Source organism: Gossypium hirsutum, chromosome A06, assembly GCF_007990345.1.
Source record: "Gossypium hirsutum isolate 1008001.06 chromosome A06, Gossypium_hirsutum_v2.1, whole genome shotgun sequence".
Classification (NCBI taxonomy): Eukaryota; Viridiplantae; Streptophyta; class Magnoliopsida; order Malvales; family Malvaceae; genus Gossypium; species Gossypium hirsutum.
Genome location: NC_053429.1, coordinates 6,842,382 through 6,914,470, shown reverse-complemented (window position 1 = coordinate 6,914,470; position 72,089 = coordinate 6,842,382). Strand labels below are relative to the sequence as shown.

Here is a 72,089-nt window from a genome sequence, read left to right as displayed (position 1 = left end):
GGGTCCCTCCCAATTAGGCATCCATTTTCCTCTAAAATCCTTCTGTATGGGGAGGATCTTTTTCAAAACCAGGTCTCCCTCATGGAATTCCCTCTGGTGGACCTTTTTTTCATAAGCCCGCATCATTCGTTGTTGGTACATCTGGCAATGACAGATAACTATTGGCCTCTTTTCCTCAATCAAGTTCAATTGATCATATCAAGACTGAATCCACTCTGCTTCATCCAACTTTAGTTCTAACAACACTCGAAGGGACGGGATCTCGACTTCGATTGGAAAAACCGCTTCCATTCCGTAGACCAAAGAGAAAGGCGTTGCCCTAGTTGAGGTTCTAACTGATGTTCGATAAGCAAAGAGGGCAAATGGTAACTTCTCATGCCAATCTTTGTAGGTCTTAGTCATTTTCCCCACAATCTTCTTGATGTTCTTATTGGCCGCTTCCACTGCCCTATTCATTTTTGGTCGATTTGGTGATGAATTGTGATGTCTGATCCTGAATTGACTGCAGTCTTCCGCTATCGTACTATTGTTCAGATTTAACGCATTGTCAGATATGATCCTCTCCGGCATTCTATATCGACACATGATCTCTTTTTTCAGGAATTTACTCACTGCCGACTTTGTAACGTTGGCATATGAAATGGCTTCTACCCATTTGGTGAAGTAGTCGATAACCACAAAGATGAATCGATGCCCATTGGAAGCTTTCGGTGATATTGGTCCAATCACATCCATGCCCCACATAGAGAAAGGCCATGAGGAAGTCATGACATGCAGCGGCGAAGGAAGCACATGAATTTTGTCTTCATAGATTTGGCATTTATTACATCTCTTGGCGTAATTGACATAATCTCCTTCCATAGTGGACTAATAATACCCGAATCACATAATTTGCCTGGCCATTGTTAAGCCATTAGCGTGTGTCCCACAGACGCCTTCATGGACTTCTTCTAAGATTTTCTTAGCTTCTACAGCGTCTACTCATTTTAATAACACTTGATCCTTTTTTCTTTTGTATAGGATTCCCCATCTAAAACATAGTCAATGGCCAATCTTCTTAACGTCCTTTTGTCATTCTCGCTTGCCTGGTCCGGGTACTCACGATTCTTCACGTATTGCAATATATCATGATACCAAGGGTGATCATCTTTCTCTTCATCTTCCTCAATATTGTAACAGTGGGCCAGAATTTCATAAATGCTCATCCGGATGGGTTTGACATCTTCTTGTTTATTCACCTTGATCATGGAGGCTAAGGTGGCCAAAGTATCGGCCATCTGATTTTCATCCTGCCGAAGGTAGCAGAAGGTTATACCATCGAACTCTTTAACCAATTGAAGGACCAATTTTCGATAATCGACCAACTTGGGATCCCTGGTCTCCTATTCTCCCTTGAATTGATAAATCACTAGCGCAGAATATTCATACACCTCGAACACTTTAATCTTGCATTCTATGGCTGCACGGATACCCATTATGCAGGCTTCGTATTCCGCCATGCTATTTGTACAATCAAAATCCAATTTACTGGTGAATGGATAATGATCTCTGTTTGGGGATACTAAGACTGCCCCGATTCCATTACCCACGGCATTTGATGCGCAATCGAAGTTTAGTTTCCAAGGAAGTTCTTCCGGAGCACCTTTTTCAGTGGTCACAACACACATCAGGTCTTCATTCGGAAAATCGAAGTTCAAAGGCTCGTAATCTTCTAAAGCTCTACTGGCCAGAAAATCTGCTATTGTACTCCCTTTTACTGCTTTCTTGTTTACATAGACTATGTCGAATTCGGAGAGCAGAATTTGCCATCGGGCCATCCTTCCATTCAAAGCTGTCGACTCCATCATGTACTTTAGAGGGTCTAGTTTTGAGATAAGCCAAGTAGTATGGTACAACATATACTGCCTCAGCCTTCGAGTTGTCCAAATTAGGGCACAACACAGCTTCTCTATCGGCAGCTACCTTGTCTCACAGTCAGTGAACTTTTTACTAAGGTAGTAAATAGCTCTTTCTTTCCTTCTTGACTCGTCATGCCGACCCAGTACGCATCCCATAGAATTCTCAAATACCGCCAGATACAATATCAATGGCTTATCGCGGCTAGGTGGCATCAACATTGGAGTGTTAGATAAGTACCGTTTGGCCTTGTCGAAAGCCCTTTGGCATTCTTCATCCCATTCACCTGGGTCGTGTTCTTTAGGAGGCGGAAGACAATGTAACATTTCTCAGTTAATTGTGAAATGAACCGAGCAATGTAATTTAATCTTCCTAGAAAACCTCGAACCTCTTTCTGTGTACGCGGCAGAGATAGTTCTTGTATGGCTTTGACTTTGTCAGGATCAATCTCAATCCCTTTTTCACTAACCACGAATCCGAGAAGCTTTCCAGACTTGGCTTCGAAAGTACATTTGGCTGGATTGAGTTTTAACTGGAACTTCCTCAACCTTAAGAACAACTTCCTAAGGACTTGTACGTGCTCTTTCTCAGTTCGGGACTTTGCAATCATATCATCGACATAAACTTTAATTTCTTTGTACATCATATCGTGAAACAGGGTTACCATGGCCCTTTGATATGTTGCCCCCGTATTCTTCAACCCAAACGTCATCACTTTGTAGCAGAACATGCCCCACATCGTTACAAATGTGGTCTTCTTCATGTCTTCAGGATGCATTTTGATTTGGTTATATCTGGAGAAACCATCCATAAATGAGAACAGTGAGTGGCCTACCGTGTTGTCCACTAAGGTGTCAATATGAGGCAGTTGGAAATTATCCTTCGGGCTGGCTTTGTTCAAATCTCTGTAGTCCATACACATTCGCACGTTTTTATTTTTCTTAGGGACGGGGATGATGTTGGCTACCCAATCTGAGTATTTTACCGCATTTAGAAATCCAGCGTCAAACTGCTTTCGAATCTCTTCTTTTATTTTTAGCAAGACGTTGGGCCTCATTCTTCGGAGTTTTTGCTGAACTGGCTTACATTCTTCCTTTATGGGGAGTCAGTGCACCACAATATCAGTGTTCAACCCGGACATATCCATACGAAGACATCTTTGAATTCCTGAAGTAATTCAATAAGGTTTCGCTTCATCTCCATGGTGATACAAGTCTCGATCTTCACCTTTTGTCCCTCTCCTAAGCTCACAATTTCCACTAGTTCTTTGTGAGGTAGGATTTGTTTCTCGTCTTGTTCTACCATCCTCAACAAAGCATATACATGCGAAGACATATTTGAATTCCTGAAGTAATTCAATAAGGTTTCGCTTCATCTCCATGGTGATACAAGTCCCGATCTTCACCTCTTGTCCCTCTCCTAAGCTCACAATTTCCACTGGTTCTTTGTGAGGTAGGATTTGTTTATCGTCTTGTTCTACCATCCTCAACAAATCAGGAGATAAGTTACAACCTTGGTCATCTTTGAAATCCTAATAATCCTCCATACACACATCTCGCTCAAAAAGAGATTCTGAGCCACTAGCAGTGTCACTCGTATCATTGATATCTGGGAACCTGTTATGAGGATGAAGGAATATACAAAGAATCAAAAGAATTCAAGAACACTTATCTGTATGGTATGATTATGAACGAAGAATGAAAGAATATTTAGAAGAATGTTCGAAAAACAAAAGAATCTGAAAGTAATAGTTTGTATGATTATGAATGAAATTGAGAGAATGAAAGAACATCTGCTCAAAATGATAATAACCGTGCATTTTATTGAAATAACGTTTTTAAACATCAGTCTATTTCACAAAAGATTCTTATTACTCCTAGGCCTAGAGTAATAAGTGTGTTTTGGACATTAATCTGAATCAGTTCTAAAAACTACAGGATCTCTTCCATAGTCCAGTTATCCAGAACACTTCCACGCATGTAGGGGCAAATTCCCGACAAATTTTCTCTTCCAGTCCCTTCTTCGTATGTGGCGTTGATGTCCAACCTTTCCAACCTTTCTTCTATGACTCCTTTCATTGGCGTGCCTCTCTCGGGATGAATGATTACTCCGGACACAAAAGTTTTCGATATATGAGGGAATACCATTGGCTCCCATTTGATTTCCTCCCCCCTTGACCGTGCTCTCCTTCTTTCTTGCTTCTTTTCCAGCTCCTTTCTCCTTTGTCTCACATCTGGCTTAAATCCTAAGCTGAAACGGTCTCCCTTGTCCTTCAATACCGGCGTTTCAATCCTTCATTGGAGATGTCTCCCAAGTCCTATTCCGGGTAAGCCCTTTTTCCAACCATCAACTGTAGACTCATCCTCGTAGTTTTGGACAATTTTAGCATCAGAATCTTACTTCCCTCGGCGATGAACGTCGTATTAACAAACTCTAAAGACCGAAATGAGCATTCGATTGCTTCGTCATCTGTCTCCAAATAAGGCGCATTACTGCTTACAGTTGCAATGATATCCTCTTCAGCATTGATCGTTATCAACCGCCCTTCTGATACCAGCTTCAACTTTTGATGCAACGATAAAGGCACTGCCCCAGCTGAATGTATCCAGGGCCTCCCCAATAAGCAATTGTATGAGGGCTTGATATCCATCACTAGGAAATCCACCTCATATGTGTCTGGCCCGATCTGAAGAGGTACCTCGATTCTGCCCATCACCCTTCTCTCCATCCCATCGAATGCTTTCACTATGTTCTGGCACTCCTTCATGTGAGAGCTGTTTATAGGTAATCTGTTTAGCGTAGTCAATGGCAGGATGTTCAAGGCCGACCCATTGTTAATCAGTACGCCTGGCAGCGTATACCCCTTACAGCGCGTGGTAATATACAAAGCTTTAGTCGACCCCATGCCACCAAGTGGTATCTCCTCGTCATTGAAGAAGATATAATTATCGGCACTTATGTTGCTGACCAAGCAGTCCAGCTTGTTGACAGAGATATCATTGGCAATATATGTTTCATTCAGGACTTTTATCAGCGCGCTGCGGTGGACTTCCAAACTCAGGAGTAAGGCCAGCACAAAGATACGAGCTGGTTGTTTACGTAGCTGTTCCATCACACTGTACTCACTTTGTTTTAAGAATTTCAAAAACTCCTTAGCCTCCTCCTCGTTGACTGGCTCATTAACAAGAATTCAGATTTGGTCGCTTTTTCCTTTATATCTTCGACTACTGGGGCTTTTTCTTTTAGGGGTTGTGCCTTCTCGCTTGCTATATCGTAACGTCTCCTGCTACGTGTATAGGAGCCCCTATCTTGGTCCTCTTTTAAAGCGTCAACCAGGCTTTCCTTTCCCGGAATCATCACGTTACAATCATAATTTCATGGAACCCTTCTACTGTCTTTATAGGGGAAGACTGCAGGTCTCTAGATTATGACCCTCGATGGCATTTGCATTCCAACTTCATTATTTTTGGGTCGTGATATGATGACCACGGGATAGTTAGCTGTTTGATTCTACGTCGTTGATTCTCCCTCTGATGCACATATATCTCCCTCTCCGGGGTTTCCAGTCTCTTCATAAAACTCTATTTCTTTATTGTTCATCATGTTCTATACTAAGGCCTTGAACTCCACACACTCTTAGATTTCATGCCCCACCTCATCGTGAAACTCGTGTAGTTCCTCTCTTCTTCAGATTCTTCCCTTGAATCCAACGCGATCAATCCTCTCTTGACCATCTCCTTCCACATCCGTCTCAATGAAGTCTTGACTTCTGCAACCTCACTTTTGATCTTCTTATTCTTGCCTTCGCTTATCTCATTCACTCATTGGTCGGTATGATTGGGGAGCGGATTTCCTGCTACATTGGGTACGGCTGGGCCGTCAAACCTCACAATCTCCATTTTAATAAGTCTTTTGACTACTTTCTTGAACGCGGTGTAGTTTTCAATTGAGTACTCGGTGATTCTCGCGTGGCATTCACATTGGGCGTTTGTGTCATACCATTTGGGATACGGGGGCTGCAGTGTCTTCAGGTAAAAAGGGGACACTACATGAGCGTTCAATAGGTTCTGGTACAACTCTCTATACGTCATGGGTATAGGGGTGAACTGTGGCCTTTCTGTGTTCACCCTCGCGTTGGATTCTTGTCTCACAGTGCTGTGCTGATTGGTGGTCACCGTTTTTGGTTGATTTACGGTGAGTGACTTGGACTGACCCTTACTGAATGTGCTCGTGTTGTTCACTTTATTATCTCTTTTCCTCGGGGTTGACTTTTTGTTACTTTCTCTTGCTTTTATCTTACCACTCCTCACAGCGTTTTCAATCATTTCACTCGTCATCACTATGTCTAAGAAGCTCTTGGTGGTGCTTCCTAACATATGAGTGATAAAAGGGGCTTTTAAGGTGTTAATAAAGAGCATCATGGTTTCCTTTTCTAGAAACGGCGGTTGAACTTGTATGGCCACTTCTTTCCATCTTTGTGCGTACTACCTGAAACTTTCATTTGATTTCTTCTCCATATTCTGGAGAGTGATCCTGTTAGGAGTCATGTTCGTCACATGATTATATTGTTTCATAAAGGCCTGAGCCAGGTCTTTCCATGAGTTAATTTTAGCGCGGCTCAATTGGTTATACCACTTAAACGCCATCCCTACTTGACTATCTTGAAAGCAATAAATTAATAGCTAGTCGTTGTTAACGTATACCGTCATTCGCCTGCAGAACATAGTGATGTGAGCTTCAGGGCAGCTCGTTCCATTGTATTTCTTAAATTGAGGCATTTTGAATTTTGGGGGTAGGACCAAGTCTGGGACCAAACTCAAGTCTTTAGCATCGATCCCTTAATGATTATCCGCGCCTTCTATAGCTCTGAATTTTTCCTCCAGCCATTTACAATGTTCTTCCAATTGTTTTTGCGATTCTACCCTCGTATTTTCTTCTTCTGCAACTTCGTCTAAATCGGGAACGGGTGGATAATTCGGGTTGTTAACAAGGTTAGAGCCTGAGCCAGCTTGGAAATTGATCGGTATCGAAGCTCCAGCCTGAATCTGCTGAGGCATAATCGTAACAGATGGTGTTTGTAGATTAATCTCGGGCTTCATTGGTGCATATGTTGGAGTGAAGCCAGGGGGTATTGAGGATCTTCATTAGTTTCCTCAACATTGTCCATAGGGCCCTTTCCTTTATCAGTTCTTCCCATCAGCAATTGGGATAACTGACTTATCATCTCTCTTTGGGATTCCATCATTTGCTCCTTCATCTCTCACTGAATCTTGGCTAGCTGCTCTTGTATCTGAAACTACATTTGTTTCTGCATGTCTTTTTGCATTTGCTCCAATTTTTCAAGTCTTTTATCCATTGACTTTTTCCTTATACCGTAGGGGTGCGTAGTCGGTTGGTTTTCGTTGGTTTCCAGATTACTAAAATGATTTTTTAATTAATTAGAACCCTTTTATGACCTTTAATGCATAATGATGTGATGTAATGCAAATGCATAAATGCAAAGGAGGCATCAATTTTGATTCAATTCCCTTTAGAAAACTTCACTAAAAAATAAAATTCTTTTACATAAAGTTGAGTTACAAATAAAACTTTGCTCTAATGCTTAAAGTCTTAATTTTCCTAAGCAATGAGGCCCACTCCTGCCCGCATCTGACTCCAACTCGTACTTCACGCTCAGTGTGTCCGCCTGTACCGCTAAAGCTTGCAAGTAGTCAGCTACCTCCCGAGTCTAGGTTATGGCTTCCCCCATAAGGTAATCCCTGTTTCTGACTTGGTCTTGCGCATAGTGAAGCTGCTCTTTCCAATGGTCCTCATTTGCCTCGAAAAACTGAATCCGCATCTCACAGTTTTGCATTGACGCTTCTAATTCTTTTATTTTCCCTTCATTTCTTCTATCTTGCTCAAGCTTGCCCTCAATTCCATTGCGGTGTTGCGGTTTCGGTACTGATGAAGAGACTTCTCAAATTCTGCCACTCTAGCTTTTAATTAACTTCGTTCATTTCTGCTTTCTGACAGACTCTTCTCTAAATCTTCATTTCGTGCTTGAACTTCTCGAAATTTCCTTTCCCATCGGTCGGCCTTGGCCTTTTCTTCTCGAATTTCATGGCGCCATTGTTCGAAAGTCTTACCTAACCCCGCAATCCTCATAGACAGGCGTAACTTCTTATAGTCAGTCTTCAAGCTGTCTAGATCTTCTTCGGCCTTAGTTTTCCCTTTTCTCCACTTCTCAGCCTCTAACCTCTGGACATCAGCGTCTAATCTCAGATGCATATTCTTTTCCTTTAATTGTTCGATCTTTTTCCCAAACTCTGAACTCTTCTTCTCGAAGTCTTGCTTTATAATTTCCAACTCTGAAGGGGCGATTTGTAGTTGTTCCACCATAGGTCAAGTATTTTCTGAGCTAGGTCTAGGGACATTATCATTGACTCTCTTCCTAAACCATCCATCATACTCAGGTGTCACCATGGAACCGATGGCCAACCTCTTCATCCAACGAGTTTGCTTCCAAGCATCCGATAGCTCCCGAACTTTCTTCTTATAGTGGGCACCTTTAAAGGAGAATTCACACTAAGTAAGTTTGTAGGTCGTGGATACAAACCGCCTCGATTTATATTATCTTAACGCAAGCAATGGTGTATACCCAGTAGCTCCCCAAATTCCTAACAACAGCACCCAATGAAAGTTCCCACATCGATATATGATCTCACCAGGGACCATCCAATAAGCTCTCCACTCGATATCCTCCTCCTTGAGGTTTTGAAGAATTTCCATCCACTTCTCATCTGAGATATCCTCTTTCTTTTGTATGGCGGCCTCCTCTTTTAATGGGGAATAACCTTCGGAAAAGACCTGATAAGAAACCTTGTCCATATTCCAAAAGTGCCCATGAAACCATACCATCAATAATTGTGCACGTCCAATAAACCGCCCCTCGCCCGTCTCCCGACACGTGCTCAGGGATCTGAACGTCTCAGCCAATATTGCCGGTATAGGTGTGATCCCTTTCTCAAGACGATTGAATAAGTCAATGACTGCCTCGTCCACGTGCCTCAAAGCCTTAGGAAAAATTACCAAGCCGTAGATGCTTAAGGTGAATATATCGACCCTCTTTTTTTCATCTAGATGCGTTAAAACCAAATCTCGCAAATTCTCCCAAGGGATACATTTACTATCTCCCTTTTGTTGAATCCGAGTAGTGACCTAAGGCCCGCTCATCCCTGAAATGCTCATCAACTTTTTCGCGAAAGTCTGACCATTAAAAACCCTGGCATAAGTCTTTCTAACCTGAATTTTCGGACACCTAAGCAGAGCAGTATATTCCTCCATGGTAGGTACTAAATCCACTTCTCCAAAAGTGAAACACTTGTAAGCAAAGTTCCAAAACTGAACCATAACTCGGAATAGATGCTTATCCACTCTAATGTCTAGCAAGTAAGATATATCACCATAGCTTTGATAAAACAACTGCTTGGTCTCTTCATCCCAACAAGCCCATATATCTCTCAACTCTTGCAGCTCATTCTATGCTACATTGACGCGGGTGAATTCCTGCAACTCCGATATATATCCTTCTGCCAAGCTATCCCCTTTCTCTTATTGTAGCTTCTCTGACCATGCACGAACGGCCGCAGTATCCTCGACTTTACTAAGAAACTCATTCTCCATGTCAAACTTTCTAACTTAGTAATTGAATACGAATCAACACCTCCTTTAGTATGCAATGTTATGCAAAACACAGTCAAAACAAAACATAGGTTAGTATCAAATAATAGTGATAAAGTGCAAGCACATAAACGATAATTACAACGCATATACGAGTAAATACTAAGGCTTGACGCGGCTCCACCCGAAGATAGCTCTTAAGGTTCACTATATGTGGTTCGATTCTAGAGATAAGGTACCCGAACCAGCAGATTCCTTAATTCTCATCCATTATAGGCTCATATAGATCGAGTTCGGTTCAGGGGGATACATTTCCCTATGACCATGCGGAGATGAAAATTTTACGAAATCATAGGTAAGGATGTACCCCGGAAGCAATCCACTAGCCTATGCGGAGGTGAAAACCTCATGAAAACATAGTTTCTTACTCCCACTTAGAAGGTGTGACCATGGCGGTCATGCAATGCAATGCAATATTATTCTACGATACCCGAACCATAACAACCATACAAACAAATGCATTTGAAAGATACATGATTTTTAAAACAAATTTTCGGTTTTTGACAAAAGGACAGCAAACAATCAATTTTATGGCTAGACTCTCCTATTCGGTCCCCAGTGGAGTCGCCAAGCTGTCGAAACCGTCTTTTTAAAATTTTAAATTTAATGAAAAAAATATGGAATCAACTTTTTGAAAAACGAAAATGAAGTCGCCACCAATCTTTTGTTCAGGTGTGATTGGATCACCTAATAAGTTTTGGTCATTTTAATAAAACATTTTGGCTTACTAAAACAACGATTTTGGTCTTCGAAATTTGAGAAAGCGGGTTTGGGATTCGGTTTCGTATGAGGAAGGATTAGCACCCTCATTACGCCCAAGATTAGTACCAAATCGGTTAGATACTGTCCTTATGTCTGAGATTTAAAAATGTTTTTGAAGTGCGGTCCCTTTTAATAACATTTGAACAACCCGAGTTGGTCATCAAAATCCTCTTGCTTAAGAGGAATATGGCATCACATCCAGCACGACAGGACATGATCCTTTATACCCTCGAAAACGTGATAAATTTTGACTTCCAAAAATTTATATGTTGAAAACCTCAAAAGGATGCCCGATTATTTAGTCTAACGAAAAAATCGAAACCCAGCACAATAGGGCACGACTCATCGAATTTCTAGATATCAGACATTGCCTTATTTTAGAATTTAGAGAGCATGAGTAAAATTTTAAAGGAATATTCAATTATTTTGGACAAACAGGAAACGTAACCCAGCACGATAGGGCACGACTCCCCAAATTACCAAACATCGAATATTACTTTCGTTTTAAAGGGTTTTTAGGAAACATGAATGAAATTCTAAAGGGACATTCGGTTATTTTGAGCAAACGAGAAATTGCAACCCAACACGTTAGGGCACGATTCCCCGAATTGCCAAATATCGAACATCGCCTTCGTTTTAAAGGATTTTTAAAAGAATGATTATAAAAATAGCTTAAAACTCGTTAATGCGACTTGAAATAAAACAAAATTAATCTTAAAGATTTGGACCTTATAAAATCAAATTTCATAAACCAAGTGAAAAACGATGATATGGGATAATACGCACATGAGATACAATCAATTAACAAACTAAAAATTAAGTATAGCTAACTTAAAAAATGTAACCCGATTGCAATCATGCATGGGAAATAATTGACATAATAATACAATGCTGAAAATAACAATATAACAATTTAATATAATCAAAACAATACACACAACACATAGCATGATATAAAATAACTAATGCAAGATGTAACAAAAAAATAACAATTAGGAGCCAATATGCTATAACGATTTTAAGATAATAACGAATAAATGGATACATGATATATAGGTTGACAAATTTGTATCGGAACTTGGGATATATGATTTTGAAACAGATATCATGGAATAAAAATTTGAATCAAACTACATGTAAAATATTTTAAAACAAATCCATTTGAAAATTGACAAAATACATGATAACTTAAATAATATATAATATGAAAGGATAATAAAATACATGATGAGGTATAATACACAAAATAGATTTACAAAATATATATACATAAATAATTTTTTAAAAATAATTATTTGTAAAAACATAGAAATACATACAAGCTTAAATTAATTTTATAACAAATTATATAATAGATTTAAGGACATGCTTATATATATATATAAAGAGAGAACTATATGTATAAAATACATGGATTTAATAATATATAAATCAAATATACGTACTAATATAAATAAGTATAAAAATAATCTAAATTTTATGTAAAACACATATACAAAACCCATTCAGCCGAACCAATGGAGAAGGGGAAACCCTAATGCTGTGCGCCACTCAGCCATGGCTTCATCATCACGAAAAATGATTGATGGCCTCCGATGGTGCCCCTTTTCTCCCCTGTTCCGAGTCCGGCGCTTAGGTCTGCCAATTTCGGCCTTGAAGTTTGCTCAAACTTCGATGTCGACGAAGATGATAGACCCCGGTGGCTTACATACGAAGATGAAAAACAATTTTCAGAAGAAAAAAAGGCAGAACATATGGCGCTCGAAATCACCTCTTAATCAGTTGCTTTTTTTGTATTGCGTATTATGCGTATATTGCCTCTATTTTCGTAACCCATTACAAAGAGGAAATCTCTTGGCTTTATAACCGAAGAGATAGAAAAAAATAAAAAAATACAATTTTTGCTCCTATCTGTTGTTGTCGTTTTTCTGTATTTACAGGTACGGGTACTGTGCTGGCGTACGGAGGTGCAAGCGTGGCTGCTGGAGGTAGTTGGCGGTCGTACTGCGCGAGGCTGGGGGTTGTACGACACCTGGAGGCTGCGATACTAAGCAAAGGCTAGGGTTTCTGAAATTTGGTTTAGGTATTAGGCCTATTGGGCCATCAGGGTTATAGGTTAGAGATGAAGTTGATTGGTTTGCAAACGGGCTTGAAACTAGGCTATTGAATTTGGGCTATTTGTAATAGTTTTGGACTGTTATAAGATTTAAATTTTGGTCTTGTATTTGGATTAGATTTTGGTTAAGTTTAATATTGGACTTTTATTATTGGGTTATTATTATTATTATTTTTTTGGTTTGTTTGTAACGGGCCGGGCAAATTTGGCCCACTACATTTGGATTTGGAAAGAAAAAGAAAATAAATAAAATAACAATATATTTCCGTATATTTCGAGTCATAACCTTATTTTTCGACTGTTAATTCAAAGTCAAATTGATAGAAAAATTATATTTTATTTCTTTTACAAAAAATTATAACTCAATTCTTACACTTTAAAATAATATTAAATTTTTTAAAAATTTTAAATATTTTATTCTAAAAAATTAGAATTCAGTTTCATATTTTGAGTCCACCCATACTTAGTATTTGTCCCAAACAAAAATTATTAGTCAAACACAATCTTATAAATAAAAAAATAAAAAACATTAAAATGCTATGATGATTCCAACTTAAAATTATTTAATTTTAAGGCTAATAATTATTAATTACATTATACCCACAGATTCAACGAAGTCTATTAAACACATAAAAATAAAAAATTTACCATCAATACTTAGAAGAGTCCAATCACAAAAGTACATCATTAGGTGATAAAACTCAACTTGCTTACTTTTCTTTTTTGACAACAATACTACATATATTTTTGTTTATTTATTTTACATAAATAATAACTGTGACGTCATTTTTAATTATTCAATTCAAATTTTAAATGCTTAACTTTCAAGGCGGGAGCCTACAAAAGTTGACACAATTTTACTTTTCTATTAAAATATGTTCTTTGTTATTCAATGAATTTTTTTTTAAAAAAAATTACTCAAATATAATGGTTAATTTTTTTTTAAAATTTGTTTTTAAAATTTTTATCTATACTTGTATTAAACTCCGATTGTGTTGATGTTACGAATTAGTTAAATATTAATTTAATTAAAATATATTTTATGTATAAAGTTATATTATTATGAAAATATTTTATAAATTATTGAATACAATTGGATAATATATTTTTATATATATTTTTATTTAAATATGATAATAATTAATAATGTTAAGATATTCTTTTTATAATTAATAAAAATTAAACTTATGAGATTAACATTACATATACAAATATAATATATTCTTAATCTAATCTATAATGTATAAATTTATTTATTTTTAATTTATCTTGTCAAAGTTTAAAATAAAATAAATATATTTTATAATTAAATTATAGATATATAATCAAATTGGTTTAATTCAACACAAATCTTAACTCAACCAAGAACATGACCCTTATCTATTTTTGGTATTATCCATAGAGTTTATTGTTATCCTCTTAATAATGTCGTCTCAAAGGTTTATAAAACATAAATTAACAATTATTTATTTATAAGACATCAATGATACAATGTTTAGGGTATTCTCTCTTTGAAAGTATAATGCATCTTACCATTACACTCAATAGATACTAAAGTTAAACGATAGATATAAACCTTCTAATTTAACAATTATTTATTCAAAAAAACATAAATTTGGCACTAAAAAATTACTAAAACTTTTTTTTAGCATGGATCATGAGTGAAGGGAACCATTATCTCATCATGTACCTTCATCATCGAACTTTGTAAAACCTTGAATTTTTCTTCGTTACTTTTTCACTTTCTTTTTTCAGCCCACAAATACATTAGAAATTTGGATTAATATTTGATAAACAGACTTGAAATGTTACCCATTCTTTATGTTTATTTCTTTTATTACATTTTAGAAAAAAATATAGCTCACCTTTTTTTAATAAAATGTCTGCATCCAAACAGTCAAAACATCAAAAATATGAAAAATTCATCTTCTTCCCCTCGCAACCCCACGCATACCAGACAAAAATGTTTCAACTCGCAACAGAAACTCGATGAAATGCTCTAGTTTGAAGCGATCCAAGCAAACACTAGTGAGCACTCTTTCCCAGCACAGACGAGCCCGTTAGGTGATTCTACACGTATTCCATTCTTCAGTCACCACAATCCTCTGAATTATTGCTGGCATCTCCTCCACCCACAGTATAGCTCATTTTTTAAACTTTGCTTACGAGTTTAAAATTATTAAATATATTTTTTTAAAATTTAATAGATTTAGTATGAGTTTAGATGGACGATACGGTGTGTTTAACTTACTTTTTATCTTACGCTACAAATTTACTACAGTAACTAATTTTACCGTTACTATTATTTTTAAATTAATTACATGTAAACATACCATAGATTCAAACCCTAAAAAAATTGTAGTTCAAACATGAATTTATATTTCATACCTACCTTTTAGCTAACAAAAGTCCAATTAATAGTTGTGGAAAATAACATTCAATTAATCAGCAAATAACCATACGATGTGGGGAAATTTCCGAAGACAAGACCTCACCTCGGTTCTTAAGTTTCCTTCCTATCAACTTGTGCGGTCCAATTGCTATACCATGATATTAATTTTTCATTATAATATTTTTTATTAAAGTTTAATCATATATTAAATTTAAATATTGAAATAATAATTAATAAGTGTTGGATGCAATACTAATGTATATTATATCACTCAAAAAATGTATAAATTTAAATTATGAAAATAATATTATTTGAAAGGATAGACATGAGCTTCAAATATAAACCACAAAACATGTATTAAGAATATCTAAGTTTGATATTTATACAACTTAAGGTTAAGGTTAAATCATTATTTGAGGTTTGAACTGTACAACATTTCCTACATTGGGCCTATTTTTTTTGTCCAAATCAAGTCTTAAATTTAGCAATTATTCTTATATTGGGGTTTTGAACCTTTTTTTTTGTATAAGTTAGTCTTTAAACTTAATAATTATTCTTATTCTTATATTAAGGTTTGAGCTTTAAAATTTTCAAGAGACTAACTTGAACAAGAAAAAAATTAAAACTTTAATGCGAGGACAATTATTAAATTTAGAGTCTATGTTAAATTTAAAAAAAAAAAGAAATTCTAATTATGATTTTTATTAACTTAACTTTCCCGTTTCAGAAAAAGCTATATTTAACTAGCTTTATCATCTTACTATTATATGATTTTTTTAAATTTGTTCATATCATAAGTGTGTGATTATCTAATAAATAAAATGATTGACAAAAATTGTAAGTTGCAATATAATTAATTTAATTAAATAATGAACATAAATTAGTTAAAAAGTAAAACGCGATACCATATTACAATTACCGAATTTAATAATAATGGATGGATATCTTTAAAAAATAGGATTTGGATTTTCCCTTCCAAAAAGATGTTAATAATTTAATGCCACATCTACCATATCATTACAAAATCAAAAATTTACCACAAAATGAAAAAAAAGAAAAAAGAAGATAATTCCATTTTAAAATGCTTTCGGCCAATTGATTATAATTCCAAGGGAAAAAAATCCCACGTGACACTCCACCCAATCTCAACCGTACAAAACATGATGATTGTATCAAACAAAGATCAACGGTGATAAGGAAAACATTTCCAATTCGAAATTATAAAATCAGGTGGCGGCACGTGGCCGGCCCTGCCTGCCACGCTAAAAGTAAAGTAAAAAAGAAGCCGAAACCGAATCTAGATCCGACGACCATATCTTCCCGTTAAGATCCAATCCAACGGCTATTAACAGAGAGATCAACTCAGCCAATCTAACGGCTTAAATTGAATCACCCCACTTCCCCTATAACACCATAAATACAAATCAAAACCCCCGCTTCAATTCTCCAGATTCACTCCCAAAAAAGAAGTTTTACAAAGCAAATATATCTCTGTCTCTCTATTTTCGCATCTGGACAGTTCCCGGTTTAACATAAAGCCGGTTTGACGTGCGCCGCCTGAGATGTCGCCGGCGGTTTCTAGTGTGATAAGAATCTCACGGTATAGGGAAGCTCAGTGGTGATAGAAGATAATCAAATCGGACGGCTCCGGTATTTATCTGGTGGGGCCCAAGGAGAAAAAAATCTAAAAAAGGGTAGGGGAAAAATGGAGAGCCAAAAGAGTCAGGGGAAGCTAACGCGAACACAGTCGTCGTTGCTCCGTTCATCGCCTACCGTCCGGTCGTCAATCCACAGTATGTCATCCATCACCGAAAGTGACTTTAGCAAAGACCAAGAAGAAAACCAGCAGCGCGAGTCGTTACTGAAAGATGAGAAAAAAACGAAACCGCCACCAAAGAGAACAGGTTCGATGTCACCGAGGATTATACCGGTCCGGTTCACCCCGGTTTTCGCCATGGCTTCCATCTCTTTCTTCACTCTCTTTTCTTTTATCTTCTTCTTTGGGTTTTATCTTAAAAGAGAAGAAATCCCCACATCGGAGAACCTCTTGTTAGCCTTAATCTTCGTCGCTATAACCCTTTTTTTAGCTTCAAAAAACAAAGCTTTAATCAACCAAGGCATTGTTTGTTTCAAATCAAGACTCTACTTCTCCAAACCTAATTCGAAGCCCGTCGAATGGTTCATTGGAGAGACCCAATGTAATAAAAACAACATCAGCAAAGAAAAAGAAAGGCTTCTTCCGACCGTAAGAGAAGGAGTGGAGTTTTACAGCAATGGAGATTTTTATGAAGGTGAATTTCATAAGGGGAAGTGTAATGGGAGTGGGGTTTATAACTATTTTGTGAATGGGAGATATGAAGGGGATTGGGTTGAAGGGAGATATGATGGGTATGGAGTAGAGAGTTGGAGCAGAGGGAGTAGATATAGAGGGCAATATAGAGAGGGTTTAAGACATGGATTTGGGGTTTATAGGTTTTATACAGGGGATTCTTATGCTGGTGAATGGTGTAATGGGCAAAGTCATGGTGTTGGTATTCAAACTTGTGCTGATGGGAGTTGCTATGTTGGGGAGTTCAAGTCTGGGGTTAAACATGGGCTTGGCTACTACCATTTCAGGTATGAAAATAAATTCCCGGCTCTTCCTTCTTTGGGTTTAATTTCTTGAATTCAAGTTCATTTTGGTTTCCTTTTAAAGCTTTACCATGGAATATCTGATTGATTAAGAAAATGGCACTGTGGTCATATATTATTCCTTAGATGTATTGGTTTTTTGTTGATCTCCAGGAAAACCCAGAAATTAATGAGATTTACTGTTTGATTATTAATATAAAATTTTCCCTTTTTCTACTTTCAGAATTATAATGAGCTGAGTAATTTGAGTATATCCAGCTCATTTCTGTTGAATTTCACCTTCTTCAAAAACTTTCTAAAATTGATTTTGTATTTTTCTTATTCAATAAGAAAGAAGTATTGATTTAGCATTTAAGTCTTCACCCAGAAATATGGTTGATGCTGACCTTATGATTAGTTTGTGGATCCTTCACTGTTTTTGGATTCAACCAATAAAAGCTTACGGAGAAACTTAATTTCCTTTTATGAATCTTTAATGCTTTTGCTTATGTTATTCGCTTTGGTCTCATTTATTAGGGAAGAACGAAGATTAGTTTGATCTTTCTGTATTTAGGTGAATCATTTGTATTCAATCAAAAGAGGTCTCATCATAATAATCGGTGTTGTAGGAACGGAGATAAATATGCCGGAGAGTATTTCGGAGACAAAATGCATGGATTTGGCGTTTATCACTTCGCGAACGGGCACTGTTACGAAGGATCATGGCACGAAGGTCGTAAACAAGGGTATGGAATGTATACTTTCCGGAGTGGTGACACCAGATGCGGCGAGTGGGATTCCGGCACCCTTAAAACACCTTTACCCCAACTAACCGATGCAGTCCTTCGAGCAGTTGAGGTATTTTTCTTTAAAACTCATGTACCTTCCTACTTAATATGCCATAAATTCCAATTCACTGATAATTTCCGGGTTTGCAGGCTGCTAGAAAAACAGCTGTGAATGCTGTTCATCTTCGCCGGGTCGATGATCAAGTAAAAAAGGCCGTTTTGGCTGCAAATAGAGCTGCAATGGCCGCTAGGGTTGCCGCAGTAAGAGCGGTTCAGAACCAGATGGATGCCAAATTTTGTGATATAGACGTATAAGACAATAGATTTGCTGGAAATTGTAGATGTTTTCTATGTAGTTTGAAGAGGTAACCCTGGTGAGCAAAAAAAAAAGCTCATTGGAGGTTTGAGAGATTTATGTTGAAGGGTTTTTCATTGATCACAAAATGTAACTTGTATATACTCTTTGTATATCAATGGAAAATCAGATTTCAACTTACATCTTAGTTGGTTGACTTTCTTTTTTATGATAAAAGTGGATGAACTAAAAGTAGTTAAAGAAGTGAACATCTTTATATGCAAGTTTCAGACATCATGATGTCTTCTTTTAGTAGGTGGTCGGAAAGAACAATGACGGTTACAAACAAGCCACAAATCTCTTTGGGGAATAATCCTTTTTACACTGTAAACTGTTTCAGATTATAAAATTCGTATGTTAAAAGGCATTTGCTATGTACAACATAAGGTGCTCCATACCATGGGAACAAGATGACAACCCAAAACCTAAAAATAAAACTAAAAAAAAAAAAAAATCAAATAAATCCAATCTACTAACTCTTTGGGTTTGTTTATAAAAGAAGAAAAGGGAAGAATGTGGTAGGATAATGTTTGGGATAAGACATGATTCCATATCTTGTAATAGCACATGAAGTGGCATGGTAGGGTTATTGTCTTGATTAAAAATCAATAAAAAAATCTTCAACTTTTCATGCATGCTACATCCACAGTCTCTGTTCTATCAAAATTTGAAAGCGTACAAAAGAAACTATACTTTTTCTTTTTTCTTGCATCCGAACCCTAGATTTAAATTAACCATTACTTTTTTATTCTATAATAAATATTATGATTACATTTTATAATAATTAATTGATGATTTTTTAATTTCCTGCAATAATATGTCCATGCTTTTCAACTGCTCCACATGGACTTTTGACAAAGATATTGTGAGCTCAGTCTCCGTGACTGATCAAAATAGCCATTCATTCATCCCCCACCATGCTACTCACCTAAGTCTAATGCCTAAATTATTTGATACTTTCATTTACAGTCAAAAGAGAAACAGAATTTAGATATATATTTATATATGTATATATATAAATACGAGTTTTGAATCATAAATTTTTAACATCAAAAGTAATATTAATTAATTATTAATTATTGTGATTATATATTTTTAATATTTAATATTTTTTATACTTTTTCATAATTTTTTAATATTTTTAATGGTCAATGTAGTCAAAGACGGAAACCATTAATGGAGTAGTTTAAATTATTTTTATTAATAATAAGAATTTAATTGGGTGTGAATTTAGTGTAGGGCTCAATTTATTTTTTTCTTTTCCTATTACAAATTTATATAAATAAAATAATATTAGAAGGCTAATGAGGCAAGGGCATTATTGGCAAATATTGATTACTTGGGTCTTTTGAGTACTTACGTTGAAGTTTCATCAAGTACAATTGTGGATCTTCAAACTAACCATAGGCTTTGTGAGGGCGGGTGGGAAAATTGATAATTTTTTTCTTTTTAAAATAAATATGTTTATAAAAGTCATAAAAATTAATAATTTTTTTTCTTCTTGTTCTTTTTCCACTTCATTGGTAGATTTTTCTTTTAAAATATTATCTCATTTCTATTAAATATTTAAAATAAATAAATCTAAACCTTAAACATATAAAGGTGTTCACAAAGTCAACATAGAACTAGTAATTTTCTTCTAAAAATATAAAAAATCACTTAAATGCTTATTGTTGTAATGAGAATGTAATATATCAAATTTCCAAACACAAGATTCACAATAATTACATTAGCAACAATAATTTTTTAAGGTAGTGTTTCGAAAGCCACCTAGTAATGAAATTTAGGTGCAATTGCTTTTAATTATACAAAGGTGGCATGTTTGGATAACTATTGTAATTAGTAGGTCTCACCGAATTGGATGTAAATAGAGCACCCTAATTACATTTTTCAAATCTTAAGGGAGTGAGAATCGGAGTAATTATACAAATAATTACACCCAAATCCAAATTTAAAAAATTATTTTTTATACAAGTTATAAAATTATATTATAAGCATGACCTGTACGAGTGTTTGGGATGATTATGGTAAAAATTCTTATATTATAAATCCTAAAAAATATATTATAAAAATAATTTGTGTATTTTATAAGTTATAACAAAAATATAGTATTTAAATCCTAAAAACATTCTAAAGTTATTGTCAAAAAGTTTGTTATAAAAATAATTTACATGTTATAAAAATTTTATAATATATTTATTTATAAAAATTCATGGCCAAGCCTGTACATAAATTTATTTATGTGTCTATGCTATATATTTTAAAAACAATATATTTATTCATAAAAAAATGATATAGTATTTTTTTATCATAACATATTTATAAAAATAACATTTAAAAGTAATAATAAAAAATTATATTATTTATAAAAAGTGTTATGAAAGTTTCGAACAATTTATAAAACTTTTTTTAAAGGTTAAATATTATAAATTTTATATGGTTTTGACTTAATTTACATATTATAAAAAGTATATAAACTAACACTGTCTTTCTCCAAATTAATTTTATATAAGTTTTTATAATTAAAGCCACAAACTATTTGAACTGTAAACCTAAATATTATAAGGTCGATGCTAATTATGTAAATATAAATTGTATTCTTACACCAAATTGTGGTGTATGAAAGAATGGTATCAGACACAAATACCATGGACAATTGGCCAACTTTTTAATTTTACACATTCAAGGTTACGAAATGTGGTTGAGAAGACATTTGTTGTTTTTAAAAAAATATTTCCCATATTAATAACATCACATTAGTATAGCGTAAAAAAATGTGGATCGTACTAACATTTTGCATATTTTATAACTTCAATCATAAATGGAATTGAGATGATCCATATACTTCAAAGAGTATATAGAAGAAAGAAATTTTGATAATCTTAATGATGCAAATCAAATTCAAGTGATGATGAACTCGGTCAAGGACTAACAAATAATGATAAGAAGCATATGTAAAAATTAAAGATGAAATAACCCAACAAATATGCATTAAAACAATTAAATAAAATTGCATATGATGTTTATTTTTCTTGCTATTTTTATTAGTAATCATATTATTATCTACTTTTTTTAGATCAATATAATACATATGATTATTTTATTTTAATTTTTGTTATTTGTTTAGAAATTATTTTTATCATATTAATATTTTTATAGTAATTAATGTTTTTAAAAAATATAAATTATGTAACCATGTAATTACAATTTATACTACCAAACATGAAATGGGAAATTACGATCTACTTACACTCTACCAACCAAACACATCTAGGGAATTACAATTCTATAAAATTACCATAGTAATTATACTTTCATTCAATTGCTCTAGTGTCATCCAAACCAACCCTAAATAAGAATGTCAAATTTCTAATCAATATCCAAGAAATTCAACGTTATGAATATATTTAATCCTAATTTCTTCAAAAATTTGTATTAATCAACCTCTAAATCATGATGTTAGAAGTCTCATACAAAATCAATATCCCAAAATCATTTAATAAATAAAAGACTAAATATTGCATAAAAATCCTAATCAATCACAATAAAAACTATCATCCTAATTTTCTAAAGATTAATTAATAAAACTTGAAAAACAAATTATTACCAAATTAGATAGACCTACTTAAATGTTGTTTGTTATAATCTAAGGTCAACCTGCGAAGGATTGACCAGTCTTTCTTGGTTCTTCCCTTGTGCAAATTGTACTAAAGATTTTTCTTTTAACAATATCGTTATAATTGTATATCTGTTTTTTTACGTAATACTTATAATTAGTCAATTTTTCCTCAACCCATAAGTATGAGGATAATGTGTTTCAACACACTCGAACCCACATCCTCCTGCATTAATAATAGAACGTTTACAAATTGAATTAATACTCAATGGTTGCAAAAAATAAATTGATACATAAGCATTATGAAAAATAATTTTTGTTGTTGAAAAAACAAAATCCATGTACCGCATATTTGAGTTCTATTATAGCAATATAGTAAATTAAATAATTATTTAGAAAAATAAAGTAAAATTTTCATAAATTTGAAGAGATGTAGTATTGATTAATATGAAGTGGTAGCTAAAATTCTTATCAAACGTTTATTTGATACAGGTTCAAATAATGTAGTTTTTCTCTCTCATTGATTTTGTTGTATCACATAGTAAGTTCATTATGCATGTGAAGTGTTTCAAACTCTAAAAAAAAAAACATTTGGGTCAAACTACCATGTGATGTTATATTGTATCGATGTAAAATGGTAGGTGAGAGTGAAGCTAGAAAATTTCTTTAAGAATATCATAAACGATTAATAATTTTGGGGTCAAAGAGTAATTTTATCATCATATTAACTTATGATTTTATAAATTTTGAACAAATTATATAGTCGTTTTACCATTTTGAGAAGGTGGAATTAATAAGAAATCGATATTGACAATCCAATGAATTTAAAAAAAAAAATTCTAATCACTTTAATTCTTAACATCACGAAAATTCATTATTTATTATAATTTCACCATAACGTCACTTTGTAATCAATTCATTACTTCATTTAAACTCTTTATCATAAATCTCAAATGTATGTTTGTTTTATTGAAAACAACTTTTATAAAATATTTTAAGGAAATCTACCAAATAATAGAAAGTATTTTATACAGATCTATCTAAACACCAAAGAATGTTAAATTTTCTAGAAAAGTAAGTCATTTTTCCAATAGATTTGCACGTGCCAAGTTTTGATTAATCCGGCCTGTTGACGTGGTAAGATAATGACATGTGGCAATTCAAACTATTTTTTAAAATATACAGTGTGATATATATCATGTGGATAGTGAATTTATTTACGCTCTGTGTAATTTATAGTCTTTGGATTTTTTAGGTAGTGAAAATTAAATACTCTCTAGGTGATGTGAATTGAGTTCCTTTGAATGAATGGTGTGTTTATTTGTGATTAATATAAAAATAGTGATAGCTGTGAAATTAGATACTGTAGTAATATAATAACATATGACAAAAAGAAAAATTAAACATACCGCACTAAAAATAAACACCCATCTAAAAAGAATGTTGATTGAGAAAAATTAAAAAGGAGAGCCTTAAATCTTAAAAGTATTTCCTTCCTCTATTGGACCAAAAATTAAGTTACAAAGTTTAAAGGGTTAAAATATAATTTTTAAATAAATTATACCGAAATTTACCCATTAAAGGCCAAAACACCTTTTCTTTTTCCCTACAACTCATGTGGAGAAGGTGCCTTCTTCCCCACTTCCTTGTCTATATACTTTGCAATAAAGAAGAAAAAGAAAGTGAAGTAATTATGTAAAAATGGAAGGTGTTTTTGCTATGTCAATGTAAAAGTAGGATGTTTTTCCATCCAACTTGCCTCATTTTTGTACTCAATTATTCAAAACTATATATAGACCAATATCCAAAGTAGCTTTAATGTCAAGATTTCTCACTCAAGAAAACATATTGTGTATTGAATTATTGAGCTTGAAATTGGGAGAATCCCTCTCAAATTGAATTGCAGAATCTGCAAGCAAAGCTTGATGGAAGTAGCACTGTGGCAGGCACATCATGATAACCATGTAGGAAATTTCAAATGACATAACCAAACCGACTTTGCTTTTTGTGTCTCCTTTTGTGCCATTTGCCAATTTTTGTTTAATCCCTTTAAGCTTAGTTGTTGGTATAATTTTAAGGTAAAAAACACATTTTTATTCAATTCTTCACCCAACTTTTTCACAATAATAACAAATACTTATAAAGTTGTTAAACAACTGATAGAGAGTGTTGGACCCATCTTTAAGATGTGAGATCCATCCTCTGCTTCAGTTTCCATGTAATTGTGTAGTGTTTATGTGAGTTGTACTTGAAAAGGTAAATTATACTGTTAATCATTAAATTATGAGTAAATTTTTATTTAACTATTTAACTGAAAAAGTTATAATTTGGTCACTAATTACTCAAAAGTTTTCATTTAAGTTACTGAGTTATTAAAACCAATGTTATATGGCTTTTTCATTTGCACTATTTGTACCAATTGAAAGCTTTCTTTCCTCTTCTCCTCTACAGTTTATTTTTTTTCTCATAAAACAATTTTGAATGTTATGAATCTACGAACCAAAATTTAAACAATTTTTTTCTCCGATCTTCAACATTAACTATCAGATCGACTTGGATTTAAGGTATATTCTTTTACTCGTTGATGGGTACTAATCCACCGTACCGATCACTGAATCATCTCTTAAAGCTCATTAGTAGACCCTTTTAAAAAAAACTTAACAGCCCAATAAATTAAATAAAAACTTTTAAATAGTTCAGTGATCAAATTATAATTTTTTTAATTAAATAAACAAAACCAAAACTTATGAATAATAATGTAATTTACTCTAAAAAATTATCTGGGGTTTGTACAAATTTATTCTTTTACTTAAATTTTACCATACGTGATCCTGTCCAAAATTATTTGAAGGCGGAATAAAAAAGTTCATATTCTCTCTATCTTCCTTTGCTTGTAGTTTAATCAGTCATAATTGAACTAAGAAATGAACCCATTACAAGCAAGCTGGTACTGGCCAGTGGCATCCTTAATTTGCTAAGCTAGTTATCAGAATATAGAAATAAAAAACTACCCCAACAATTATAATTTCAAGCTTTCTTTTTTCTTTCCCCACCATATTTTGTTTACCACCCAATCCAGTTTTCTCTTATGAATAGCAGTTGGTCTAATTTTCCTAAGAAAACTTGCTTTTTTTCCAGGAAGAGAAATTGTGGGTAGTGACCACTCTATATATTCCTTTTTGCTGACTAATTAGCAATTAACTGAAAACCAGTACATGGGAAAGTACTAATTTCTTTTTTATTTCAGTGATTTAATGCGTACAAAGAAAGTGGTAAAAGGAAAAAAAAATGGTGTGTTGATGAAAAATGAAAAACCTAATATCGGCAACCTATATGCACTTACAAAAGAGTTATTGCTTCATTGATGTGCTTTTGCTGATATTCCTTTCAAAGAAAGAGCAAAAGATATAGAGTGGGGAAGAAAAGCTTAAATTTGAAGCAAATTGTAGCTTCAAAAAGCCATTGCAAAAAGATGGGTCCTCATGATTTTCATTTTGAAAGGGGATTCTAAGTTGTAACTTGAAATGGCAGACCAGAACTGATGGCCTTCAATGAGGATTGCCTGTTATGGATGTTTATAATTACCTTTGATACAAAAGATGATGTTCCCTTTGTTTAAGGTAGAATTTTTAGGTATGAATAATTAGTCTCTAGCTAGGCCAAATAAGGAGAAGGAATGAAATTTCATAACTCTTATGTTTCTTTTTCCTTTTCTTTCTTTATTATTGAGATACAATAATCTAACCCTAACAAAAAAAAAAAACCTAAAATAGTATAGTTTAAAAATTATTTACTAAAATAATATGAAATGAATAGTATTATTTCGTGGCTGACACTAAGGGTGGGTTTGGATGGGCGATTGGGTGCGGTGCGATGCGTTTAGCTTACTTTTTGTCTCACGCTACAATATCGCTACAGTATCTAATCTCACCGCCATCGCTATTTTTACACTAACCGCAGGTAAACGCACCGCCCATCCAAACTCACTCTAAATTGTCTTTAGTTATAATGATTGATTGGATCAAAATGGACCCTTGAAGAATCTTGTTGGCCACTGAAGTGATGGACAACTATATGCCTCCTTAGTTGTCGGTCCATTCCTCACTCCGGCCTTATTTTTTTTTCAAAAAACTTCTTACTCAACCCTTCTATAAACCCTACTCATACATATTTTTAACCAAATTTCATCTTTCACAAATTCTTTTTTTCTTCCTTATTTAAACTCAAACTCTATTTAAAATAACATTTCAACCTCATAGATTTATGGAGAGCCATTGTTATGCTATTATTTGGACTTGTATTTATACTGCGAAATCTTTGAGGAAGCCCTTGGTTTTGATTTTGTTACTTTTCATTATATTTCAAGATTGGTCAACGAGATTGCTCACAATTTTATCCATTAGTCTCTAGTTGATGTTTAGTCTTTTCATTATACATTTTCTTTTCTTATAAACTATTAACAGACACATTTTTCTTGATGAAATATATACACATGTTTTGATAATATATATTATCACTTGATTTGAAATATTTAACTATATTCATTTTTATTTTAGGTCAAGATTCACCATTTTTTATTTTTTAAAAAAGAAAATCATTACTGATTATTAACGACAATTTTTCTGAATACATAAATTCTGCTCAAGTCTTATTATTAATGAATTTTGTTTTAGAAAGATTACGTATAGTTTGGGATAAGGGTTTTAGATGAATAGAACTTGAATGTGATAATACGTTGTTGGTTGAATCTCTTTTGACTGGTATTGCTGCTAGTAGTAAAATGGTGGAATTACGGTTGATTCATGAAATGATACACCAAGAATGGGAAATCTGATTATGACATGTGCCGAGATCTCAAAATGAGGCTGCAGATTGCTTGACCAAAATAGCCACTCGTCTTGCTAGTTTACAATTATTTGTTGTTCCTCCAGATGCAGTGAAGGACATTTTGTTAGAGGATCGTAATAAAGCTTTGGTATTGTAATGAAACCAGTTATTGTAATCGCATAAGTTGCTGTTTATTTTCTACCAAAAAAATTTAGTTCGATACATTTAAGATTATATTTTTGGAAGGTTTACAGTTCAGAAATTTAGATGGCGTTTGTTAAATTGAAAACTATGTGCTGAAAATTTAAGTTATAGAATCTGTTTGATGTTTTATTTAAAATTGATTACAAAATATAATTAGATTATTTTTATTAGATGTTTTCCTACTTTTTATAGAAAAAAAATTCTATTAAATTATTTTTATTTTGGATTATGTAAAATATTAAATCATTTAAAATATTAATTTTCAATCGATATAATTTCTTCAACAGTTTATCGAACAATACCTTATTTTTAACTCGCCTATACTTAAAAGTTTTACATGAAAAGAAGTCATGATTGTTTTAAAGAAAACTAGTAAGTAGTAAATTAAAAAATTGATCCCTATAAATTTGTTATGGTCACCTTTGGAGACACATTAGGTTTAGAGATGGACTCAAATGCTCTTGGATTTTTACAAAATGAAAGTAAAAAATTAAGGAGTATTGAAACTTGTGTTTCGAGAAATTCTCTGATTGTTAAATCGATTTAAATCTTAATAATGAAAAAAAGTTAGAGATATGAAACTAAAGATAATAAAAACGAGAAACCTTTGCGAAAAAATTAATATATGTATTCTTATACTTAAGCCCCAAAGCTGCTTTCTTATTGGTTGATCTACAAATATTTAACATTAAGAGTTAGTAATTGTACTATGTTAATTGGCATGATATAACAAAATTATTTTAAAAAACAAAATAGTAATAATTAATGGCTGGTTTAATAATGTTTCTAAGAAGTATTTTTGGGAAAAAAACGTTTCTGAGAAGAGCTCAAATTTTTTGCTTCTGCATTTGACCAATTTTTAACATTTGAAAAACAATTTTTTTCTTAAAAACGTCTTGTTTAAAAATACATTTATATAAAAAATGCTTCTTAAAAATATTACTAAACTAACCCTATATCTCATTTTCAAAAAGCAAAAGCGAAAGAGCTTAAATCCAAACCATAATTATTAGGCACAAACACAAAGAGGCACCTTAAATTGACTTTTTATTTGTTTTATTTGCATACCCATATTTTGTTTTTGGCAATTTGGTTGGGGATTTAAATGACACACAACACATCTGAAAAAGGCACGCAAAGAGTTGTTTTGAATCCTAAGAAAGTCCCATTTAGCTGATGTGAGAGGTTTAGGGTTAGCACTCCCATTTAGCTGATGTGAGAGGTTTAGGGTTAGCACTCCCATTTAGCTGATGTGAGAGGTTTAGGGTTAGCACCCACTACCTCTCCTTCCTTTATTTGTCATTCTCTTCCTATTAAAGCTCGTTTTTTAAAAGAAAAAATAAGCATTGAATTTAATTTTTATAAAAATTAAAATTAAAATATAAATTTTTGAAATATAAAAATATAATTTTTATTATATATTATTTTTAAAGGAATTAAACAAATTTTTTTTATTCTTTAAAAGACCAAAACGCAATTTTATGATATATTAATTTATAAATTCAGGATTAAATTAATTTCTATTTCTATTTTTGATTACCAAAATACCTTCCTACCCTAAAAAACTATTTTCACATTTCTTATAAAAAGCACAGTAAAAAAAAAGAAACAATTTATGCATGAAACATAGAGAATATATAAGGTAGTAATTATTGAAGCTGTGAACTGGTTTAGTCACCTAATCCAAGCTTCTTTATTGACTTTTTCAGTCAAAAAAAAGAAATTTGGGTGTAAATAAAGTGAGGGTTTGATGATGAATGATTTTGTGGTCGGTGAGAAACAAATTCTTTTAGATCGAGTTTTAGCTTGATTGGTGTGAGCATTATTATTAATATAAAAGGACGTGGGTTCAAGTGCATTGAAATGTATTATCCTTCTATTTATGAGTTAAGAAAGACTATAGGTAGGTCTAAACATTATGCCAAAAATGACAAATATAATTAGAATCTATAATAAGGCTCCGTTTTTAATTGAATAAATATACATTTGAGATTTTATTATTTTTTATTGTTTAATTGAATTTATTTTTATCTATAATTTTATATTTTATATTGTTTTTTCATATATTAAAAATATTATGTTAAATTCAGATTCATTACAACGTCATTTTTTAATTACATGACTACTAAGTGAGTATTTTTTATTTAAAAATGTAACATCAACAAAATTGACAAAAAAAATTAACAATGTCAACAATTGGACTTGATTTTTAAATTTGAAATATTAATATTGAATATTTTCAATAATATGTGAATAATATTATTTAAAATTATTATTTTTAAAATTTATTATTAAAATAAAATTGAAATATCAAAATAATTATATTTATTATATTAATAATTTATTATATGACTAGATATAAGTAATTAAATATGTATGTTTAATAATATTAAAAATATAATATTTTTAAATATTTTTAAAATTAAAAATAAAATTTATTATTAATATAATAATATTAAGTTTGATTTAAGTTAATTTTTATATAAAAATAAACTTACGCTTTTCAAAAGGGTAAATCATTTTACAGGAAAAAGGGCTTATTTTAACTTAACTAAGTCATTTTCCGTTGACCAAATTATTTTCTATAAAATAAATACAGAAAAATATAAAAAATATTTTTCATAAAATCTTTTACATATAAACAAGATTAATTTACGAGAGTAGAGAATTCCCTACAAAAATCAGATGTTGATTGATATTATTTTATACTCCTTTTTCTTTTGCCAAATGAGCTGGTTTGTAGAAGAGATATAAGCTAAGCTGTCAAAGCATTATAATTTATAAAAGCCATTAAAAGGATAAATTTTCAATTAATTAATTACTTCATACTTTTTTATTTTATTTTTTTATGTGCGTGGTAAAGTATATTGGACCACCCTATAATTTTTTAGGTTTGTTTACATTCATTTGTGTAGGTGCGGCACTTGTTTAACATTTAAGTTATATAATTTATATAGGGATACATTTACATTACTTTATAATTCATTAATATTTTTATAATTGAATCCTTAAATATGTTGGCATAACTGTACTTGTTACGTATATAAATTTTTGAATTAGTTTAATATTTTGAGCAAAGCAGACTTATTGATTGAATTGTGTCCATTCATGTCCGAAACCAATGTTTAATTTGTAGATTTACTGTGTTAGTAAAATATGTGCGTGTATGAGTTTGAACTTATATTGTATAAAAATATATTTATTATAGATGAAAGTTTTTTTTTATATAAAATAAATTAGGAGTGAGCATTTGGTCGAATCGAATCGAATATCGAATCGAATGAAAAAATTTCGAGTTAATTGAGTTTTTGAATCCTATTTCATCGTCCTAACTCGATTTAAAATTTTTATGAATTGAGTCGAGTGAGATGGAATTTGAATCGAATCGAATATATTTATTCGAGTTAAATTTAAGAAATGACATTGGTGTAGTTTATTTTCATACAATTTAAAAAATATATTTTTCTTTAAAAATTTCTTCCTGAATTCATCATTATAGGGATTTTAATTTGAGGGGTTTGAATGAACTAACCAAGAAGAAGAAGAAGAATGAATGATTTAATTTAAGGGTTTTTTTAAGAAGAAGAAAAGAATTGATTTGGAAATTAATTTAGGGTTTTTTTTTTAAGAAAAAAATTTGGTATTTGAGAATTGGGAGTTTCAAGTTTGAATTGGAGAAGAAAATGGACAATAAAATCTTTGACTTTTGGGGAAATTGGGATGGTGGAGCTGGCCAAGCTTTGGGAAATTGGGAAAATGACATACGGGCTTTTTTTTTTGGGGGGGGGGTTGGGGGGTGGGAATAGGGTGGGTTTGGGATTTGAGGGAAATGAGCATTGTAAAAGGATTTGGGCTTGGGGATTGGGGAGTGGGGAATATAATTTAAAATTTTAAATTATATAGTTTGTATTTGATTTATTTAAATTATTTGAATTTAAAAATTTAATTTAATTTAAATTTAAAATTTTAAAAAATTCAAGTTAATTCGATTAATTCGGTAATAAATTTTTTTTTAAAATTTTTAAATAATTAAAATTTTTTATTTTATGTTAAATAATTTATATGAATAAAATATGACCATTACATCATTAAAAATAATAATAGTATAAAATAATACAAATGAATGTAATTTTACACGTGTGTAAGTAAAATTTTCCCATATAAATTCTTCCCCACTCAATCTAAACAACGTGACCTTTTCGCCTTCCTTGGTTGCTTCCGGCGTGGTCCCTGTTTGGTTGACCGTTGCTAACCTTGCCTAAAACAAACCTCACATCTCATCCTCTCTTCTGTAAGCCCACCTTTCTTTTTCCGTTTTCCTCAAGTTTTTCTAGCGTTTCTGTAGTAATAACGATGGCTTTGGGCATTTCTGGTGGCTCCCTCTGTATGGGGGGTCTCTCAAGTCGTTGTACTCGTTTTTGGCTCCACCTTCGGTGGTGGTTTTCTGGAGTTGCCCACGTTTAGTGGAATAGGCTAGCAGAACGAGTCCATTATAATGGAGGCTAGGGCATAATGAGGCTCTACGCATCATGGCAGCTACTCCACCCTGATGGTTAAACACAAACGTATACCAGTGAGGGTTTCTGCCTTTGCTTTCTTTGAATAGACAATGACGGCTTGTTTCATGTGGAGTATGCTACAGGATTTGGTTTGTTGGCCTTTGGGTCTTGACTTTTTCCGTCTATACGGTTTGTATCAGACTTTATGTTATGTATGTTTTACATATGTTATCTTGTACTGAATGTACATTTGCTCCAGGCTTGATCATGATTTACTTTCCTTTTCTTTGTACCACATCCAAAAAAAATCTAAACAAACGTGAATAAATTTTCTTTGTTCCCCGTTCATTTTTTTTATTTTCCTCGTGATGCATGATTTTCATATATATATGTTTGTGTATTCAAATCAGACGGCGCTGGTGATGATTGATGACTAAAATCAAACATTCATATCATCACTAGGTCAGAAAGTTTCTTATTTGGTACGGCCAGAGAAAGATCGAAACCCAAAAAAAAAGAACACCTTTAAACGAGCACGCAGGCTTATCCTTGGAATAACCTACTGTATCGGGCAATGGACATTGATGATAAAGAAATGAACTTTTGGCCCATTAGAGGCCCGTTAAAATTTCACCTCAAAAATACCTGGAAAAAAAAAAAAAAAAGAACCCGTCTTTCTCTTTGTTTGTTGGCAACAAGAGAAAACAAAGTAGTCCTCTTATCAGCCCTTTCTCAAATTTCAGGTTGGCTTCAAATCATTCATACTTTGATGGGTTAATATTGTTTTTAAGTAATTTTCTTTTACATAATCGGGAGTTGCTGGTTTCTCAGGTTTTAGGGCTTTCGTTTTAGCTGATATAAAGTTCATTTTTTGGGGGGCTTTACGTGTGTCAAAATCAAATAGTTAGGAAAGAAGGAAATGGGTGGGCAAGAAGTTAAGCAGCTTGAAGAATGCTCAGTTTCCAAGTTAGTTCTCTCCTTTGATTGTTCCTCTAAATTTTACATTCTTGTTAATCTATTCAACCTTGTTAGGTTTAGGGTATCAATTTGTGCTTCTATAGTATAAAATGATTCTTGTTATTTACTTATAGTTTGGTTTGAATTGTCTTCAATAAAGAATTTGACTAGTTTAGAGTTGCACTGGCCAAGAAATTGGGATTTATGTGAACCTCTCTATCAATGGCTCTAACCCTGGTTTTAGCAAGATTCAAGAGCAAGGATGTGCAATATGCTAACTGCTGATTCCCGGTCGGGGGTTTTGTCTTTCTATTCTACGGAGAGCCTTGACAGGTTCACAATATGAGGAGTGCCTGAACAGGCAAAAACATGACAAACTAAAGAGTTTGCGCATGGTCTGACTTGAGCTCATGCCTTTGAATAACCAAAAATGATTGTCTTTCAACTGCTCCTTACCCAAGAACACCATGCTTGCTTGTGCCCACCACTAGAGTTACAGCAATATAGTTCTTTGCTTCTCTATTCAATACTTTTTGTGTCAATCTACCTTTGCAAATCTGGCATTCATGATCAACCTGAAACCTGAGCATCAAAAATCCGATTCTAATCGATCATGTGCTGGACTCTTAAGTCTAGTGATCAGATCAAACCCTCAAACCTGAAGTATAATGAACCAACCTTCTTTACTGAACGTAGGCCTTCATATGCTTCTAAATAAGATTCTAAATTACAACTTTTCTTCTAAAGCATAATGTACAATGAGATTTCAAATTAGGGCACAAAAACTGTTATTAAGAAACCTTTTACAACCCTTGAAATTCTCTGGAAAGTAATGAAATGCATTTAGCTGAACTATGGGAAACATGAACAACAAGATCTTTAGGTTCTGCAACTTTTACAAGAGCCCAATTAAGCACCTGCGTAAAGAAAGCAATATATTTATTGAATTCACTATGACAGCTTATGGTGTTTTGGAGTAATTTGCAACTCATTGAATTGAACCATTGCTGATGATGTATGATTGCATGCACCTGTGTAAAGATAGCGATATGTATATTGAATTCCGGTTGCAGCCCTTTTTAAACCGATCCACTCGCCAACCATTTTGGATTTTTCTGTATATAGTATTTAACCTGTAATATGTGTCCGGATGAACAATGAACATACTACAATCCAGTACATCGAGTTTCATCATCTATTTCCCTTCATGAAGTGAATCTCAATCTTCTCAGCAAGGTGGCTTGATCTTCAGATTTATTTCCTTTGGCTATATGTTTGCCATTACATTAGATGTATTGTGACGAGTGTAACTGTTGTGGAATATCTGCAGTGCATTGGGGACATGGGTGTTTTCAGTAGCAGGGGCTTTGCTAGCAATTCCGGTGGGGATAAAGCGGAAATCTTTAGCACCCCTTGTGTTCTTTGGCACAACTGGTACAATGCTCGATATCATTATGGGAATCAGTGCTTGCGAAAGGGAGCATGCAGAACGCCAGATGAAGCTATTAGAAGCCCAGAATTCCACAGCCGATGATTCATCATTTTCCGAGACGGGATCAGACTCGCATTCCTAAAATCTTAGGAAGGTCATTTACATTCAGTATCTTTGAGTGTTGCTTTCAAGCTGCCCTTCAAACTTTTCTTGGCTGTAAACAAGACGAAAATCGATTGCTGTTCTGGGTTGGTGGGTTTTCTCTATGATCTTCCTTTTTGTTTATGCTCTTTGTCAATGAACCATTACAGTTGAATAAGAAGGTGGCAGTTTGTGTTGAATTTGGTAAGTTGATTTGGGTTTTTTGGCAGAGGTTCAGATAGATATGATAAAGAGCTTGAAAGCGAGCTCAAAGAGTTCCACCATTATTTCGAGCATTAAACTCCAACCATAAAAATGAAATTAATCACCCAACTATGAACGTGATTTTGATTGTGATCTAACTGCAGAAACTTAATTTCTTGACTAACAGAGAGAAAATGATGATGTGATTTTTTAAATTGGTACAATTACACTTTTGGTCTTCAATATTTATAAGTTTTATCATTTTAGTCTTAATTCTAAATAATTCAACAAATTTAATCTTCTACATTTGTAAATTCTATTAATTTAGTCTTTAAATGCATTCTTTTGGTTATACAGCAAATCTAACCAATCAAAAATGATATCGGCAAAAAATAATCAACTTTTAGGATACTTTTATTTTAGTCACCGAACCCTTTAAAAATTGTCAAGTTGTACTTGTTTATCCCTTGCCGAAAGCTCAATTTTTTTTTCAATATTGAAATTTTAAATTTCAAAACATCAAAATCAATTAAATAAGTTATTAAAAAAAATTATCTCTTGATAATGTGAATCGATTTGTTTTCATAATATTGAAATTAATTAAATTAATTAATTTAGTATCCTTTAAATCTTGAAATTTTATTTTATATTTCCAATTTAAAATCAACTCAAATAAATCATCTTTAATAATTTTATATGAAACCCAAATTTCTTTAGATTATATGACCTCAAGTCTTTCATACTAAGCTAAAAGCAAAGAAAGATCCTTATAATTAATTTAATTAATTAATTTTATATTCCATGTCAAACAAAATCCATAACTTTTTCATCACTTCTTTACCCAAATGAAGAACTTGCCATTAATTTAATTAATTGTAATATTTTTCTTTGATTTTATCTTAGTATGGAAGATTGGAGATTATATAATCAAAATAAATTTAAATTTTGCAAGCAATTGTTAAATATGAGTTATCGAGTTGATTTTATTAAGAATAATATGGAAATATAAAATAAAATTTTAAAATTTAGAAGGAAATTAAATTTAATAACTTCAATATTACAATAACAAATCAATTAATATTATCAAGGGATAATTCTTTTTAACAATTTATTTACTTGATTTGTATGTTTTGAAATTTAAATTTTTAATATTAAAAAAATTAGAATTTTCTATAATGTGGTATACAAATACAATTTGACAATTTTCAATGTTTTATTTTAGTTTCTATTATTTTTTAATTTTAATCCCTAATTTTTTTACCCCAATCAATATTTTAGAAGAATGATTTTTTGTGGGTGACCAAAATGAAAGCGACTTAGAAGTTGGGTGACCAAAATGAAAGTGTGAACATAATGTAGTGTGTGCAGTTAACCACCATTAGAGATTTAATAGTTGGGTGACTAAAATGAAATCGTCTTAAAAGTTGAGTGACGAAATTGTAAGGATTTCATTTTGGGTGACCAAAATAAAAACACCTTAAAAGTTGAGTGACCAACTAAGCAATTTACCCTAATTATAAAAAACCAAGGAAAAATAATGGATTTTAGTAAAACATAAAGAAAAAAAAAAGGTTAGGTGTAAAAAGAAGAAGGTTATGAATTATGGTAAGGAGATGAGAAAATTTAGGTGAAAACAACCAAGAAGATGAGAAATCCAAATAGCTTTTGGGGCTAAATAATTTTTTGTAGTTATGGAGGTTTTAATTTGTTCGACTAGCTAGAATTAACACCCAAATTGAGAGGATGTATAAGTGTTATTGTACTCATTCAAAAAAATTACACTATCATTTTCGACATGATCAAAATAGAACTAATAAAAAATATTAGTGACGAAATTAAAAGTTTTTATAGTTTATTGACTAAAAAAGAAATAGTTAATAATTTTATAATTTACCAAAAATAAAATTTGAGCAGCCAAGTCCAATAAAAAAACATAAATATTTTTTTATTTGTATAATTATGTTTGTTTTATGATTTATGAAGATTAATATTTTCGAGATTCATGCTATCCTTTCGAACATTATCTTTTTCAAATTTTGAATATGAATTTTGCAACAATATCACGAGGCCCTTGTACTAGGAGTCAAATTGTATTTTGCCCCCTTTACTAAAAAATGAGACAATTAATTAAAAACAAATGCAGTTGATGAAATAACCAGATAATTATACATGGTGCGCCATATGATACTCATATCAACATATAGGGACCAAATTTTAACAATAAAAATAGATAAAATTTTTAACAAAATAATTAATTTATTATTTAATCTATAATATGCAAAGACTAATTTACTCGTGTTTTAATAAAAAAAGCAAAGAAGTCTATATTACTTTTACCTGTTTTTGAAAGTGTGATGTAAAGAAAAAACCCAATTGGAGACTTCAGCTGGGCTTTTCCGGTTCATAGGCTAGATTATGTCGTCCTTGGGCCTTCAAAAATCGCATTAAAGTTTTAAATAAATATTTAATTAATATTTGATAGAGATAATTATTAAATTATTAAATAAATTTATAAAATGCCATATTGCGAAAATATTTTTAAATATTTTTAAAAATACGGACCAACTGATGTAGGGAAGGGAAAGGGAAGGACTGGAGAGTTTTCATTTAGGGTTTTCTGATCGAACCGCCCAAGCTAGCCAATGCATGTCAAACTGTCGGCAAGCTAAGGCGAATTTAAGGCTTTGTATCAGACTTTTATTCTCCATCACATAAATGCATCAGGTGATTTCTAAAAATAATTATTTCATCAAATTCTTAAACCTTTTTTCGCTGCATATTTCATTCAGTTCAGTGTTATCAATTTGTCAAGAGATACTAATTTTTTTTTTGGTAATGGTAAAGCATGATTGGAGGGATTTTTAAGGTAGTGCCGCTTAAAGAAAAATAACGATATCTAACTCTGTTATAGAAATCAAGTCATTTCTATAATTATTTTTGAAATTAGATATTTTTATAATTTTTAAAAATTTTAGAAGATTCTTAAAAAAGTCAAAATTTTTTGGCTTATTATCCGAATCACATGTTATATTATTAGGTAGTCAATGCTTGTTTAGGCCAAGTGGCTCTTTCATTTTAATTATTTATAGACAATTCATTAAAATAGACAAATATTATTTCATTATTTTTATATATATTAACTAAATCAACATTTCACAAATATTATAAAAATGAAATTAAAAAAATAATAGCGTGAAAATAAATATATAGTGAATTTTATTTGGCATAATAATAAATTTAGTCTCCAATGTTTATTTTTTTATTTATAATTTTTTTTTGTTATTTTGATCTTCAACTTTTAAAATTTAGTCAAATTATTTGTTTTTCTAGGGAAAAGCTGATTAAACTATTAAAATTTCAACTACATTGACGTGGCTACTAGCATGATACTCTCTGCACAATTCATAAAAAAAATTTAAAAATTTATAAAAACTTCTAAAAAATTTATCTATATTAATAGTAAAGTATACGTGAAATGCTACATAAATTACCATATAATCAGGGGCGAAGCCAGGGGGTGGCATGGGCCCCGCGGCCTCCCTAAAATGTAAATTTATATTTTAGGCCCTTAAAATTTTTAAAAAATTTTAAATTAGTAAAGGTGAAATTACATTTTGGCCCCTCTAAATTATAAAAATTTATAAAAATTTGATTTAATCATTTACAAATTATAAATATATAAACTGTAAAAAAATTAAAATTTCATCTGACCCCCCTAAAAAAATTTTCTGGCTTCGTCCCTACACATAATGCCATTAAAATTTTATAGTTTAGTCGACCTTTCTATCAAAAAATCAATAGACTAAATTTTAAAGGTTGCAAGCTAAAATAATAAAAAAAATAAAAACTAAAATGATAAAAATAAAACATGGAAATAGAGTGAAGTAAAAAAGAAAAGAAAAATCAAATAATACTATTGGAAAAATTATAACAAGCAACTAACATTTGGTTTGAAAAAATTAATTTTGATTGAAAATTATGAATAAAATAATTTCTATTTTATTTTTATTATAAAAAAATTAAAAGAATGAAAATCTTGGCTGTGGCGATTGGCAATAAAAAAAAACCAATTACTGTTTAACTGTTTTTATGACCATTTAAAAAAAAACTTGTTTTTAAGACCGTTGCTTCAACGATGTTAACAGTTTTATTACCCAAATAACGAAATCGGTGAGAAAAAGGAGAAAATGAGTTTGGTTGTTGCTCCTCCTCACAGATCGATGATCCACTGCAAAACCCCAAAATTTCGCTTCAAAAATCCACAAAATCTCTTCGGTAAAACCTTGACTTTCTACTCTCTGAAGTCTCCGACTCACTTCAATTCGTTGCTTTGCCTACCAGTCAACTCAGTCCGTCCAGAGTCCCCCTCCATTCAGACCCATCATCCCATTCAGGAACTACTCCCTCTCCTTGCTTTCTCATTGACCCTTTTGTGTTTTCGTCTTTTGTCCAATGTCCTTTTGCCCGATTTCGCTCTTCGTTGGCAAAGCCTCGTTGCTTTCTCTCGTGAAGCTGAAGCTCGGACCAAATCTTATCCAAAACATCTATGGGAAGCCATCGTTGCTTACGAGGATCGTCGCTTCTTTACACATTTTGGGATCGATCCAGTTGGCATTGGTCGAGCTGTTTTGTCGCTTTCGGTTCGTGGGGGAGGTAGCACCATAACTCAGCAGGTTAGTGCTGTATTTTTTTAATTCGAGATATATGTATATATTTATGTACACAACATGTTTGATTGTTTTCCTCAACTAAGTGCGTTTATATATATATATATTCATTTGTTTATGTTTAAAATAGTGGGCGCTGTTTATTTGAGTTCCTTTTTTTTTTTTTTGCCTCATTTCTTGAATTTTGTATTTTGGTACATGTGAATGGCTGAAAACGCATTTGACTCGGGCTACATGCTTCAAGTTTACCCAAGTATGAGTTTTAATATTAAATTGTGCCTAGGTGAATCGAATATAGTTGTTGAGCGACTTATGAAGTGCACTAGTACATACCAGATTGATGATTTTGGAATAAAGCCAAGTAGGATAGACTGGCAAGGAACCATTAAATTGGTAGTATTGTTGGTGTTTGGTTATTTTCCTTGTCTTTTTCCTACTCCTTTCTTTCTCAACTTGTGTATTGCAAGGTGTAATTTAAGTTATCTGAGTAAGAATATAACAGTGTGAAAAGGAAAATTCTATAAAGGAAAAAAATATAGATGGGAAAGGTGTATCTAGTGCATGGAAACACCTATCTGATTATAATAGTTAAACACTTAGGTTTGACTAGAACCAAATTTGTCATGCTTTACATCCCTTGCTGATGTTAGCATCAATTAAATAACAATCAGGAATTCGTCACTGTAGAGAGATTTGTCAACGCATGCTGAGCTCCAGCAATGAAAAAAATTTGAAGAAAATCATTGCAGACATATTCCATCCTCACCAACAAGGCTTCCATCATTACGAAATCTCCTCATTCTTTTTTCCATCTCTATGGAATCCTTCCTATTCTTTATCTTCGGTTTCCTGTTCTATTCTTCTGTCTCTGCGAAATCTTTCTCAGAGTTTATCTACCCAAATTTCAGTGCTTCACACTTCAGTTTTATTGACAAAGATGGTGCCTTCTTGTTCTCTCGTAATGGAACATTCAAAGCTTCTATCTACAACCCCGAAGCTCAAACCAACTTTTACTTGTGCATCATACATGTTGAATCCAATACCATCATCTGGTCAGCTAATCGTGGTTCTCCTATCTCAAGCTCCGGTAAAATGGATCTTACAGTCAACGGGATTAGCATTGCAGATCCAGATGGTAATCCCAAATGGTCAACACCTCAGTTGCGGACGACAATTTATGCATTACTGCTAACTGAAATGGGTAATCTTGTTCTACTTGACAAATTTAATGGTTCTCTGTGGGAGAGTTTTTACCATCCAACTGATACAATTGTGATCGGACAACAGCTTCCAGTTGGGGCAAAACTGTCAAATGCTGTATCAGAAAGTAACTTGTCAACTGGTGATTATAGATTCATGGTTAGTGCTTCTGATGCATTATTGCAATGGCATGGACAGACATATTGGATATTGTCAATGGATACCAAGGCCTATGTGAATTCAAATTATGTGGTTGAATACATGGAAATGAATAAAACAGGCCTTTCTCTCTTTGGTCATAATGGATCAGTTGTTGTAATTCAGCTTAACTTGTCACCAGCTACCTTCCGACTTGCCAAGTTGGATGTTTTAGGTCATTTTACTGTAAATAGTTTTTCTGGTGGTAAATGGGTTCAGGAATTTGTCGGGCCAATTGATGACTGTCAAATTCCAACTAGCTGTGGCAAACTGGGATTATGTACAGGTGACTCCACTTCAAAAGCTCCCACTTGTTCGTGTCCATCTGATTTCCATCCAGCTTCACAAAATATTGGTGGTTGTTTGCCGAGTGGTAGTTCATATTCTCTACCTACTGCTTGTGATTCAACCAATAATGTTAGCGAGTCAAATTCTTCAACTGTTTCATATCTGAGGCTAGGCTCTGGTATTGATTACTTCTCTCTTCTTTTCTCTCAGCCTGTCAGATATGGTGTAAGATTTCCAGTTTGTCAAGATTTATGCTCTGAAGACTGTGCTTGCTTGGGCATGTTCTATGAAAATTCTTCTGGCTCTTGCTATGTGCTTGAAAATGACTTGGGCTCCATTATATTGAGCAGTACTGTAGAAAATGACTTTCTGGGATATGTAAAAGTACTTGTTGGACCTATTTCAACAGATTCTGGTGGCGACAATAGTTTTAGCAATGAAAAGAAAGAGTTTCCCATAGCAGCTATTGTGCTCCTACCTTCCATCGGGTTTTTTCTGTTAGCTGCTCTAGTTTTCTTCTGGTGGAAAAGGCGGCTACACAGCAAAGGTGGAGAGATAAAATTAGGACATGTAAACTCAGGTTCTTCAGAAGATATGGATGCCTTCTACATTCCAGGTTTGCCACAAAAGTTTGATTATGAAGAACTTGAGGCAGCTACTGATAATTTTAAGACCCAAATAGGATCTGGAGGGTTTGGTTCTGTATACAGAGGAACACTTCCTGATAAAACTGTTGTGGCAGTCAAGAAGATTTCAAATCCTGGAATCCAAGGGAAAAAAGAATTCTGTACAGAAATTGCAGTAATTGGAAATATTCATCATGTCAATTTGGTCAAATTAAGAGGATTTTGTGCACAAGGGAGACAACGCTTTTTGGTGTATGAGTATATGAACCGGGGCTCATTGGACAGAACCCTCTTTGGCAGTGGACCTGTATTAGAATGGCAGGAGAGATTTGATATAGCACTTGGAACTGCTCGTGGGCTTGCATATTTGCACAGAGGCTGTGAACATAAGATCATTCATTGCGATGTCAAACCAGAAAATATTCTCCTGCATGATCATTTTCAAGCAAAAATATCAGATTTTGGGCTCTCAAAGCTTCTAACCCCTGAACAATCCAGCCTGTTCACTACAATGAGAGGCACCCGTGGCTATCTTGCACCTGAATGGCTTACTAACTCTGCAATTTCTGAAAAAACTGACGTTTATAGCTTTGGAATGGTACTGCTTGAATTGGTGAGTGGGAGGAAAAACTGTTCATTGAAATCTCAGAGTCATAGCATTGAGGATACCAACAGTGGTGGAGGCAACTCCTTGTCCTCATCAGTGATGGGATTGATTTATTTTCCACTGTTTGCTCTAGAGATGCATGAACAAGGTAGATACTTGGAGCTTGTGGATGCAAAACTTGAGGGACGAGTGACAAATAAAGAGGTGGAGAAACTAGTGCGTGTTGCTTTGTGTTGTGTTCATGAGGAGCCAACACTGAGGCCAAGTATGGCCACTGTTGTTGGGATGTTGGAAGGTGGGCTTCCTCTAGGTCAGCCAAGAGTAGAGTCCTTGAATTTTTTGCGCTTTTATGGCCGCAGATTTACCGAGGCTTCCATGATAGAAGTGGAAAGAAAGCAAAGTGATTTCATGCAATTCCCACAAGCAAATGCTTCTCATAGTAGTACAACTGGCTCAAATACATGCCTTTCTTATATCTCTTCACAGCAAATCTCAGGCCCTAGATAATGTGAATGGTTGCAACTTATGCACCTTGTGTAGTAATTGTAGTGAATGCGGGTTGTTTGGTGTTTGTTATTGGGAACTAAACTTAGTTGTTATTCTCTGAACTAGAGATGGCAATATTGTGTATATCTCCTCTAAAAGATCCAAATATAGGGTAGATGGATGGTTGGCTGTATTTTATTCACCTTGTACAAATTATTTACTCAAGTAAATATTAAGATCGCATGGAAATTTATTGTCCATTTTGCCTCTTTCTTTTAATCTTTTTCAACTTTGTGTTAATTTTTTGTCTACTACTGCCAAACCTATAGTGTTAGGACCACTGAAAGTTACAGGGGTACACACTGCCACATGTTGCTGTAGGTGGCCGGCACGGTATGTGGTTCCGGTGCTGGTTTGTTCTGCATGAACTCAGTTACATCATTTTACGTTAGCGTATCTTGATTTCTGAACTCTTTCCAGATCGTTTGTTTTTCCTTGTAGTAATTTGTTGGCTGTTATTGACTTTGTAAGCAACACATGGATTGTGAATGAAACTGTTTATCTCCTAATATTGTTATCCTTCTATGTATATGAGATTGAAAGTTAGTAGTTTGAATTTTGTCATGCAACTGTATATTTTTCTTTGGTACCGTTGGGACAACTTGTGGCTCTGGTTTATTACACAGTTCAGCTGTTTTGACCATTTTTTCAAGTAACTCTTTATTTATTTTCTTCTTAGCCTACTTCAAGTTGGCAGTTCAAACTTGGCCAGGTGGTACTTCCTCCTTTCTGCTCAATGACAAGGTTAAAATTAAGCTATTAGTTAAACTGATAGGATTATAGTCCTCCAAAACATTTTAATTGTTTTCATCATATTTGATATGATCTGAAGTTGATAATCACCGATGACAAACAGTAAGCCTATCTTATCCTCATAACACTTGATAGATGTTATCTTGCCCCCAACCTTCATAAACATTATTGGAATGTTTGCATTCTTTGGGCATATCAATCAGCTAATATGGCATTACAGCGTTAATGTCGAATGGATCCATATCTTTGTATTTGTTTGGTTTGAGTGACATTTTGATTGTTGAGATGATAATTTTTTTTGTGCTTTTACTCCTGCCTTCTTGTTGCCTCAAACCAATCCTTACATATCAACTGGTATTTTGGACCTTGACCATTTTCTATTTTGCAAATTCTGGAAATGGATTGAATTCAACCAATACTTGCAGTTTTCGTTATTATATATATCTTCTAATTGATTTGTCTGTTTTATCAATTTTTGTTTTGTCTGATAATTCTCTGCAATTCACATGGCAGCTTGTGAAGAACACCTTCCTGAAAAATGAGCGCACATTCTGGAGAAAGACCCTGGAAATGGTGTTGGCACTGGCACTAGAAAGGACAATGTCGAAACAAAGAATATTGAGCTCTTATGTTTGTAAGGTCAGATCATATGTCTCATTTACTTTGATGATTGATGCCCTTCCTAATGTTTATGCATGTGCTTCATTCTTTCCCATCTTTTTTATTGAATGGATCGTAATACTTCAAATACATTATCAAGGAATGTCCAAAGAATGGATGAAAGAAGCAAAGCAGTAGTATTATAGCCATTTGTTTTGGGATTTTGTGACTCTAAGATGTTGAAATTTGAAATCTGAAAAGGCCTTTGTAAATTACAGATATACTTGGGACATGGTATTAATGGCATTGAATCAGCATCAAAATTTTATTTTGGGAAGCATCCATCTCAACTGAACTTGGCCGAGTCTGCAATGCTTGCTGGACTTATACCAGCCCCAGAGCATAGATCGCCACTCAGGGATCGCAGCAGGTTTTAAATTAATCCTGTTTATAATGAACATACATTCTCTGTTTCTAAATCTTTCAACTCCTTTGCTTAGAAGTTAATTTGTCTTTATGGTAGTAGCAAGACCTACCAGGCCAGAGTTCTGAAAAGGATGGTGAAATTTGGCTTCCTTGATATTAAGATGGCACTTTTAACAGTGAGACAACCTCTTTATGTACGTCTTAGAAGGCCAGAACATGCTGATGAACTTTCAGATGCGTCATCTTTCTCCGAGCTGGTATGTCACCTCTTCTTGTTTTGCCATTCTGTAATGACCATCCACAACAAATAAATGAAGTTGATCAAAAGATCTTAATATGAAAGTTTCAAGATGACAGCAGTGACCCAAAAAGTCACCAGGTTGCTATTTTGTGGTTCCAGAGCTCTCTATTGCCTATATTCATCGTGATAACATCCGCAATCACTATAAACATGAAGCAACCACAATTTACATATGATGAAATTAGGGATGAATATTCTAATGTATTGAGGAAAAAACTCTCTCAAAGTATATATTTCTTAGAAATATGTATAACTATATAAACATGTAGGATTTAACAACTAAGGAAATAACATCTCTTAATTAGAATCTCTAAAAATATCAGATGTAATCTCTAAAAATACTATTTAATAATATTAAATAATCAAAGATTCTCAATATCAAATAATCAAAGATTCTCAATACATCCCCTCAAGTTGGTGCATAGATGTCTTGCATGCCTAACTTGTAAAGAAGATTATGATGTCTTAAAGTTGAGTCATTTAGTAAAAACATCAGCCAACTGTTTTTCGGATGCTAGGTAAGATAAACTTAAGGCACCACTGGCTACTTTTTCCTTAATAAAATGACAATCTATTTTGATGTGTTTGGCTCTATCGTGCTGTACTGGATTTTGAGCTATGCTGATAGCCGCCTTGTTGTCACAGTACAAGGTTGATCCATTTTCGTTCAACAACTTTAGCTCTTCCAATACTTTTTGTAGCTATAAAAGCTCACAAACTCCTTGAGCCACGACCCAATACTCAACCTCTACACTTGATCGAACCACAACACTTTGTTTCTTGCTCCTCCAAGTGACTAAGTTTCCTCCCACAAAAGTACAATAACCCATCATAGACCTTTTGTCATCAAGAGAGCCAGCCCAATCTGCATCTGTAAATACTTCTATCTTGAGATGACCAATTTTTGGGAAGAGAATACCTTTGCCCGGTGTAGACTTCAAATAGCACAAAATTCGTAATACTGCCTGCATATAAGCTCCGCGAGGATCATTCATAAACTGACTTACCAAACTAACATCATAGGCTATATCAGGTCGAATATGGGTGAGATAAATTAAACGTCTGATGAGCCTTTGATATCTCCCTTTATCTACCATTTCATTGATCCCTGCTTGTAACTTGTGATTACTCTCAATAGTTGATTCTGCTGGTTTGCAAGCTAACATGCCAGTTTCTATCAGAAGATCTAAGACATACTTTATTTGGGAAATAAAAATTCATTCTTTCAATTTGGCCACTTCTATTTCGAGGAAATACTATAACTTTCCCAAGTCTTTGATTTTAAATTCCTAAGCCAATTGTTTCTTAAGCCGGGTCATTTCTTCCTTGACATCTTCTATCATAATTATGTCATCAACATAAACTATAATGAGAGTAATCTCACCATTGTGATGTTTTATAAAGAGGGTATGATCAATATTATTTTGTAGATAGCCAAACAACCCCATGGCTTTACTAAACCTGTCAAACTAGGCTCTGGGAGATTGCCTTAGTCCATATAGGGCCTTTTTCTGTTTACATACCTTCCCTTGAGTATCTTTATCCTCAAATCCTGGAAGAACTTTCATATACACTTCTTCCAGGTTTCTATGTAAGAAGACATTCTTTACATCAAACTGTTGTAAGTCACAGTCAAGATTTGTTACACATGATAAAAAGATTCTAATCCTGTTTAATTTAGCAATTAGAACAAGTGTTTCTTAATAATCCACTCCATGTGTATGAGTGAATCCTTGCGCCACTAATCTGACTTTGAATTTTTCAATTGAACCATCAACCTTATACTTGATAATGAACACCAATTTGCAGCCAACTAATTTCTACCCCTCAGGAGTATTAACTAGTTCCTACGTCTCATTTTTTGTTAAAGCCTTCATTTTTTCAATCATAGCCTTCTTTTATCTTGGATCGGTGATAGCCTCTCTCTAATCCTATGGAACAAACATAGAGAACAAAGACAAAGCAAAAGCTCTAAAGGATAGGGATAAGAAATCATAAGAGACAAAGTTAGAGATAGGATGTAAAGTGCAAGTTCTAACACATTTTAGTTGGGTTATTTATACTTTCGAATCAGGAGCAACTTGAGGTAAAGAAGACTCACTTGACAATGAGGAGTTAAGGCATAAAGTAGATTGTATGATGACATCTTCTTTCTTGCATTTTCTAGTGTATGCCTGTAAATCAGGCCTATCCAACAATCATCCACTAGTCTTCTCTTGAACCAAAGTTTCTGTTGGAACTAAATTCTTTCTCGAAAGAGTAACAAAACAAGGTATCATCTCTTCATTTTCAACAACCTCCCCTTGAAGAGATAGTTGTGATGAAGAAAAGTAGGATTCATCTTCATGAAATGTTACATCCATACTTACATAATACTTTCTAGATGGCGGATGATAACATTTGTAACCCTTCTGTGTTGGAGAGTATCCAATAAAAACACATTTAACTCGCGAGGATCCAGTTTGCTCCTATTTCGAAGATGAACGAAGTAAACACAACCAAAGACCTTTGGTGAAACTAGGTAATTCGTCTTGCCCTATAAGGTTTCTATGGGGCTTTTAAAATTAAGGACCCGAAGAGGCATCCGATTAATGAGATAAGCCGCAACCAAAATCGCATCCCCTCAATAAGGCTTTGGGAGATTCATAGTGAACATAAGTGATCCAGCAACCTCCAAAAGATGCCAATTTTTTCTTTCAGTAACACCATTTTGAGCATTTGTACCTGGACAACTAGTTTGATGCAAAATACCATATGATTTCAAATAATCATTAAATTTATACTTGGTTCCATTATCAGCTGGCAAAATTTTAACTTTAACATCAAACTGAGTAGTAATCAAGTTATGTAAAGAACGAAAACATGAGAAAACATCACTTTTGCATTTTAATGAAAATACTCATGTCATCCGAGTGCAACAATTAATAAAAGTAACAAATCAATGATTATTAGATAAAGAAGTAAGGTGAGTAGGCCCCGAAACATCCGAATGAATAATCTCAAAAGGAATAGTACTTTTGTTATTACGCAAAGGATAACTGCTTCTTACATGCTTAGCAAACTCATAGGCATCACAAACTAAAGAGTCTAATTGAGTTCTTGAAAACAAATTAGGAAACATCTTTGCAAGAATAGTAAATGATGGATGTCCTAACCGCTTATTCCACTGAATTATCTCCCAGTTAACATCTCTATTGTCACTAAATAATGCTCGAGACATATTGGACAATTGATCTAGAAGATATAAGCCATTACACAATCTATTACTGCCAATCGTTTTCCCTATCTAGAGGTCCTAAAAGACACAATGATCGGGAAAGAATTCAAGTTTACATTTTAAGGATTTAATGATAGTACTAACAAATAAAAGGTTAACCCGAAATTTAGGGAAATGAAGGACAGAGGATAAAGTGATATTGGGAGTACAAACAACAAAGCCTGTTCTGGAGATGGAGGTAAGGGAGTCATTGGCTAGTCACACACTATCTTTAGATGGACAAGTAGTATAGTTAAATAAGCTTTTGTTTGACCTGTCATATGTCAATTCACACCGGAATCAATAATCCAAGAGTCAGAAGTAAATGGAGCAGTTAAAACAGTACCTGAGTTTGCATGATTAGACTTGCCAATCGAGGTAGAGTCCAATTGAGACAAGAAGTGTCGAAGATGTTGAATCTGGTCTGAGGTAAAACTTCCAACAAAAGTGGACTTATTCTCTGTTATCACAGAGTCTAACAAATTTGACTCAGACCGAAAATTACCCCCTCGTTTTCCACCACGACCACGAGTGGGATGACCATGCAACTTCCAGCACAAATCTTTAGCGTGCCGAGGCTTACCACAGTGGTCATACGTTAAGTGATCCTTGGTAGACTTACCACCCGATAGAGCATAACACCACAATGACTCTCCTCCTGTTGTACATAGGAGTATGCCATATGAAGGGAAGGGAACGAAGTCTTGCCAAGCACTTGAACCCGAATCTGATCATACTCAGTATTCAACCCAGCCAAGAAATGAAAAACACGCTCCTTTTCCACCATCTTTTGAAACTTTTCGGCATCATTGGCATAATTCGCTTGAAAATCTTCATAATAATCAAGTTCCTTCTATAACCCACTTAATTCAGCAAAATATTGAGAAATCATTAGCTCCCCTTGTTTTTACCATGCACCTTATTATGAATCTAAAAAATTTACGCATCATTCCCAATATGAGAGTAGGTGAGAGCAGCAGCATTCTAAATCTTTTTTGCAGTATCAAGCAACAAATAGGTTTTGGAAATATGGGGTTGCATAGAGTTGATAATTCATGTCATAACAAGAGAGTTCATTGAATCCCACAACTAAAGGTTGAATCAGTGAGTTTAGGTTTCGATGAGTTACCGGTGAGGTATCCTTGTAAGCCACGAGCCTTGATAAACAACAAGCAAGACCAAACCAAGCAAGGTAATTATGTCTATCAAGCTTCACAAGGCTAATTTGCAATGAGGGATTATCGGTTGGAATCATGAGCTTCTCATTTGTAGACATAATGCTGGAAAAAAAACCACTAAACCCCTCCCAAAAAAAATCTGCTTGCACAATTAAAACAAAAATACTAAAAAAAGAAAAACACCAAATATATCCCACACAAAAAACTTAGCCAAAAACACACCACCACTTAGAGGAGAATGATTGGAAGAGAGCAGAGAGCACAGCGACGGCATCAGAAAACACATGGCGGCAACAGGTAGAGTCCATGTGTGGCACTCAAAACAAAGCAGGAAAAGCTTGCAACGACGTGTAGGGCCCACGCGCAGGTCTTCTAGTCACCGAAGTCTGGGGTTTCACCGACGAGTGGATTTCAACTCCACTGGTAAGGGTGCTGAGAAGAAAAAATAAGGCTAGGGTGGAAAGTACCAAATTTGTGTTTCTAAGGTTCGTGGGAAAAAAAGTTTGAATTAGAAAAAAAAAAAGAAAGAAAATCTCAAAAACTGGATAAAAAATCTGATACCATGATGAAATTAGAGATAATACTCTAATGTATTGACTATTGAGGGAAAAACCTCTCTCAAAAGTATATATCTCTTATTAAAAATATGTACAACTATATATACATGTAGCATTTAACAACTAAGAAAATAATATCTCTTAATTAGAATCTCTAAAAATACCCACCGGAATCTCTAAAGATACTATTTAATAATATCAAATAATCAAATATTCTCAACTACATCAAAGCAGCAACTAATTATTCTCAGTTCTTATCTTTTTTTTTTCTTAGGGAGTTGGACTAAAGAGCAAGGTGAATGAAGAAGGTACGGAATCAACACTAAAAGGTACATGGGACTGGGAAAGAGAAAGCAAAATACGAGAAGTATGTGAAGAGATGGAAAGATGGGCCATGAAGGCTGAACTCAGAAGTTCTTAAGGTAACTCAAATGCTTTGTTTAAAATGAAAAGCTGAAAATTTGTGCTTATTGAGCGTCCATTTGTTTATGAGACTCAATTTTTACTTCTTTTTTTGTTGAAACTAGAAGATCCACTGCTGGTAACAACGACTAATCTCCTCACCGTAGGTGCTCATGAAAGAGGTAAACAACTAACCATGAAATGTGCTCTTCGAAGAGGTAAACGTCTGTTAGGTTAAAGTAGTTATTTACCGGTTAATAGTTCAGCGAATCTTGCTCTCCAACAAACACTATCTTATCATCACAAAGGTCCCTGTTATTACTAGGCACTGAAGATTGGATCATCCTCATTCTAGAACTTTGAACTTCATTTTAAGTAAATTTTCGTTGTCATTTTCTGATAAAAGAAGATTTTTTGTAATGTCTGTTGTTCTAATAAATCTCAGAGGCTACCATTTCAACGACTTTGTCTTGTGTCTGACCTTTACAAACGTTATTTAGTGATTTATGAATCCCTTGCCAGTTTGATCAATAGATAAAAAATTATTTGTGTTTTCATTGATCAATACACTAAGTACACTTGGTTGTGTACACTAAAAAATAAAAGTGAAGTGAAACATATTTTTCAACAGTGCCATCCTCTTATGAAAAAAAGATTACACCGAAATCCTCTCTCCATACTGATGGGGGTGGAGAATATAAAAGCCTTTATTCATACATCTCCATTCCCATGGTATAAAACATCTTTGGTCATTTGCCTGCCACCGTGCCGACACCAGCATGTTATTGAAACAACAAAAACAATTTTACATAAAGTTTGTCTCCTACCCAATCTTTGGTCACTTGCCTGTCACCATGCTGCACCAAACTACAACTCTTTAAAAATATTTTGATCCGTGGCCAAATCAAGGTATTGTTAATAGTTCAACGAATGCACTTCAACAAACAAATCATATTTCAACAAATTGTATTTTAAATACAGATTTTATTTTATTATTTGTTATAAAATAAATAGATAGAGAATAAAGAACAAAGAAAATGAGAGAGCAGAAGGGAGAGCGTATTTTATTAATCAATTGGATTAGAGCATTGATACACTTCCATTCATCTTCTTGTTCTTTTATACCAGTAAGAGTAGTATTTCAGTACTCTCACTATTCTGAAGACAGTAATTTATGGACCTGCTATTTTTCTATTCATTATTTCTCAATGTTGATGAAATTTATTAATTTTTATTCTTTTTGAACTATATTTTTTGTTGAAATTTAATAAAATTAATATTTAAGTTGTTAGTGTCAATAAAACATAGAACACTAAACCTGTATGATAAACCCATGATCATTTTGTTCAATGTCGAACTTTTTTACCTTAATGATCTTGCACTTGCTACATGATGTGTTGATAGAGAGAGGTCTCTTGTAAATCCAGGTCGATTTGATTCTCTCAAGAAGCATGGTTCATTAGTGTAAACATAAAACACCTTCAATTGTGACACGAGAAAATATACAAACACGACTCCGGGAACTTGAGCTTTGAAGGCAGCAATGGAGCTTTTCGTAACTCATTTTATTGTAGTGGCTTATTAAGAACGAAGAAAACTGATGTATATACCTTGCTCTCTGGTACAAATCGTGTAAATGTATTAGGTGGAGAATACTAACGGACAGCAAGGTATTGTCACAGCAGGTGTTCATTTCTATGAACAAACCAACGTGTTCTCGTCAACTTTTGACATCCCCGGGTTCAAAACATAGCCATCCCTGCGGCAACCCCCGGATTCTAAGTAAATCCTTTTGTCCAAACAGGTACATTGAATATTAGAATCCCTAAAACAAATGAAATCCCCATTGTAGTTGAAGCATAAAGGTAAGCTCTCCAAGGGTGCTTGCTTTCTCTCATTGCATTGAACTCGGCAATGAAAGTTGAAACTGTACTCAAACAACCCAGAAATCCTAGCTGTATCCCGTTTGCAACAGTGTCGAAGTTCTTGATATTTACCTGCACCTCATAGGAATTGTTTCGGTATTCACAATGTTGAAAGCATAGCTGCATATAACTCTTTGGCAGATGAGGATATGATGCAGATAATGAGAAAGAGCCATAAGTTGCTAATGTGGAAGACTATGCTAGTGCACATGCGTCGTGTAAACAAATACATTGGTAAATAGAAGATAAAAACTACGGACAGAAACCATTCAGTGAGCCCTTACCGACTTTTCAATCGTGGAGAGTCCAGCCATTATACAAGCAGCAGAAACGTTGGTGATCAATGTCCCGAATGGAAGCCATCTCAAAATCCCAGATTTTCCTAACCCACGTCCATTAAGTCGAGCCAAGAACCACCTGATCCATACTCCGAAAGGTCCAACTAAGCAAGCCAGCCACAGCTGAGCTCCACTGCTACCACTGCTAAATTCTTCCTTGAGCAGCAATCCACTCACGCCCAATAAAACACCAAGAACTAACAATAATATCAACATTGCTACCAAATGACGTCTGGAGCTGTTGAGTGTCCAATTACAGTTAGAGCTCGGGACTCCCTTTTCCGATCTTGTATTCAGCTTTTTGAGAATCCACCGGAAACCCTTTGCTGTCTCTATCCCAAAAATGATAGAATAAGCTACAAGAAACAAGCCTGCAAGAAAAAGAGTTTCAACTTTAATGGATGATTGAGCCAAGAGAGTACCATTTTGTTCATTAGTTCTGAATATCCAAACAGAAAACACTTTTTCCAATCATAAACAGGCATCATGTAGCACATTACCTATGAGAAACCCAAGTATAGCTTGCACCCAGTGGCCATCTACACTGAGATCAAGCATTTTCTGATTCCAACCACTGAATGTTGTGACGCTACCCAAGTATCCGGTAGTCAATCCAATTGCCAAAATATCAGATACTTGAGATATGTCACCTTTGAAAACAACACCCCACCACCCCATCAAGAAAGAGCCAACCTGTATGAACATGTAACCAAGTTCACAAGTGGAAAAAAACTTTGAATATATTCATAGGGGTGAAACAAAGAAGAGAGGAAATCCGAAGTGAATAAAAATTTATTTGGAAGTGCAAAAACTGAACACTAGGCATCCGATCTATCTCTAGGCTTTCCTAACCAAAGTCTGCAAAGAGTTGTCTACCAATGTAGCTTCCTCGGGTTATCTAGAATCTACGGGTTCGGATTAAGTGCTTGTAGAAGCACATCCAGTGCATAAGCTTCACAACAACATTAATGAAGAGTCACTCCTAGACTAGCATATCATCAATATATCAGCTCAATTAGCATTAGACAAACCAAAGTCCAAATCTTGTGGCATTGTGATAGAGCGAACCACTGTGTGCAACCATGGTTGTACCGGTTAGTATGTGCACCCTACACCCATAAACCGTTACTCATTGCAAACAGTGTTTGAGTTGGAGAGAGAGAGAGAGAGAGAGAGAGAAGATACCATATTAGAAGGAAGGTTGGGGTATACAATGGTCTCATTGCTGGTCACACCTAAAAGACTCGGTCCGAAAAGTTTTTCAAGCAAATATCTTGTGAAAACCTGCAAAACTATGAGAAGTCAGTTTTTTACCAACAAAATGTATCCTTCCTTATGTTTTATACACCAGAAGTCAATTTTACCAACAAAAAGTATTCTACCTTATGTTTTATATATCAGAAGTCAGAATTCCAAAACTAATTAACTCAAGAATGGAAGCTCAAGTAAATTACCCCGAGAATTCCGAAAACAGCCAAATGGATAAGACACGAAATATACTCCAACGACATAGGTAGTCCTTGTTTTTCCTGCATGTGGAAGCATGATGCACCAAATGTACTTTTATTATTACAGCGAAACAGCGTAACAGGGGGAAAAAATAACACAGTAAAGCTCACTTGTTTTTCATCCCCAGGGCCCTTTAATGGATAAACTGGAAGGGGAGATGTGACATCCTCTGGCACGGGTGACGCAACAGAGACTTTATGCAAATCTTCTGGATGAATAACTGACCCGCCTTCCATTGCAAGATCCAGAGATAAGCGGCAACTACTACTCACACTGTGCCTGTTGCTTTGAAGAGCCCGATCACCAATATCCCCTGCCTCCGAAACAGCCTCACTTCCAATGTCATCATCAATACGATAGGACACAGAACTTGATACACTAAAGGAACGCTTCCTTAATGAAGAGCCAAGGCTGCCCGTCCGGCTAAATGCTCCGGTTCTTGTAGGCTCAGGGTTATCAGTACCACGATCCATATCTGTCCTGCCAGAAATATCGGATTTCGATCCTATAAGTAAAGCTTTCTCAAAAGAAGCAACAGCAAACATGAATCATCACTTGATGATAATATGATTGAGTCAGTTATACTCACAGCTTTAATCAATGATTTAAGTACTTTGTTAAACTAAAGTCCATGCATATAACAACAAGTGATTACTCTTGCAAATACTCATAACAAAAAAGTCAAGTTGCAAGACAAATACATATAGACAACTGCATTTCTCAGCAATTTAACAAATACATAACAATTAATAAGATTTATATTTTGATAATTCTTATCAAATGAAAGATGTAGGCAACCATTTAAAAAGAAAGAAACCTTTTTTATAACAACCAAAGAAAAGGAATCAATAATTAAAGTGGTTAACATAGAGTAAGACAAAGTAACTATGTACCCCATGATTCTTTTCTGATAATCTACCACTCCATTAAAGTGGAAGTGGATCCCACGTTTCATTAAGAGAAAAGAGTAATCACAAAGACGGAACTTTTGAAATTTAATTTAGGAACAATCTCAATAACCATAAACTAACATCTTTTTCAATGGTTTTAAAGATGTGTCCTCCACTAACATAACAAACCAGGGGAAAAAATTGAAATGAGTTACATCTGAAAAGAACTACAATAAACACAGCTTTAAATCCAATTGGGTTTTAGCTGAAATTCCATAAAATATTAAATCTTTATAGAACTGAAATCTTTAAAAGCCAAAACTTTTTCCATCTTTTGCACTAAAATAATAAGAACAGTATATGTATAAGTGAGAACGTAACAACAAATCAAAAAGTCCAGCTAAACAAAGAAGAAACTGCATGAACAAAAGCTAATAAAAAATTAAAGAAACAAGAAAAAAAAAAGTTAACTTTACTGCTCATATGTTAAATTTGAATAAAAATAGAGGAGAGAAGTGGCATACCAAATACTAATAATTGAAAGTCAGAACGGCCAGGGAAACGAACAACTGGAAAAAAAAATTAATAGAGAGGATTCAAAGCAAACAAACGCGTTATGAACAAGAACTAATGGGGAAAAACAGATGGAGTTTTGATGCAAAATAGAGATTAAAGTATTGAAAAGGGAAAAACCAGAAAAAAGGGTGTTTTTCAATGTTTTGGAAGAGTTAAAAACTGAAAACGAATGAATGGTGTGTATTAATGGAGGTATGGGTTTTCAGGAAGATCAAAAAATAATAATAATAAAGGGAAAACTGAGGTAAGATTGGTTGCAGAGGATGAAGAAAGCAGAATCAATGAATGTCATGCGTTGTGCTGTTTCTAAGCCATGTGTTCGAGTTTGACTTGCTCTCTTTTTTTTTTAATTATGGAACTGTGTACTATTCACATGTATGTTTATACGCGATGACAGATAGATTGTGTTACTATTTCAAGTCCATAATTTATATTATATCTAACGTATGTCCAACATCAATCCATCATATCAAAGTTAAAAACTTCATACATAAACAGTTGTAAAAGGAGTTAAGGATTCTCCAATTGGGATCAGAAAATGCTTAGGAAGACTTTAGATTCGGGGGGTTCCCTCAAGTTGGACCGCATGAATTGGGGTCCCTTCAACCCTAAGCATCTAAACAATGACGAGATCACCTAAACCTCAAATTAAGGAGGGGACGACCCCCACATTTATGGAGTGGAGATAAGATTTCAGTAAATGAGAACTAGCAACAACCTTTAAGTTAAACTAGGAAAAGCATCCACTGAGCACCATACGAGCCAAACGAGCCAAAGTCCACCTTTATGTCCAATAATCACTGATTGTCGAAGGGGAGTTGATTGATGATAGAAGGAACCTCATCCCTTCTCTCCCTAGTCTCGGTGATGATCATGATAAAAAGGTTGTAAAGCCTCACCATATCCTTGACGATTTTGACAAAGTCGTCATGTTTGGCCCCTCAACAATTCCAAACGAGATCAACATAGAAATAATGAGTGAAAGAGACGAATTAGAACAATTAAATCCCATTGATATATTTTCTTAAGTCTCCCCCCAAACTTGCCTCATTTCCACATTATGAAAGAGGTATTGCGCTCCTTGAATCACTAGAGAGCCCATATAAATCTTGCATTTATTTATTATTGGTTATACTTCTATTAACATTGCTACCAACACGTTGCTTTGGAGATGGAGTTTTTATCCCTCTATTGTAAGAAGTAAGAAGGATTCTCTGAATCCACTTGTTCGCAAAGTTCAGATTCCATAAAGCTCAATAAATTGCTAGATAGGTAGTTGCTCTTTTCTCTGGGAAAGGCCAAGCCGGTCTCATCGGTATCAACAATGTAGGGAGTTCTCATATAATGTGAGAAATTGGTGTAACGTCCCCCTACTCGAGACCGTCGCCGGAGTTGAGCAGGAGACATTACAAAACTTATCTTAGCACTTAAACAGTTTTCGTAGTAAATTATCCATCTGCGTCACGGTCTGTAAAAAAATCATATCTCGAGTTACGAAACTCGAAATCTAATTCCGTAAATTTTTCCTGAAACTAGACTCATATATCTACTTACTAATTTTTTTCTAGAATTTTTGGTCAGGCCAATTAGTACAGTTTATTAGAAAAAGTCCCCCCTGTTTCAGGGTTCGGCTACTCTGACCCTTTTGCACTACGAATCAAATTTCTTCCTGTACAGAAATCCAATGACTATGCCATTTGTTTCAATTAAAAATAGACTCAATAAGGAATCCATACAAATAAATTTTGAGTCCTAATTCTTAATACACAATTTATGGTGAATTTCTAAAGTTAGAACAGGGAATCCAGAAATTGTTCTAACCTTGTTTCACCAAAACGTAAATATCTCATAAAATACAACTCTTTTACCTATTTTATTTCTTCCATATAAAAATAGATTCATTAAGATTCAATTACAAATTTTATTCATTATCTAATTCACTTTATACTATTTTTGGTATATTTTCAAAGTTGGACTACCGCTACTGTCCAAATCTGTTTTAGTATAAAATGTTGATAACTAAGTTTATAACATCTTCATTTCTTCTCTCTACAATATTTACCAACACTTCCTCTTATTACTCTTCACTAACATATCAAACATACCATACTTAGGGTTTTGGTAACATTTACAAAACATACCAAAATATCACTTAACAACTTAGATACTTTCAAAATGACCAAAAAACATCCTAAGTACAATGCCATTTTCCAAAAAGATAGAAACTTCAATTTCTATCAATTTAACCCATAAAACCTCAATTTATTCAACTAAATTAATATCTAAAAATTCTCTATTTTTCTTCATTTTAACCTCATACATGTAGAACTTTGAATTAGGCATCCATTAACATAAAAATCATAAGAAAATGAGCTAAAACAACTTACCAATTAAACTTTAGGGCCTTAATCCTAAAATTTCCCTTTTTTATTTCTTTCTTTCTTTCTTCTTTCTTTCACGTTTGCTCTCTGTTAGTCTTTCTATCTTCTTTTTCTATTTTATCAATTTTACTTATTATATTATTATTAACCTATAATAAATATAAAACTAACATGTGTAATAGCTATAACATAAAATATCTTATAGCTATTACACATATACCAACTATTACACACGTTATTCAATATTAACACACACATGGCACTTAAGGTCTAATTACTAGATTAGTCCCTTTTACTTCTTTAATCTATAATTAAACTTTTATTCCTTATGCAATTTAGCCCTTTAAACTAAATTCAAGCTATTTCACTTAATTAAACACTAAATAACAATTCAACTATAATTCATAAATATTTCTAATAAATATTCATGAATAAATTTCACGGAAACAGTACTCAAGATTCAATTTCCGATACCGTAACTTTCGGTTCATTACAATTGGTGGGATCTTTGCACTAATCTACTAGTTCCTTGGGGAGACCGGTCTATGTCATCTATCATTTGTAGCTCATTCAAGGCTTCACTGATTGGGTCTTATTAAATATTTAAAACATTGCCCTTTATCTTAGACTCACTCGATTTTGATTCTCTATTCAGTTCACTCGGCTCTACAATAAAGTCACTGTAAACCACTTATCCAAGATTAGGTAGAATCATTATCTTATTCTTGTTGGAAAAATTCATTTAAACAGTGGAATAGTTCACAATGGAATTTTAAAAAATTTCTTTTGAAACCAATCAATTGTGATGTTTATAGCAATAAACCCATTTACCTAGATCATACCCATGTTTTATACAAGGTAGACTAAATCGTTCTCGACTTTTGACCACCCAATCTTCTCTACTATTCTTAATCTTGATTTGCTAGAGTGTGGGGCTCTATACACAAATCGATGGAAACGTTATGTAAAACTTTAAGCTAAAAATTGAAAGATGAGTTCTGTCAAAAGATAGAATTTATTTGAAAATAATTTTTTATATTTTGACAGAATACCAACATAGAGAATCAACTCTTATATGAAATAATAATATTTTAATAGGAAATCAACTCCCATATATAGCGTATATGTAGAGACAGTAGCAACCCCTTTTTGGGACTAGAGTTTGTCGCCCCTTGTATTTAAACTGAGCCTCGTCCTGGAACGAGTTTATTATATGCGCTAATTGGTCTTTAAACCAACTCGTATAATTTTCCAAGCCTAATAAATATTTGCATATGCCCATAATGTTATTTATTCATTTAATTAATTAAAATAATTAATTATACTAATTAAATTATTTTCTCAACTCAATTCTAATTCTGTTAAAGTTTTTATTAAAGTCATGATGACTTTACCTTACTAGAATCTATGAGTAAACTAATTTAATTAATCTTATTCTTATGAAATTATAATGACTTAAGTAATTTAATTTTCACTACGAAATTCAATTATTTAATTTCAGATTAATTAAATAATAATTCAAAGATATAAATTAATTTGCAAGTTATCTCTTGTTCATAGTGAGAAAACACATTCACTGCGAATAGTGATACATGTGATCTATTTCTCTAGTTCATCGTTTCACATTTTTCATTTCATCAAGTAATGCAAACCATCAAGATTATACTGAGCTAACGAAGGGACTAATTGAATATATATAATTAGGGTCCAAATAATTCGTAATTAAGTTCTGACTCTTCGTTTATTAATTACAATATTATTTAGTCATAGAGTCATTCCACTAAAGATCATAAGCTCTCATTATATACCATCACAAAAGTTACTGTACTAAATGTTCATCCAATGGCATTTGTCATATGTGTGTTACTCTCATTGGATATCCTTAATCTATTTAGTGTAAATATGTTCTCCCAATATAATCCTATTTTATCTCATAGTAACAATTACATATTCCTTCATGAAAAGCTCATTACTAACAAATAGTAATTAAATCATTTACCTTAAGACAAATGACTTGTAGTCACGTTCCTTTTTTTTCTATCATGTAATGTTAATAAGAAGATATCATTTACCATTTTATTGAGCTATGAATTCCACTATTGTAAGTAAATTCATGTAACGAACCACTATTGTAAGTAAATTCATGTAACGAAGTACTTGTATACCCAACGTACCAGCTTTTAGCTTTATTACCAATTGAACACAAGCTTTCAATACATCAAAGTATATGAGTCACGCATACATAGTCATCACTTACTCAATATTGAGGTAATTCACACTATGAACGTCACAAGTGAATAATACATAATCTATTCTACTTGGGTCATGTTTGATGTACTGCTAGTCCAGTTAGTTACATTTATATATCTATCATGTTTGATGTACTGCTAGTCCAGTTAGTTACATTTATATATCTATCTTTTGGAAATTATCCGCTCTAATACCCATGACAATGTATCTTTCCATTTGGACTTGATAGATATCATATTAGTCTTTCAATCGACTTGTTGAATTTCGATTAGATTAAGGAAGCATTTAGATAAGCTACTACTACAAGTTCTCTTCTCGCATTACGATTCAACCATGTAATGTCGCTCAATATTAGTTAAATATTAGATAATCAACGAAATAATATTTGATTTTATTTTGCTTTGTGTGCAAAAACTGTTTGAGGACAATATATAAAATATATGAATGATAATGATGGAGTTTTATTAAACCAACTTGTTCAGAAAGTTACAAGTATATAAACGTAATCACTACATTAAGGGCACTAGATCCCAACAATTCTTGCCACCCTTGAGAAAGTGGGTCATACGAATTGTGATCGACCCTTCAATTTTGAAAAGTTGTGAATGGATCACCTTGAATCCCGCTAGATCCTTCAAGGGTTTTAGGCCTAGCTTGATTAATACTTAGTTCCCACTATCGAAGCTTTCACATATTACTTCAAAAAGTGGAACAAAAACACTTTTAGAAATGTTTTTAAGAAGAAAAAGTGTATTTTGGCCAAGCTTAAGAGTCTTGAAATTGCCCTTGAATTGAGGCATTGTGAATTCCTTTTGAAACTTCAAAATACGCTCATTTAATACTACTAGAGCATTCTTAATGAAGAGGAAGATTTATGGATACTTAAGTCAGGGATAATTGGGTTATCGAAGGTGATTGTATTACCTTTTTTTTCATTTAGCTACAATTAAGAGGCGTAGTTATAATAGGATTTTAGGCCTCTCAAGTGCTCGTAGGAACTAGGTCATTAATTCTAAGGATTTGAACACTATAGTTAGCAATCATTTCAAGGATATGTTCTAATCTTCATCGCTGATGGTGGATAGGAAGATTAAACCAACTATTTTCCTTTGGCCTAGTTTATCTAATGAAGAGCATGAGTCTTTGGTTAAAAAGGTGATAGATGTGGATATTACCAAAGTCGTCTAGTCTTTAAGTCCTTTAATGTCCCAGGGTTGGATGTTATCCACCCTTTTTTCTTCTAAATATGTTAGCCTCAAGGGAAAGAGAATATTTGTGACATGGTAAGAGAGTCTTTCTATTCTTTTAAGATAGTTGATAACATTAATTAAGCCCTGGTTGCCTTTATCCCCAAGTCTTAATCAACTACTCTGATCCAACATGTTAGACCTATTATCCTGTGCAACATTAGCTATAAAATTACTATCAGAATCATGGTTCAAGATATCCACTTATTACTTGAAAAGTTTAACACCCTTCGCCTGGTCCAGTCGTCGAACTTGAGTTATAGGATCCTACAATAGTACAACTTACACTTAAATACTTCACAAAGAGCTTGCACATACATACCATACAAAGTTAGTTCACACATAACAACTTTATTAAATCAATTCACACATAAACACAACTTGCGCATTTACAAGGTCTACACATTGATAAGCATAGCTCGCATATAAAATCAACTTGCATATAAACTCAGTTCGCATATAACACAACTTGCATATAAAGACAACTCGCATATAAACATAACTCGCATATAACATAACTTACATACAAAGACAACTCACATATAAACACAACTTGCATATAAAGTATAGCCGTTCAAAGTCCAAGCCACATTCATGATCCCGAATACCATAATTTGTCATCGTATTAAGCTATCACCCAACCATCACATATTGAACAATTTTACACCATTCTTATAACATTACCTTAACCATTCAACATTCAAAGTTTGGCCATCATACACATTTATATACATAATAAGTAAATATCCAAAATCAAGTATGACGCATATGCAATGCAACTTCTATATACATGCCACATAACCAAGTTCGGAATGGTAAAAAATCTACTGAGTCAGAAGCTGAATAGTATGAGCTCTAAGGTGATCCAATAATGCCAACTACAAAAATAGAAAATGAAACAAAGTAAGCATTTCGTATAAACATTTCCAATTTCAATTCATATCATCATTCCGTCATTTCTCTTTTCATTAACAGTTTAGCCCGATGAACTATAATAAATACAGATACACGAGTGACTACACCACACCAAAGCACCTAAATGCAAGGTCCATAGGCTCTTATATCATATATCAGTACATCCCTCCACCATAGCAAAGTCTTCGTAGAGACAATCGGTAACAGTGGTCTCCGTGGAGACAAATTCAGTAATCCACAACAAATGTTGGATTCCGGTACAATCAGTGAATTTTCGTACATCAATATCAACTCTTATGCATATCTCGTATACAACATACGAATAAACCTATTGGCATGCCATTTGTATCCTATCATATCACACGTTCATCCATACACAAGTAACATATCATAACAACTATTTACAATTCAGTCATTTTTTCACTTTTTTTGTATCATTTTGTAAACGGTTTAAAGTACATTCAAATAATATAAATGCACGATTCAACCACAAACATTACATATATGAATATAACTATATCATATGAACTTACCAGGTACAATCAACGATAATTGAAGTGTTAGGGACTAATCTGCAATTTTTTTCCTCGATTATCTATCTGTTGATTCAAATCTTGATCTATACGGTAGTTCATTTCAAATTATCAATTTCAATTACCTTATAACCTCTTATTATATGAATATGACACTTTAATTTCACTTTTTACAAATTCCCTAAAGTTTCACATTTTATTCAATTTAGTCCCTAAAACTGAAACTATCATATCTTTCACATTTAAGCCTCGTATTTCAATCCTATTTCAATATCATCCTTCTACAGCCCTTTATATCTATAATTATAAAAATTTAACATAAAATTCAAGTTCTTTACACTTTAATCCTTATGTTCAAAACTAACAACTTTTACTTTATAAATTAGTCCTTTTTCATTTCTAAGCTTATAAACTAACATATTAACACCGAAAGCTTAAAAAATAATCAATGAAAAAATTATAAAAATTTAACAGTCTCACAATTTAATTTTTGGGCTAGCTAAATCAAGCTACAACGACTCAAAAACATAAAATTTACAAAAAAAAAAGGGAGCTCAATATGGACTTACATGCAAAGGAAGAAGCTTGGTTAAATTTCTTAGCTTCTTAAAAATGGAGAAACAATGAAGAGAATGAAAGAAAGATGATGATGGCCACTTTTCTTTTATGCTATTATGTTTTAATATATTTTAATCCAAATTAACATTAATTTAGATAACAATTAAACATAAAAATTCCCACTAACCATCCATGGCTTTTAAAAAGTGGTTATTTTCCACTTAATCCTTGAATAATTACCATTCAAGTCTTTTTTAACCAATAAAAATCAATAGCGTCTAACTTTTATAGTTTTTACGATTTAATCCTTATACCATAATTACTAATCGTTCAACAAAATTGTCAGGCCAAAAATAAATATAACACCAATATAGACTCGTAAATATTAAATGATAATATTTACTGACTCAATCATCGAATGGGGTTCTAAAACCACCATTTATGACACCACTAAAAAACGGGCTGTTACAAAAAGGTTATCTTCTTTTTTCCAGAACAGTTTTGTACATGGGGGATAGATAATAAAAAATGCATTTATTTTCCAAGAATTTATCCATTCTTTTAAGAAAATGAGAGGTTGTGTGGGGTTGATGGTTATTAAATTGGACATGGAAAAGGCTTATGACAAGCTTGAGTGGGGTTTTATCTGCAAAGTGCTTACATACTTTGAATTCTCAAAAAAATGGATTGCCCTTATTATGGATTGTGTTTTATCCTTGACTTTGTTAATGATGGTTAATGGCCAACATATTGAAAAACTCAACACCTTTAGGGACATTCATTAAAGGAACCATTTGTCGCCCTACATTTTTATTCTTTCTATGCACTATCTCACTTTGAGTAATGAAAAAGTTGGTAAGGATAAAGACTAGAATCCCATCTGCATATTTAGGAGAAGTCCTAAACTATCTCACTTTTTTTAAGGATGACATTATTCTTTTTGCTAAAACGAGTAAGAAAATTGTTAATGCCTTAAGAGGGTTTTAATTGAGTTCTGCCAAAAATAAGGTTAAAAGCATCAGTGTCCCTAAATCAAAAGTATTTTTCTCTCCTAACACTAATACTTGTCATAGAAGTATGGTCATTCATGAGCTTAATATTAAAAAGATGAAAGATCTTGGTAACTAGTAGATACATTGCTTTTTTCCTATCCATTTCAAGAGTCTATAAACAAGGTTGTGGTTTCATTGTTGATGAAGTCCACTCTAAGCTTAGTAACTGGAAAAGTAACTTATTTTCTCTTGTGGGGCACTCTACTTTGATCTATCCATCACTTCGACTACTCCTACCTACTTCATGCAACGTGTTTTGGTTCCTTCAAGTGTTTACAAAGACCTTGATCGTATTAACTATGATTTTATGTAGGATGGGGATGATAATCACAAAAATAATCATCATATGAAGTGGAAGGCCATTACTAAGCCTAAAATGTAGAGGTCTTGGTGTGAAAATTACAAAAGCTTGAAATCAAGCCCTTCTCATTAAGCTTGGTTAGAGAATTATGAATGAAAAAGAGGAATTACGAGCCTATTATGGATAATAAGAAACCTTAAGATTGCGAAAGACCTGCCTCCATTGTTTGGAGCTCTCTTAGAAAAGTTGTAACTTTATTGAAAAGGTATTAAGTGGAGAAAGCACAATGGGAGAAACATCAATTTTTTGTTTAATAATTAGTTGAGTTATATCTTTCAAGAAGCCTTATGGAGGGGCCTCTTAATTGCGAGGAGAGGCCTTTAGTATTAAGAAGTTTAAGATTAAATATGAGCAAATAAGTGGTAACCCATGCTCTTCCTCCAACCCATGATATTGTCGATGCCTTTTTAAGCATTCCTATGAGTTTTGGAATTGAAGGAGAAGACTTCCCTTCTTAAAATTTCTCCAAGCATGGGGCATTTAGCATAGGTAATGCTTGTGGCTTGGTGGCTAACAATATTTGTGAGCCTAATTCTAGTACTAATGTTTGGAAGATTGTGTGGAAAATCGAAATCTCTTCTAATTTTTTTTTATGAATGTTGCCACAAAGCTATTCCTACCAGATATTTCTTAGCCAAAATGGGGAACTCATGCTCAAGATTTATGTCCTTTATGTAAGAACTACGTTGAAACTATAGAACACATTTTTAGAGATTGTGCAAGTGGAAAATTGGTTGGGAGAGCTTAAACCACCACCAAATTTTTCTTTGAGAATAAATCTGGATTGGTTTTCTTGTATTATGACTAATGTTACTTCTAATGATTGGATTACCTCTCTTAAGTTGCCATGGAACACTATTTTTTACTTTTTATGGTAGATTTGGTTAATGCGCAATTCCCTATTTTTTAATAATATTCCTTATGTTGACAATGTTATTACTAAAGTTGTGGCCAAGGTAAGAGAATAGGTTGTACTTTCTCCCTCACTAAAACATATTGGTATTTCTTTTTATGCATAGGTTCATTGGAAGCCCCCTATCACGATTGCTTTAAGTTGAATATTGATGGTTCATCAATGGAAAACTTAGGATTAACAAGTATCGAAGTGGTCATTGGGTTAGAGGATCAATGCGACACATTCCTAAAGCCTCTAGTGTTGAGGATGAATTGTGGGCTCTTGAGTACAGGTTATAGCTTTCTAAACCATGAATACCACTGGATTGGAAATTGAAATTGATGCTAGTAATGTTATTAGTTTGATTAAAAGCACAATTATGAATAACCATGCTTTATTTACTTTGGTGTATAATTGTAGAATGCTTTTCAAGTGCTCTCCACAAGCAACAATGAAACATATTTTTTAAAGAAAGCAACAAGTGTGCAAATATGTTTGCTTGTTTAGGAAGCAACTATCTTAATCTATCGACCACAAAATTTTTTAGTTTTGAGCTTATTGTTTTAATTTTTTCATCCTCTATAATGTATTAAGATCATATTCATAGTTGACTTTGTAAGGATACCTTCATCCTAAACTATTTAATTTTATGAATGCACTTTACTTGATAAATTAATGAATTAAGAGAAATTGTTTAAAAATTTACTAGCAAAAGAAAAGTGTTTAATTAATCAAATGTGAGGGGGTAAACTTGATTACTTTTATTTAATTAATCAAATTATTTTAATATTTTTAATTAAATGAAATTTAATTCAAATAATTAAAATTAATGTTTTAATTATTATTTTCATTAAAAATGATTTGATTTTTTTAAAAAAAATTGAGATCAAATTTAACTAAAAAATTCAAACAGACAAAAAATGCAAACCTTAATAACTAGATTTATTATTATGCTTAAAAAACTTAAGTTTAAAAAATACATATTAATGATGGGCGTCGAAACCACCAAATATAAAGTCTTATAATAAAATAACAGTAAATGATAGTATAGAGAAGTAGAGTTTTTTTAGTGGGTTTGAATCTCATAATTATTTTGTTGGAGTAATTTCCGAGCTAATACTAAAAAAGGTTTAGCTAATCATTAAAAGAATCATAATAAATGGTTTAAATAGAATTATAGAAAATGAAAAGGGAAAAAGCCTTAAAAAGATAATTAAACCAAAAGGGTTGAAAGTAAAAAGTAGAATGGATTGACAAATAAAGGAATTTTTTTATCAATTCCAAACTATGTTCAATTAGTTGTAACTATTAGGTATTTATATATACTTTTAGTGCTAAAATTTAGCTAGATTTTTCCTGAATATTATTACTAAATAATTCAAAATTTAAAAATCAAATTTAAACTAGAATATAAAGCAATCACAGTGTTGTAACAATATTAAAAATCATTTAATCTTTACCTAACCACTTTTGAAAAAAAAATTCAACCTTTCAATCTTTATTCAGTCATATTTAAATCTTCAATCTTTCAATTAAGCATTTCTCTTTGTTTTTTGTTCCAATTTAGCCTATTTTTGTAAGAGATTGAATTCAACACAGTAACTTCATTCCTGATAATAAAAATCTAAAATTTAATAGTATTTTTTTTATAATTAGCCAAAAATAAACATATTAAAAATATAAATTTATTTTGCTATTAAATAAAAACAGTAAAAATATTTTATCCAAAATAAATATAATTTTTTAAATGATATGAAATTCGCTTTCTTGATTTAATTTAAGTTGTAAAATCATAATTTCATCTAAAAAAATGTTCATCAATTTGATATTTTTGCCGCGTAATTTTTCACGTCAATAAATGAGACGTTAAGCTGAAGGTAATAAACCAGTCAAACAAATACCCACCAAATGGATAAACCACCAAAAAATTTCAACCGTTAGATCCAATCCAATCCTCACATTTCTACCTTCCGATCTACCAATCGGGTCCCACAACAACCCAGAAAAAGAAAACCCGCCACCAATATTCTTGGCGCGTCCAGAAAGGCAAAAATCCACTGACCAAAAAATTATAATAAAAAAACCGAAATTTCTGGTAAATTGTCTAGAATCTTCTAGAAGCCAATGGCTGAGACCACCAGCACCGAGAAATCCATTGGCACAGTTAAATGGTTCAGTGCCCGAAGAGGTTTCGGTTTCATAACCCCCGATGACGGCGGCGATGATCTTTTCGTCCATCAAACTTCTATTCTTTCCCAAGGCTTTCGCACCCTCTCTGATGACCAGCCTGTTTAATTCTCCCTCGATTTAGGCGAAGATGGTCGTGCTAAGGCCGTCGATGTGACTCCTCTTTCCCGATCTCGCCGGGGTAGTGTAAGAGGTAGAGGTGGTAGGGGCGGTTACAGGAGAGGCGGTTATGGTGGTGGTGGTGCGTGTTATAATTGTGGGAAGACGGGGCATTTAGCGAGGGATTGTTATCAAGATGGTGGTGGGAGCAAGATATACAGTGGTGGCCGTGGAGATGATGATGGAAGTAAAAGATACGGCCGCGGCGGTGGTGGAAGTGGTCGGGGAGAAGGGCGAGCTGGAGGACAATGTTTTAATTGTGGAGAAGAAGGTCATCTTGCAAGGGATTGCTCTAAATAAATTATTCAAAAAAAATGGAAGATTCCTATGGCTAGGAATATTGTGGCGTTGATGCAAATGGGGTTTATCAGCAAAAGAAGAAGAAATCGGAAAGTTCACTATTTTCCGATTAGATTCCTCTGTTACTACTTGTTTGAGCGTCGGTAAAAGAAAGTTTTATTATTCTGTATGATGTATTGTTATCATTATTATTCTCTTATTCTTAGCAATTCTTGTTTTAGTTAAACATTGATTCATAGTCTTTACATTTGCAGTTTAAATATAAAGTCAAAAAACAAAAAGGAAAAAGAATTGTGTTCTTTGAAGCATGTTTCTTTGGTTATGTTGTTTTCTTCTTTGATTTCTCTGTTATTTTAGTACCCTTTTTGGTTTGATGCTTGAAAAATAATTCATCATGTCTTTGAGATATCAGCAGGTGTTAGTAGTATGGTCTTGTCTTTGGAAAGAGATGTTGAATTGTTTTTTATCTTTTAATTGGTTTTTTAGTTGTTTTAGAAAACCGTATCACTGAAAGGTACATTGAGAGCGAAATACAGTTTCAAGACTTCGATGAGGTTCACTGGACTTTGTTTGCATTAAGGGCCTTGATTAAGCAATCCAGACGCTCGACTTATCTGTTTTCTTGCAGAGAGGATGAGGACCTAATCATCTCTTTCTGTTGGTCCTTATAATCCTTATCTTGCTTTATAACATTTGAGAGGTTGGTGTTGGATTGATTAGGATTACATGTCACTTATTGACAAGATTCAATATATGGTCTTAATCTCAAGGTTCTGTTTTTAGTGTTTAATTTTTTTTTCATTTTCAAGCCATGCTGACATCTTTTTCCTCTGTTGATTGATCCTTTTATTCATAGGGACAAAAGAAAAACAAAATGAAAAAAATATTGTTATATCTAATTCGGTAACTACTCTGTACCATGAGATGGCATGATGATACTGAATCTTTTCTCCCTAACAGTGTCAGCGGATCAAAACTTAGAAGGGGATTGTTTGAGGCATCCATTATAATCGCACTGGTTTTCATATTACTATGGCATTCGCAATAGTTAACATATCATTTGTTGATTAATCATAATGGAAATGAATAACTTTGAGAATTTGAACAGACAACGTCAACTCATACTTGTGTAAGTACTGCTTCTTAGTATCACCGTAGAGGTATGAATATAACCTTGATGCACAATTGAACTGCAGAATTAGCTACATGTTTCTTTTTTTGTTGTATGTTATTCTTATGGTTCAGAAGAAATTTGGTTGTGGAAGAATAATCGTGATTGACCGCATTTGCATGATAAACAATACGAGTGCAAAGTATTCAGCTGTGAAATTAGTACTTCGTTCTTTATTGGAATTTAAGTATCTCTTATTGAGCTTACAAGCTATTTGCAGTTGTGGCACATCTTTTCATGGTTCAAAGGCAAGAAGTACGCATGTTCTTTGAGATCAAGACCCTATCTTTTGTAGTGTACTATAGAACTCATTCTAGCATGATATTTCTGGCATCATAATTGCATTGAAACCACACAAAGTAAGTTTTGTGCTTATATTAGATGCATGTAGCTGCAACAATCAAATTCTACCTTGTATCTTATCCTAGCAACTTATGATCAATTCCAGTTTTGGAAAACATTTTATGTTGTTAACTATTCTAGGTTCATGGCTTCATGCTAATGTAACATAGGGACCTTTTGGTGAAAATTTTGGGAACTTAGTTTGTGGTAGAACTGAGTTAATTAAGACGTAAAATTGAATCATGATTGTCTCCATTGGACAACGGTTTATTCAGATATTGTTCTGAAGAAAATATTTTGTAGTGATGTTGGTGGTTAAATACAATTGGTATTTACAACCTTTGAGGGTTGATATGTTGTTCTCCAGGGAGCCTTTTGTGGAATGCTTTTGTAATTTGCGACTAACTATTAAAAGATATAAAGAGTACTGGGGTGATCCGGTAACCAAGACTTTGCACTCTAGTGACATGAGGTTTTACTTTTTACCATTTTGAATTGTTGCCGAAGTTATTTTGAAATCAGATGAAAATATTGTTGAGAAACAGTTTTCTGTGTAGATGGTTGTGCAGACTTCTAGTTCCCTTCGTCATCGTTGAGGAATTGGCATGTTCATGCTAATATCTTTAGTTCAATTATTCCACCCATTTGCTCCATTTGTCATAAATTACTGTTGTTTATGCCAATGTACACCTGTCATTGATGGTATTTCTGGCTACAGATGAATTCAGTTTTGCTGACCATGTAACCGAACCATTTAAAGTAGGAAAGAAATACTGAGAAGTACTTTCTGATAATCCAATATGCTTCTATTAGTTTTCTTCAGTGTTAGATATAAACTAAGGATATAAGAGAAATTATTTACACTTCTTTAATAATTTATTTGTTACAGGACATAATCTGATGAGTTGCTGACTTCACACAGTATGTATTCAATTAATGTGTGTGTATAATTACATGCACACACTGGCACATAAACATATTGAAGATAGGACTACCAGTAATAGTATTTGCCATGACATGGTACATGACGAATTATTGTCATAGCCTTATGTTGCAACTTGAGGATTTGGTATCCTTTTCTTTATAATCACTTTTTCCTCTTCACATTTTGAATACTAACCATCGGTTGAATATTCTCTGAATCGAAGTGGTTGCTTTGAATAACAACAGTCTAGAGAATGTTACAGTAGGGCAGAATGCATATTCTATGCGCTCTCCGATGCCATGATTTGTGTCCTGAGGTCTTTGTTTCAATCATGTTATGCTAAGATTAAGATTGAGATTGTTTAATCAGAATTGCAGGACCTAATGTGTGTATGTGAGACATGAAATGAAACATCCTATTGGGAATTACACGTCAAAAGCTTAAAGTTTCTTGAGAGTTTGAACACAGGCAGTCCAATGGTGCTTGTACATAAGTTATTCAAGGGCCATGGCACAGGCACGAGACATATTGCGTATATGAGTTGAAACCCAAATTGGCACTAGTTTGCTGTTGATTATGTCAATGCAATAGCAACAAGTTGTTAGTTGAGGTGATAGCAGCCTTGCCCCAACAAAGGTGAGAACACAAATCTGAACCCGGAAAACACAAATTTGGGTTTACACCAAAAAGACCATGTGAAAGCAGTTTTGGGGTCTAGAAATAACTGTTTTTGTTATTTCTATAACCAGACTGCAGCTATATAAGTGGGCCATAGGCAATCAATTGGCAAATATTAGTTAATATGGAGAAAACGACTATGCGGCCTTCCCCTTCAGTCTACCTTCTACCTGTTTTCCACCAGAGGAATTTAGATTAGCCCCTACAAAGCAGTAGGACAAAGACCCATCATGAAGAAGCACAACATAGTTTTATTTCAGTGTAGAAAGAAACTTCTCCATGACTGGACCCAATACTATGACTCGCTGAGCCATTGACATTGCCATTCTACGAGTAGTCACCTTTTCTTTTTTGGGGGGACTGATCTGATGACCCCTTTCGGCTTTGGATTCAGTGTACATAAAAACTAAGTCAAAACAACAGCATGGGTCAATTTAGGATTCTTAAATGAAGGGTAAAGTTCTCCAATTTTGCATTCTTCACTCAATAAACTTGAATTCTGAACTCTTTTACCACTCGATCAAACTAGTGTTTGTAAAATGTTATAGTCTTGCAAGAAAACGTGGCAAGAGTAATGCTACTTTTTCTTTTTCCTGTATGATTCTATAGATGGGGTATATGGTACCATTCAAATAATAAGATTATAGATCTTATAAGATCTCAATAATTCATTTATTTTTATCGTATATATGTAACATGATAAAAACATTCTAAGAAAAAAAGAATGTAAGGATGTGTGTTTCCAAGAGTTTGTATGTATGACAGTTCAAG

The 72,089-nt window shown here is 33.4% G+C and overlaps 4 protein-coding genes and 1 pseudogene across 7 annotated transcripts; 4 read left to right on the top strand and 1 right to left on the bottom strand.

The window, feature by feature from the left end:
• The first annotated feature begins 16,327 nt into the window (after positions 1-16,327).
• Positions 16,328-18,782, top strand: LOC107962496 (MORN repeat-containing protein 1). Its single transcript, XM_041114998.1, has 3 exons — positions 16,328-17,504; positions 18,128-18,356; positions 18,437-18,782. Exons 1-3 carry the CDS (start codon positions 16,594-16,596, stop codon positions 18,599-18,601), a joined length of 1,305 nt encoding a protein of 434 aa, XP_040970932.1. The 5' UTR covers positions 16,328-16,593; the 3' UTR covers positions 18,602-18,782.
• A 12,698-nt stretch (positions 18,783-31,480) lies between these two features.
• On the top strand, positions 31,481-34,517 carry LOC107962495 (uncharacterized). Its single transcript, XM_016898906.2, has 3 exons — positions 31,481-32,530; positions 32,619-32,753; positions 34,075-34,517. Exons 2-3 carry the CDS (start codon positions 32,707-32,709, stop codon positions 34,316-34,318), a joined length of 291 nt encoding a protein of 96 aa, XP_016754395.1. The 5' UTR covers positions 31,481-32,530; positions 32,619-32,706; the 3' UTR covers positions 34,319-34,517.
• Positions 34,518-39,058: 4,541 nt separating this feature from the next.
• Positions 39,059-42,851, top strand: LOC107962492 (G-type lectin S-receptor-like serine/threonine-protein kinase At5g35370). The gene is made up of 2 exons (XM_016898901.2): positions 39,059-39,194; positions 39,860-42,851. The coding sequence occupies exon 2, from the start codon at positions 40,005-40,007 to the stop codon at positions 42,612-42,614; it is 2,610 nt and encodes an 869-aa protein (XP_016754390.2). The 5' UTR covers positions 39,059-39,194; positions 39,860-40,004; the 3' UTR covers positions 42,615-42,851.
• An 8,688-nt stretch (positions 42,852-51,539) lies between these two features.
• LOC107962493 (fluoride export protein 1) lies at positions 51,540-56,292 on the bottom strand. Of its 4 annotated transcripts, none has more exons than XM_016898905.2 (7): positions 56,083-56,292; positions 54,009-54,378; positions 53,844-53,918; positions 53,575-53,673; positions 52,890-53,082; positions 52,336-52,760; positions 51,540-52,123 (listed from the first exon to the last, which is right to left on the bottom strand). In XM_016898905.2, the coding sequence occupies exons 2-7, from the start codon at positions 54,369-54,371 to the stop codon at positions 51,905-51,907; spliced, it is 1,374 nt and encodes a 457-aa protein (XP_016754394.1). In that variant the 5' UTR covers positions 54,372-54,378; positions 56,083-56,292; the 3' UTR covers positions 51,540-51,904. The 4 variants fall into 4 exon arrangements, with proteins under 4 accessions (XP_016754394.1, XP_016754391.1, XP_016754393.1 ...); XM_016898902.2 differs by lacking the exon at positions 56,083-56,292 and adding an exon at positions 55,313-55,713; XM_016898904.2 differs by lacking the exon at positions 56,083-56,292 and adding an exon at positions 55,313-55,713 and having other exon boundaries at positions 54,009-54,373.
• Positions 56,293-67,506: 11,214 nt separating this feature from the next.
• LOC107963235 (cold shock protein 2-like) lies at positions 67,507-68,524 on the top strand (annotated as a pseudogene).
• Positions 68,525-72,089: the final 3,565 nt, after the last annotated feature.

Coding starts and splice junctions, on each gene's coding strand:
- LOC107962496 (XM_041114998.1), top strand. CDS start 16,594: ATGGAGAGCCAAAAGAGTCAGGGGAAGCTAACGCGAACACAGTCGTCG. Junction 17,505..18,127: donor CTTGGCTACTACCATTTCAG/GTATGAAAATAA, acceptor TCGGTGTTGTAG/GAACGGAGATAAATATGCCG. Junction 18,357..18,436: donor CAGTCCTTCGAGCAGTTGAG/GTATTTTTCTTT, acceptor CCGGGTTTGCAG/GCTGCTAGAAAAACAGCTGT.
- LOC107962495 (XM_016898906.2), top strand. CDS start 32,707: ATGGGTGGGCAAGAAGTTAAGCAGCTTGAAGAATGCTCAGTTTCCAA. Junction 32,754..34,074: donor GAAGAATGCTCAGTTTCCAA/GTTAGTTCTCTC, acceptor GAATATCTGCAG/TGCATTGGGGACATGGGTGT.
- LOC107962492 (XM_016898901.2), top strand. CDS start 40,005: ATGGAATCCTTCCTATTCTTTATCTTCGGTTTCCTGTTCTATTCTTCT.
- LOC107962493 (XM_016898905.2), bottom strand. CDS start 54,371: ATGGATCGTGGTACTGATAACCCTGAGCCTACAAGAACCGGAGCATTT. Junction 53,919..54,008: donor GCCCTGGGGATGAAAAACAA/GTGAGCTTTACT, acceptor TTCCACATGCAG/GAAAAACAAGGACTACCTAT. Junction 53,083..53,574: donor CCAACCTTCCTTCTAATATG/GTATCTTCTCTC, acceptor ATGTTCATACAG/GTTGGCTCTTTCTTGATGGG.